The sequence below is a fragment of the Clupea harengus genome, unplaced genomic scaffold (genome assembly GCF_900700415.2).
Source record: "Clupea harengus unplaced genomic scaffold, Ch_v2.0.2, whole genome shotgun sequence".
Taxonomy (NCBI): domain Eukaryota; kingdom Metazoa; phylum Chordata; class Actinopteri; order Clupeiformes; family Clupeidae; genus Clupea; species Clupea harengus.
This window is the reverse complement of record NW_024879875.1, coordinates 1-58,103: the sequence shown is the minus strand read 5'-3', so window position 1 is coordinate 58,103 and position 58,103 is coordinate 1. Positions and strand designations below refer to the sequence as shown.

The following is a 58,103-nucleotide window of genomic DNA, read 5'->3' as shown; positions in this document are numbered from 1 at the left end:
AAAATACAGGCAATAATCCCAGAAAAATAATCTGATGAAAGGTTGTTCAAATGCTTAAGAGTGTTAAAGATAATCAATATTAAAAGACATCCACAAAACCAATGTCACGTTTTTGCTGAATATCTACAATTCTGTTCTTCTTAGCCATGTCATATGTATATAAATGCTGATGGGTGAATTAAAGTTTTTCATGAAGTATAGTCAAAAATCCTCTTTTCCCCTCTATTGTTCCTTTTGTTTCTGTTTTTGGAACGGATGAACGGGAATGCTGATGCTGAATTTTAGGCAACCGTAGAACCTGAAGAAACAAATCTAACCCCATGGAGAACCATGGTTCACACGCTGTTTGTAGTATACTGGACATTCACAACATTACCTTTTTGACTTGCGTGATAAACTCCTACCACAGGGCCCCTATGTTCTGTCCATATAGTGATGTAAAATCACCTTCAATGTTATTTATAAAAACAATGAGTAAACTATGTTTTTATGAGCCTTTATGACTCCCTTCATATTTTAGCTCTGTTGTGTAATGACGAAACCTTCATCAGAGTCGAAAGCAGTTGGCAAGGGTGTCAGCAGGCCCTGCTAGTTTAGTGTGGATAAAAGGGGACCGTTTTGCAGAATGCTGCAGCGAACTTTACAAGGTGCAAGGTGGTTGGAGGTTACTGAGGTGAGAATAAATGTTCAGACAGCTGTTTCGACTTCAAGCATATTTTACTGTGGGAAGACATAGCAACTGTAGGCATAGCCTCCCCTCTCTACCATACTGAATATACTGTATGGTCTGCCCCATCTACTATAGCCTATTTTATACCATCAATTTGATTAGAATGGATGTCTCAAAGAACAATCTATGAGAATGCAGTTTTCAAGTAAGAGCTGTTAACTTGACATCTCACACAAACACACTGATACAACAGGAAGCCTTAGAAAGAAAGATCGTTTTATAGGGTAACATTATTCATTGACTATCAGCTGCAATTATGGCACATGTACGTACCTTTATTATTTGTATGACAAGTGGCACAATCTGTATCCTTGCAACAGACGACAAAAGCCTTCAATCTCACAATTGCTGTATGTGAATAGCCTTACATTTACAACACATTTACAAGGCCAGCTAACAGGTTTAGTGCAACATTGTTGCCCCACAAAGCTAATTATGAAATCAATACAATGTTTTGCAACGGGCGGAAAGTCAGACCTGTGTCTTTAAGAGGCCGCTCTATCCAATGCTTTGTTGTACAGAAGGGTCGGTTGGGGAAGGGCCAGCGGCAAGCCGTGTCTGACTAACTTGCATATGGCCAAGTCGATGGAGGATCGCTACAGCAGGACGCCAAGGGAAAAACCACAAGGCTTTTCTCTGGACTGAGACGCATTATCTCCATCGCACGATGATATAATCATCGAGAAAAAGGGGGAAGACTTCAGGACAGCCGAAGTTGGGTCCAGAGATGTGCGGGGCCGAGATTGCAGCGTTACGACGTGTTGTTTCTGCTTCTGTTGTGTCCGAGCGTGCCAGTTGCATTTTGAGACGGTAAGGCAAAGGGTACAAGAAAGACGATTGAATTATTGTAGGCTGTACCTGACTTGCTTGCTGTAAAATCAGCCATACTTCCCTCCGCTCTCAACCGCTTTAAGCGTTAGCGCCCCTGGAAAATGTAGCCACGTTTCTGTATGATGCGTATTGTCATCTGCTTGGTAAAAAAAATAACAGATATTTGGATACATATGTTGATTGTAAAAATGCGCTAGGGCAGTCAGAGGAAAGAAACTTTATGGGATGGCTTAACCACTTAGGAAGGAAATAAATTCCTATTAGCAAACTAGGCCCAGTCATAGTGGCCTTCGCCTGTAATCTACTTAAATGTACAACAGATTACAGTCAAAATCCACGGATTGAGTTGTTTACTTATTATCTTCGTGGGATAATCCATTTCATTGAGGGTACCTAAATCTTGTTCCTGACAACGATTTTGAGATCTATTTGAACCGGGCTCATTATTTCCAGATTAGTTTGTGTGGCTTTTATTTACCTCTCTATACCTGTAATAGTCAGTATTTATATTATTGCAATTGACACATCATAAAGCAGCGCGTAGATATCTTGCATATCGCTTCATACTAAATTATTAACTGTTTTATTCACATTTGAAGACTCACATTGGCATAACCCACATTTTCAAATATATTCACATTGTGTTGTGAAATATGTTTGATTCTCCAAAGATTATGAGACGATTGCAATTATTTTTTCAAGGTGTCCACTACAGGCCCAGGAGGCAGTAAATTGTTCTAAAGGAAAAGGACAACAACAAGGGAAATGACCATGGGCTGGAGCCGCTGGCTTCTTCTCCCAACGGACCTGTTCCATTGGACGGTCACCGACACAGAAATGACCAAACCTATACCGAGATTTGGAACTAGGGACCGTGCTGACATTATTTTATTCTAAAAAGTCTCAACGCCCAGAGAGAAGGACGTTTTCAAGTGAAGCTTGAGACCCGACAGATTATTTGGACAAGGGGCACAGACAAGATTGAAAGGCGAAAGTGAGTATGGCTTCAGAAAGTGAACATTCGAGGAAACAAATGTTGGCAGTTGCTGACACTTCTGAAATTTTGGTTTTGTGTGGCAGTTGTTTTCTCTTGCAGACTACATAGAAGTTTCTAAACGAGAGAAGCAGGCATATCGAGGGTAAATGCCACCTGTCAGTCTACCCAATTCGTTATGTTTAAATCTTAATTGCTACGTTAACGCAGAGTTAAAGTTGTCATAGTTTCTTTAAAAGAACTTACGTTAGATGATGCGGAGGTGGTTTGTACCTGCTTTGTAGGTGGGGACTTTGGAGTGAAGCGTGCTCTGGAATTAATTGCAGACTGATACGAGGATGTTTTTGTAGTGTTTATTAGGCTGTTATCCATAGGTGGTATATGTTGTTGGTAAAAGACAAAGGTCCTTTTTGCTGCTAGCATAGTTGACCAGGTGAGGCGAATAATTGCCTCCTCCACCTACAGAAACTGTTGAGTCAAAACACTGATATGTGCTAAGAACTGACAAAATAACGAGGCCCGTGTTTGGCCAATTTGGCTTGGTGCACAATCACGCAACCTACTGACATGTTTAGAGTTGTACACCAGGCCCGTTTACATCCAGTAAGCACAAGTGTGTAGCGCTGTACAGTTTGTCATATAGCTTCTCTATGCTGAGCTGGTTTATATCAAACGATCTTCTGATGAGCCTACAATCTTTGGGTCTGGCGTGCGGCAGGATGCCTCCGCGCACAGCTGCACTCTGCTCCGGATGCAGCACAGAGGCGCAGGAAAAAAAAGGGCTAAACGATTTTGTCGGTAATCTGCTCTCTGAAGATGGGTTCGTACATGTGAGCTCACAGCAGTCACTTGATACGCAGAGCAGGATAGGTGATATCGGCAAATGCTGTACTGCTCGCGGCACAAAAATAGCACCGAGTCGGGCTTTTAACGGGAATTTAGAGGAGATATGGAATATCGCGCCCTCTCCATATTTCCTAGTCCTTCGTCAGTGACGGGGTTTGAAATCATCTGTTGTTGTTGTAGGCCTCAAGAACCGAACTGTTAAGACCCACTTCTCTTTTTTTTTGTGTGTGTGGCGATATTGTGTTTCACTTTCTTACCGCGATGGTGAGAGAATTTAGTGATTTTTAGACCAGTCCCCAATACAAATAGGCTATTGCGATGAATAGAGTTGCCATCAGTGAGATGAGGATTAGTAATTGTACATTTGCTGTCTCGGTTAATAATTAATCACAACCCAGTTTGTGCAGCCTACCTTACAGAAAATGCACTGTTTAAGTGCATTCTTTAGAATGAATATAATATGCTCAATATCTATAGGTTTATCCCCAAAGCCAAACTTTCAAGGTGCCCGATGTTCAGATCACTCTTGTCTCTTAATTGAAACATATTCTTAGAGATATAAAATAAAATGTTTTACTGTCCTGTTCTACTAGAGCTTTGGATTACGCAGTAAGGTAAACACAGGGAAAAGTATTAATATCTCATATGTGTTGGGGAAATGGCCTTTGCCAGAACCTGAAGGCTATTGTACATTGTCCCTCTAGCCTAACACAGAGGTTGCTGGTCATCTGTTGGTGTCTGAGGGCTCCTGAGTAATGGTGGAGGAGAGACGGAAGAGGAGCCATCATTGCAGTCACGGTTTACATTATGTTTGAAATCTTTGAGATATTTTTTATTGTCTTTGGCTCTCTCTCCTTCTCATTCCCAGCATCACTCTGGCCAGACTCGCAGAAAATATTTTAATATCAGAGTGGCAGAAAACACTTCCAGAATCTCTTCTAATCTACGGCATCTCACACTTGTTGTCAGAAACGACTCTCTGTGAAGACGCCGTGGATTTTCCAAATCGGTTTCTTCGCCCCATGCCTTGTTTGCGTCTGGGCCAAGCGCTGCATCCTGGGGCAGATGTTGTGTTGTTTCTAGGGTCTACCTACTTTGTTCTTACTCGGCTAGCTGGCTGTGCTGAGGGGTTTGCGGGAGGGAGTCGACTTATTTTTTCAAAGTTGTATTCTCAGGCTAGTTGCATACCTATATCCATGAAGGGAAGGGAAAAAAAAAGCATGCTCATATTATGAAGGAAATACGCAAGAATAACTGGCAAGAGTAAGTGAAGACAAAAAGACTAAGCACTTCAGCTAAAGTGCTGCAGGAGGCCTGGGAATATTGGGGAACACCTGCCTTTAATCATGAAATATATATATGTGTGTGTGTGTGTGGAGAAACTATGGTGTGTGAGACTGGTGTTTGGTTTTCTGGTTTTGACAGTTATATTTTGTATGAATTACACGTTCCTGCTACAAATGGGGGGTAGGGGTTGTGGAGGACCGGGGAGGAGGGGGGGGGGGGGGGGGGTGGTCATACTGTAGTTTACTGTAGTTTACTGCTCCAGTTGAGTTGCTGGTGTGAGTCTCCTACGTTTCCCCCTCCCCCATCAGCCTAGACCTGAATGTCACAGCGTTCCTCTTTTAAGCGTGTGATATCCTGCTCGGGTGAGGAGCCTCAAGAGTTGATTTATTTGGTACAACTGTAAAACGCCACTGAATGAGGAAGTGTACGGTTAATATGGGATGTGGAATAGGCTACTTGTCACACAGTTGAGGAACCACAAAAAGTCATTTGGAGTTGAATGGCAAGGGAGATGCGAAGAAAATCACAGCAACACGGTTCTTTAGCTGAACAGGTCGCATTAACAAGCAACAAATTATCTTTTGACACCGTGGTTGATGAACTGGTCCAGATCAGGTGATGGGGTTGAAGAGTCTGTCAGGTTCAATTCAGGGTTAGTTGACTGGTAGCTGAGGGTTTGGTTGACCGTTAAAGCATTAAAAGTTTTGTGTGCTAATTAGTTTCACCGCTCTTGATAGTTTGTTGACACTCGCATAGTGGACCCATGTTTCATTACTATTCAGAAATATCATGCAGTGTATACTGAAATGGACAAGGCTGATTAATCAGGGAATCGATCCTTTTTTCAGTCTGTCCTGTGGTTGTAAAGTAACCCTTTGCGATTCCTCCTGAAGAGGACCAGTGCCTTTAACTGATGTATTGTTGTTGAATGTTGGAATATTAAAATGAATTGTTCTTTTTCTATGTCTTGCGTTGTACATTTGGGGAATGAAGTTAAGAGAAGGCTTTTTCTTTGCCACCCTTAACTTGCACTCTTATTGTCAATCAGATGAGATCAGATGGTCCTGGAATGTAACCCCATCGAGACAACTCTGAGTCTAATACTTAGGAGTTTGTCCTTTCATTTTTCTTGGGTAAAGTATAGGCTCTACGCAGTACTACGAGGTGCCACTCCTTCAGAATAAGAATGCCTTCAAAGTCCACAAACACAGAGGGGAAAAAAAAAATACTATTTCAGCAGGGAACGTTCTGTTAAACATTCTGTTTGTCTTTGCCAGCAGGCTTTGGTGTCTGAGAGGGTTGTGTGTCTGGGTTTTTTCTTTTCTCTTTTCTTTTTTTTGTGTGTGCTACATGCGTTAAGGTATGTTATTGTGTGTTCTGTGTGCACTTGTGTGACAGGAAGAGTTTTAGCCACCCACTTCAGTCTTGTGTTCCTGTAGCCCCAAGCACGGAGTGGACAGGCCGCTCCGTTCAGGGCGCACCACTAGCTAGGATCCTCCTCTGGCGGAGGAGCTGGGCTCTCCGTGCCTGTCAGGTGTGCGCCCGGACCGCATCCAGTTCTGGTCCGGTTCAAAGTCTGAGTTGGATGCTGTCGTGGTGAAGGTCCTTGCAAAGCTGCACCACTGTAGTGTGTGTGGGGTCATAGTGAAGAGTGGCATGGACTCTGATCTCGTCTGATTGCCAAACTCCTTTGTTTGACCTGTGACTACCTCCCCCTCCCCACGGCAGACTGTGCGATGAACTTGGTACATGAAGCAGGGTGTTCAATCCGTGATGTGTAGAAGCAGGCACTTCTCAGGATGTTGTTTAGGAGCAATAAGGTTGTGGTAGTTTGCTGTTGGTTCATTTTGGTTGGTGTACACTCTTGTGATAACACATTTGTTGAAGCAGACATCTTTGGTGTATGAGGTGGTTTCAGACTATACAGGGAGGCTGAAGGATTGAATAATGAAATCTGATGGTGTTTCAGAACTAAATCTGTGACTAAACATCCCACCTCATCAGTACAAATGTAGAAAAAAAGCTAACTTTTCACACTATCCATCCTTTCCAATAACACCTGAACGATGAAAGTGATGGTGTGGCTTTTGTTTTGTATTACCTTTGACCCTTGACCTTTTTATACTACTGAAAAAGTGAGCACAGCAAGCCTAAGGGAGAGCGAGAGCTTTTTCCACTTCTTTGCCTCTGTGTGCGAATAGGAACAATAACAACAATGCCCCATTGTGACTGGTCCTGTTGCACTAGGCTTGGCGCCATGGCAGGAACGGGCCAGAAAGACTGCCAACCCCAGTCAGTGCCTTACCAGTCAGGCTCGCCTCAGGAGTAGAGGCCCACCACATGGTTTGTTGAAACTACCCGTAGTTATGCTAATGTTAACAGTGGGGTAGGAAGAAAGGTTTGGTCACTTGTTCGACAGTGAGGTAAATTATTTAATGTCAGTTGAATTGGAATTGACATTATGGATTTAAGGTATGTTTTGTTGTTAGCTAGCTCGCTATATAACATCCTCAAATTTATACAATATGGTCATGTGAAGGCTAAACACACCTGTTGTTCCAACTGGCAACCTGGGCTCTTCACTATGTAATTTTGAGGCTCTGGCTGGGAAACCTGTGAAAGTGTATGAACAGCCGACGGCACAACCTGACCAAATACATCAACACCACAGTTAGCAAGTTAGCATACGTTTTTATCAGTGTACACCATGTTGCGCTGTTGGTATTTGTAAGGCAAGTATGTTGGCTGGTAGGGTACGTAGCTTGCAATTTTTTTTGCCAAAGGTGCTTTTCCACTGCAGGAACTAGCGGGCTGTTTCAGGAGGGGGCACCTTTAGGTTTCCTCCAGGGCCATTTTCGGGGGGCCGAAACAAGTACCTTCTCCCGGGTTGGTACTTCTGTGTGGCACTTGCAGTGATGGTTGCCGGCTTATTGGTTAAACGTGATGACGACAACAAGCAGCATTTTTAAAAAACCAGCAATATTGACCAAGATTATGCAGTGAATACAGCCAAAATAAATTCTAATTGCATAGTTTATCAGTCACTGAATGAACACAAGCAAAATGTCGGCTGAAAAATAGGCTATAATTAGTCATAGGGGTGCTGGTATATTGATTTATCAAGTATTTACAGCTGCCATAAAGCCATTTACCTGGGTGTTGGCAACCTTATAGCAAAATTCAACTGTCAACTTGACCTTGAGGTAATCCTAACGTTATAAAAAAAAAAAGCTCTAGTTTAGCGGTCTAATGTTGGTGCTGCCACTGGAGAAATATGACATTATTTTGTCATGCTCAGAATTGATGTCTTGTTGACTTGTAGGTGCTTAGATGCTGCACCACAGTGGATCGGGACACCTGAGAGGCCTGATGAGAGGGCTGTTCCTGTAAGTGTGTGTGCCTCCTGGGGAAGCACCGAGCTCCTGCAGTAGAAAAGCACCTAAAAACTCCATAGTACCTCTCTAACCTCACGGGAAAGAAAATTGTGGATGTTCATATTAGTCAGCCGTTTGCGGGGTCCGACACAATTGACAGCACTGAGGCAGGCCAAATGTATGAAGTGTGAAATATTTCTTGATGGGTATGTATACAGGTGTTAACCACAGCCTTAGGAAGTGTGTGTGTGTGTGTGTGTGTGTGTGTGTGTGTGTGTGTGTGTGTGTGTGTTTTGTTTGTGTGTGTGCATCTGCACAAGCACCTCTGATACTTGCTGACCTTTGCAGAACCTGTGTGAGGGCTGCTGGGTACGAGGGCAGTGGTGGTGACGTGGGCGCATTTTCGGGCAGAGGCGCCTGCATTCGCCTCTGTGGAAACTTAGGTGGACGCGTGTCCCACAAACCCCGTTTTCTTGGCCAGCACTCACTTTCTATTCTGTGCTGGGTTTCTATTCTGCAGTCAGTTTCTATTGTGGCAGTACTGAAGCTGACCTTTTCCCAAGTTGCCTCGTCCTCAACAAGCGTCAGCATTCAGTTTGAAGATGTGCACTCGACACTGAAGAGGAGGCCTTTGATTATGGTACACGGCATCGTATCTACATTTTATCAATGATGCATACAGTTTTTTTTTGTATTTGTCCAAGTCTTGATGTACACATGTCTGTGTAGGTTAGACCAGAAGAGTCTGATGAGGGGTAGGACCTAGTATTTAAAGCGCCCCGTTTGAACTTCATGGTTACCCCCCCCCCCTCATGATGCATATTTACTTACTACATACTTTTGACATGGCAATGTTAACTGTGTAGAAGATTAGAAGTCTCAGAGTTCAAAGAATTTCTACCTGAGTTTCTACCCTGAACCCTCAGAGGTGTTAACCAATCATCGGAAAAAAAGCCCTGACGGAGCCTCTCTCTCTCTCTCTCTCTCTCTCTCTCTCTCTCTCTCTCTCTCTCTCTCTCTCTCTCTCTCAGACTGTGTATGTAACTCCTTGTGGTTGTTGTGTGTGTGAGAGTGTGTTTGTGTGTGAGCAAGCGTATTGGGGGGTGGCAGAGCAGCACAGGAAGAGTGGTTTCTGGGCAGGAAGAGGAAGAGGAGCGGGAGCAGCATTCTTTGCCTTGCACAAGAGCCTGAGCTCACACTGAGGCACACAGCAAGGTGTGTGGTGTGTGTGTGTGTGTGTGTGTGTTGTGTGTGTGTGTGTGTGTGTGTGTGTGTGTGTGTGTGGTGTGTGTGTGTGTGTGTGTGTGTGTGTGTAAGAAGGCAGACCAGCACAGAAGGGGGACAACTTCTTGTAGATTGAGATCACATGAAAGAAAAAACCCAAACCAGGCCACTGTTGCTGCCTCTATGCCTTATCGCTTTATCGTATTGTGTGTGTGTTGTGTATCTGATATGAAACGGTCACACCACACACATTCAGTTTGTACTCCTGGGCAGAGAGGGTTGTTAAGGGTTCATGTTGTGGTGTCCTGCCGCTGCCGCTGCTGCTGTGTAAAGGTGTGCATTTCTGAACACACTCCCACACACACACCTGCATGTCTCTCATTCATTTGGGTCCACAAGTTAAAATAGCAAAAGACTGCTTACATTAATAGTGAAGACAGCATCTTTTCCTACAAATAAAGCAACTAAAGTTATTGATCGTACACCACACACACACACACACATACACACACCCACACACACACACCCACGGAGGGATGTAAGTTCAGCAACAGCATCCTATTGAGGATGGTGCATCTCTGCCAAAAAAGCTCTTTAGAGGTCCAGTTTCCTCCCTCAGTTGCTCCATTGAGCAGCAGGTCTGCATGTGGTGTGTGAACACATTTGACTGGCTGTCGGAGCGCTTCAGGCCTAGCCTTAAACTGGTGGTGCAGTATGCTATCTGGGACACACACACACACAAATGACAGTTGGAACTTTGAGAATTAACCCAAATGGTAGTACACGTTGGTAGTGTCGATTAATGGCCAACAACAATGAGCCTAAACATTTGCCATTTTAAGCCACATACTGATTTAAGATTTGGGGACTGTTGCGCAAGTATAGACAGGGTAAGTCTACGTTTACTGAAGACGGAAATAGACCCAGACCACTGTATACAGTATGTCAGTGAAGCAGACGGTTTCATGTCATTGCATTTGAGTTATTTCAGCAATGACGCTGCAATATCTGTCTGAATGAATAATGCATTGGCTAAAGTGAACCCAGCATACTTGGGTAGATTAAATGCATAGTCCAGCCAGGCATCCACAGACAGGAAGAAGAGCGCTCTCTCTGTTTCTCTCGCTCTCTTTCTCTCTGTCCATGTGTTTCCAAGCTGACACACATTCTTTCCCTTCGCTCTCGTCTCTCCTCTCCTGGCAGTCGATATCAGGGAGATCAAGGAGATCCGCCCCGGGCTGAAGTCACGCGACTTTGAGCGCTACATGGAGGACTCGACCGCTCGACTCGACCACAATCACTGCTTCGTTGTCCTCTATGGGACTGAGTTCCGCCTCAAGTCCCTCAGCCTTGCAGGTAGGCTGGTCAACAGAAAAACACACACACACACACACACACACACACACACACACACACACACACACACAGTGCACACATCTACACAAACCTATACACAGACACATATCATTTCTCTCTCTCACACACACACTGATTTGCTAATTGACCTTTGACCTTGGTATCCTAGCAACATCAGATGAGGAGATGGCGATGTGGGTGAAGGGCCTGACATGGCTGGTGGCCGACACACTCAAGTCCCCCACTCCTCTCCAGATAGAAAGGTCAGTCTGTTTTTCCTCTTTGTCTTTCTTAACATCCATTTCTCTGTCCGTCCCTCTCTGGGTCTGTCTCTGTATCTCTTTGTTTGTGTCTGCCTGTCTTGTCTGTTTGTCTGTCCACTCATTTTTTTTGTCTGTCTTTTCACTCTGTAGACTACCTAACACTGTATCTTGCCCTCTACCTTCAGATTACTTGTGTTTCATCATGACCTACCCACTCTCAGGGTCTCTCTCTCTCAGGAGTAATCGGTTGCATTTTGTCCTTCTGTCCCTCACAGGTGGTTACGGAAGCAGTTTTACTCCGTTGATCGCAACAGGGAGGACAAGTGAGTTCCACAAGCTCTCACATGCTCCAGTTTTTCAAAGCAACAACTCATACATTTCATCTTTCGTACATTTCATATCTTCATCTTTCATAGATTCATATCTTTACATGCCAGAGCTTTTCATCCAAAGCGACTCACAGAACAGAGAAAGTATACTATGCACTACTCAATATGTGTACGTCTTGGCTAATTAAGCATATGATGACCTTGCGTTTCTCGCTTGTGCTAGCAGTTGAGTTCCAGGAAAAGCCTGGTTTCAGGGTGAGGGGTGCAGTTAGCTGATCTGTCTCGCTCCGTTTGGCCCACAAAAGGAAAAAATGTCTTGCAATGCAACACATAAAGCAGAGGTATCCGGTGGGGGTATGACGTGACTGCTCTTCTAGAAGATCCAAAAATAGCACGGTTGACACCTGAATCACCACTGGAGCAGACAGCCACTGTTGGGTGTGGTGTTTTGACAGGAGAGCTCAGTTAAAATTAGCTCCTTGCAGAAACCGGTAAAAAAAGTGTGTGTGTGTGTGTGTGTGGAGGGACCGCAGAAAACCGGATGGTTTTGGTAGCGAGACTGCTGCGTACTGTGTGTCTCTCTTACATAACACCACTGCCGTCATAACAGGTTGGCTTCTCGGTAGTGGCAGATGACTGCCAAGTCATCCTGAATGTTTGCTGTTAGTGTTGGTGGCTTTAAACAGATGTGTGATGCGGCTGCTTTGTTTTGTGTAAGTGTGTGTGTGTGTGTGTGTGTGTGTGTGAGTGATGGTCGAACTGCCGCTCACCTCTGTTGTCTGTCCTGTTGGCAGAGTGTAGTGCTCAGAGGTCAGAAAGGGACACGGAGACAGAGGGCAGGGTAGTAGTGTGTATTTGTGAGTGAAGCAAGGGCTGTCCGTATGAACTCATGTAGGGGGGTGTGTGTGTGTGTGTGTGTGTGGGGGGGACACACAGTGACAACATATTTGATTTGATTAATGGCCCATGCCTGTCTTTGCTCAGAACGTTTATTGACCTGGTGGTTTATTGCAGGATGGCCACACACACACACACACACACACACACACACACACACACACACACACACACACACACACACACACAGAGACAGAGACAGACAGACATAGAGGGTCTATGCTGCTCGTACTGGTGAGGTCATCTTAGCTGGTCCACAGTTTCAACCAGCAGATGGAAGACCCAGAAAAGGAGAGGGAGGGAGGGAGGGAGAGAGAGAGAGAGAGTGAGTTTGAGTGTGTGGTTTAGAGAGAGGAGAAGAGAGAGCAAGAAAGAGAGAGACAAAGGAGAGAGCGTGAGGTTCAGGCAGAGAGCAAGGAGCAGAACACCCAGAACACACTTCCTGTCTCAGGAAACCGGACCCAGAGCATGAGTGTGTGAGAGCTTCTTGTGCCCTTCAAGTGCTCAAGTACAGACCGAGAGACCGAGAGACCGAGAGACCGAGAGACCGAGAGACAGAGAGACAGAGAGACCGAGAGACAGGCGGAGAGAGGGAGAAAGGGGGGGAGAGAGGATGAGAACAGTGAGACACTGAGGGAGAGAAAGAAGGAGAAACTGAGGGAGGTGAGAGAAAAGGGTGGCACACACTGAAAGTGGAGGTAGAGAGGGAGAGAGTGGGAAGGGGATGGTGTGAACTGTGCATGCGCACGTAGTTGTTTCCTCGATGCGATCATTGACAGCCCTCAGAGTGCCTCAGGACTAATCACCAGAGTTTGTGGTTCTCACAGCTGTCAATCAAACACTGGAATGAGTGGCACAGATTAGGAAGCGTTTATCAAAGGAACTTGAGGAAACAGTCACTGAATGAGGCGTTTTACTCCCAAAGAACTCAATGAACATTGTCAACATTTTTCAAATCTTGAGATTTTGGTTTCAACTCTGGCTTGTTTTGAAGATGGTATCACCTACTGCTGGAACCTTTCCCGTTAGCACTGAAATAATATCTGAAATTTCTTCGCTGCCCTGCTCATTGTAAAGATTTTGATTTTATTCATATTGCATGTCAGGATTTCCTGCAAAGACCTGAAAAACATGCTGTGTCAGGTCAACTACAGAGTACCCTAACATGAGGTTTCCTGCGAGAGAAAACTCCCGGTAACACTTTCACCGATAAATTCACACACACAGAACCACAGGAATCTCAACTAAATGTTAGAAAGAAGAAGTAATACTTTAATTTGAACTCTAAAAGGATTATGAAAATATCAAAAGCTTTAACTTCCCCCCCAGGATCTGTGTAGAGACTAGTACCATGAGCTTAGGTCATGAAGTAAGATGTGTTTGTTGGTTCCTGTGTGTTTCTTTGTGAGCAGGATGGGGAGCTGAGAAACGGCGACGTCTCCTACTGTCAGTTTGCCCAACCTCTATCGCAGCCTCATGTTTGAAGCCCAGAAAACAGTGAGTTGATTCAATTAAAGAGTTATTTCGAAGGTCTGGGGGAGAGGGGGTGGGGTAATATGAGCCCTTTGTCTAGGAGGGGTGGGAAGGGAGGGGCAGATGATGGAATTGTCTGCCCCCCCCCCCCCCCCCCAAAGTATCTTTATCTGGGGCACTTAAGCCCCATCAGCCAGTGCTGTCAGCTGCTGTTCAAATGGCTTCTAAATCAATATTTACCACTTAAAAAAAAAAACCTGGCTGCCCCGTGCCATTAGGACCTGCTGAAGCCCAAAGCCATGTGACCCTAGACGTGTGACCTCTGCATTCAGTGACCCACACTCAACCAGACTAGTCAAAAAGTCTCCGCAAACAAAATTAAAATCCATCTTTGTTTGGTTGTATATATATATTTTTTTTTGTGTATGTCAGCAGAGAAATTGAGTGTTTTTGTGACTGGTTCAAATCGGTTGAGTGTACTGACCTGAGTGCAAACCCAAACCTCTTATTTCCAAATGTTCCCTTTCAGATGGAGATTCCTTTTCTGCAGAGGTATGTTCTTTCTCTTTCTCTCTCTCTCTCTCGCTCTCTCTCATTTTCCCTTTGTCCATGTCTTACTTTTTGTTTGTTTCTGTCTAAACATAATGCTTGTGTTACATGCGTATTGTCATTCGCTTTCTTCCAAATAACGTTAATTCTGTCTCTTGTCATACTTTGATACCTTCATTCTTCATCTATTCCTTTTATAGTTTCTCCTTTCCTTCAGTAATTATTCCATGTAATCCCTGCGTCATGAGTTCATTTTGTGTGTAGTCTCCGGCCCAACTCTGCTCCTCTCCCAAAGGGTACACAGAGCGGCCGAGCAGAGGGATTACGCTGGAAGAATTCAAGTCTTTTCTCCTGGAGTTCCAGAAGGTAAGGCTGTAATCGGCCGCGGCGGGGTCACGGGGTTCAGACCGTGCATGTTCAGATCACATCTCGGCTTTCCGGCTGAGGGCTGCTGGGAGGAATCGGAGAGATAGAGCCACGTATGAGACTATATAAATAATGTCATGGATTACAGCTGGAGAGATATGGGGGGTAGAACATAAGAGGGTCCTCTGAAGTGGTGTAAGGTTTCAGCAACATTGACTCACTCTCTGTGTGTGTGTGTGTGTGTGCGTGCGCTTGCGTGTGTGTGTGTCTGTGCGTGCGCTTGCGTGTGTGTCTGTGTGTGTGTGTCTGTGTGTGTGTGTCTGTGTGTGTGTGTGTGTGTCTGTGTGCACGTCTACAGGAGATGTGGGCCACTGATAACAACAAGGTGCAGGAGTTCATGTTCAGCTACCTGAAGGACCCTCTGAGGGAGATCGAGCAGCCGTATTTCTGCCAGGACGAAGTGAGACTCGTTCAGACGCCCTCCCTTTCTCCCTCCATCCCTCCATCATTTCTCATCTCTCCCTGCCTCTGTCTCTGTTTTTTCTTTCTCTCTATGGCCGCCGCCGTCCTCTCTCACACAGTCCCACCCTTAGTCACCCAGCCATCCCCTGATGCTGGGCCACTGGGATGGGCACGCTTCTCTCTTTGGGCCGGATCTGGTCCACTGCTGGCCCACTGCTGGCCCAATCTCCCCTCTTGTCTGGGGTTTGCTCAGAACTGTAGACTCCCGCGTAAAAGTAAAGTGTCACGAAGTGAATGCCTCCATTTTGAGGTCATCAGATGAGGCAGTGAATGAGCTTAATGTGTGTCCGGCGGCCACCCTGGAGGCGATGAGACCCTTTGGGTCGAGGTTGGACCCTGCACTCTGTTGCGTGTGGTGTGTGGACAAATATTAAAATTGTAGCGTGTGAAAGACCAAAGAAAGACACTTTCAAAAGTAATTACAATGTCTGAAATTATAATTGATCTTTTATTTACATGGCTGTTTTTGTCATAAACAGACCAAGATAAGTTATGTAACATGATTTTTAGCATGAAGGAAATTCATTTATTTAAATTTTTTGACTGAAAGATGAAAGCCTGACGGCAACAATCGCTTCATGTCTGTAATGCCTGAACTTGAGGCCTTTTCTTTAACCATGCAACCTCTGTCCTCCTTCTATTTAGTCTCTGAGACACAGCTTTATAAACCCGCTTATTTCTTTCTGACAGTTTTTTTTTCAGATTTTTTTTTTTGTGGTTTCTTTTGAGACCTTTGAATTCATTTGAAATGATGACCTGTCTTTGTGGTTGCATTTTGTCAAACTGACAGGTACCACTAACGTCGGAATTAAACTATTTTTTAATTTCCCATGCCTGTGGAATCAAGACCCATAACCTGGTTCTCAGAACAGTGGGCTTTTGTGTTTAATGGACGTAGACTGTGCTGATATTTTTTATTCCTAAATATTAAACTGTCAATGTGTTCCACATTTCACACTTGATTTCCTTTCTTTTGTTATGATAATTATTATGCACTGCCATTATTGAACTAATCTGTTTGATAGACAAAATCAGGTTAAACGCCGGTCACAGGTCATACGTAAATGCATTTGGCGTATTCATGTTCTAAGACAGGAAGTGGCATATTGGCATTTCATTCTAATGAACGTTTCGCTCTCGTCTGTAATCAAAGCTAAACATTTTTCATCTCCATGTCTGGAGTAACTCACCTCCGCCCCCTCCGCCTGTCTCCCCAGTTCCTCTCCTACCTGTTCTCCAGGGAGAACACCATCTGGAACGACACGTGGGACCAGGTGCGACCCGAGGACATGAACAACCCGCTGTCTCACTACTGGATCTCCTCCTCTCACAACACGTAAGTGCGGGGTGACCAGAGACCAAGGCAGAAGGGCAGGTGGGACAGGCGGGGCACTCCAAGACCAGGGGGCAAGCGGGGCACTCCGACACCACAGGCTTGAGGAGTGAGAGAGTATGCAATACTGCGGGTGTTTTTGCCAAAGTGTCTTCAAATCCCGTAACTGCAATATTTCCGAATACCTACCTGCCTTGAGTGTACTATCGATACTGAGAAATATAATTACACATTTATAAATATGTAGAATTTCACACAGAAAATCATGTAGAGAGGCTGTCTCACAAACTTGTTTAAAACCTAAAAACTTCCTACATTTCTTTAGTATCTGTCTATCTTTACATTGCCAGTCCCATTTATGTTTTGGTGTGTTAAGCCTGCTTAGCTAAACTTAACAATGAGTCGACATGATTCGGATTTACTGTTAGAAAATAATGACTTGAAACATTTCCCCCTGGTGCTCTTTGGGGATCAGATGTAGCCGTCAGAGGAGATTGTGGACAGATGAATGGGTGAAAGGTCACCTCTAGTTTAGTGGCAATTGTGGCGCTTTGATTGTTTCAGCTAAGTGGAAACATGGCTTTCCTCCCATTGAGCTGGCGGGTGAGAAAGAGTTTGGGCTTTGTGCTGCTTTATGGCAGAGCTGGGCCCACTCTCAGATGGGCCAAAGGAACACAAGCGCCGCATGTGGCTTTGATAAAGTTTCAGTGGGATGGATAAACTGGGTGGAAACGCTGGGTGGTGAGTTTGAGTGAGTATTTGCCCTCGCTTGTATGGTGAGGGAGAGGCATTTTTCCGTGTGTGTGTGTGTGTGTGGGAGGCAGATGCAGAGAGAGAGCTAGGCAGATGCAGTGAGAGCTAGGCAGAGAGACAGAGAGAGCTTGAAATGGAGCAAGTGTTATAGAAATAATAGGTAGAGCTGGAGGAGTAGTGGCCTGGGTCTTGAGTAGGTGATCCAGTGTGTGAGGGGATAACAGTGCAGCACACTGGCACTCATGATGTGTGTGAGGGGATAACAGTGCAGCACACTGGCACTCATGATGTGTGTGAGGGGATAACAGTGCAGCACACTGGCACTCATGATGTTGGGCTTTGTGTTTTCAGCTACCTGACGGGAGACCAGTTCTCCAGTGAGTCATCGCTGGAGGCTTACGCTCGCTGCCTGCGTATGGGCTGCAGATGCATCGAGTGTACGTTTCACGCCCATGCATGCATGCATGCATACACCCACGCATGCATACATGCATACACCCACACCCTTGTTCACCTCAACATACACGCATCTATCTGACGAACACAATGAAACTCCTCACACTCACTGTTGCCTTTTCAGGAAGCAAATTCCACTCATTATGGTGACTAGATAAAGGTTATTTAACCACACTTGTCAGTTGATGTGCCACAAAGCTAAGCTTTTTTGTCTTTGTGATTAACAGGCTGTTCAGGTTGGCCTTCTTTAAAGATAATCGCTGTAATATATGAGAGTGGAAGATTTTAAGTATTAACAGCATCAACATGTTTGTTTTGGTGGCACACCTTTTGATTGTTTGCAAATGCAAGAAGTTCAGTCAAACCGTGACTTTGTGTGTTTTTGTGTGTGTGTGTGTGTGTGTGTGTGTGTGTGTGTGTGTGTGTGTGTGTGTGTGTGTGTGTGCCGTGCGTGTGTGTCCTCCACTTCAGTGGATTGCTGGGACGGCCCGGATGGAATGCCTGTCATCTACCATGGTCACACCCTCACCACCAAGATCAAGTTCAGCGATGTCCTGGCGACAATCAAAGAGCACGCCTTTGTCACCTCTGAGTGAGTCCAACAGCAACGCAGCCCTCTCCTCCTTGTGCTTGCATGTGTTCTAGAACAGAACACACACTTATCTTTCAGCCTACATCACCTGATTTTCCCTTGCTCGCCCTGTTCTCTGTAACTGAAACGATGTCTGTGTGCGTGTGAGAGTCAGTATTTCTTAGTGTGTGGGTGATGTGGTTGATCGGATACTGCTTATCCTGTCATCATCAAAAAAAAAAACTTTACAGTAGGTGTTACATTCGACTATACAGCTCTAAAACCCATGCTGTGATGCAGTGACTGATAAAACTGAAACATGTTTGTGATGCAGTGACTGATAAAGCATGTTTGTTTCAGCAAAAAAATAAAACGCTTTGAAGTGTTTCAGTTTACAGCCTAGCTCCAACATCACAGAGAGCTGAGACATGTTAAAGGTGTAGTGCTTGATCCAGCTCCAACATCACAAAGAGCCGTTGGGGGCTGAGACGTGTTAAGGGTTTAGTGCCCGGCTCCAACATCACACAGAGCTGTTGGGAGCTGAGACATGTTAAGGGTTTAGTGCTTGATCCCAACATGACAAAGAGTCATTGGGAGCTGAGACATGTTAAAGGTGAGGTGCTTGATCCTGACGAAAGATTGGCTGTTCAAATGTCAGCATTCAAATACATCCCTCCCTTCAGAACTCCCAAAACCGTGTTTTTGATTAGCTGGAATAGTGTATCGCTCGATCTGAGCCACTTTGTACACAGTCCTGGTTCTGTAAAACACCAGAATTATTTTTTTATTTATATTGCACACACAGAACTGACAGCTAGAAGATGGTGAGGAGAAATTTGGCTGTATTTGACGAAAGGTGTAATGGATTCCAATCATGGACAACACCTTTAAAGATGCAGAAGAATAACAGCACACGTTCATCTTGGCTCTTTGGCTCATTGCTGCTCCCTCTCCTCCCGTAGGTATCCCATCATCCTCTCCATCGAGGACCACTGCAGTATTGTCCAGCAGAGGAACATGGCCACCTTCTTCAAGAAGGTGTTTGGAGAAATGTTGCTAACCAAAGCAGTGGACATCTCCGCTGACGGGCTGCCCTCGCCCAATCAGCTGAAGAGGAAGATCCTCATCAAGGTGAGGCCATGAGGAGGGCAAATGTACTGAATGGCCCTCAGGCCGCTTGACTATACAGACTCCCTTCTGATAAGGGATTTGAGAAAGACAATGGTACATGCCAGAATCTCATTAACTGTTAAAAACACGGGTATGTTGGATTGATACTTGGCTCAGATCGATCTGCTCAAACATGAAGTACTGCACAGGTGGCAGCTGTGATATAAACCATGACCACCCAACTGATGTAAGAGCTGTGGAGTCCAGACGGGCTCATAACCTAATGCGCATCTAAAGTCTAAACCCCAACACCCATGAATCTATGGTGTCCTTGAACAAAGCGGTTAATCCCACATTGGCACAGTACCTGCAGCACCCTTTCTCTTTGGGCAACATTGAAAGAATATAGTCATAATGAGAAGGTGTGTGTGTGTAGTTAACAAAATGACATGTCATATGTATTTGTTTTTTATTTGACACTTGAAACAGTGGAGCTTTTTTGTGTTGAAAGTTGTGTTTTGAGGGTGTTCTGTTGCGTTGTCCATCTCCACAGCATAAGAAGCTAGCCGAGGGAAGTTCCTACGAGGAAGTGTCCACTTCCACGCCCTACTCTGAGAACGACATCAGTAATTCCATTAAGAATGGCATCTTGTATCTCGAGGACCCAATCAACCATGTGAGTGCACTCTCTGTGTTGCGATGACAAAGAGCCTCAACCTAGGGAAGACACCGTTTCTGCCTCGTCATCCCAGATGCCTACATAAAGTACCGTGCAAAATGCATTTGTCTTAACAGTTATTTTTTTCTTCTGCATTAGTGTGTCTATACATATAGATAGCCAATAGAGGTCATGATGGACCTGCGGTTGGCATCCAAATTAAAACAATGTTCCTCTTGGAGAACATGAGTGCATGTGTGCAGCAACTCCAATTGCATGCTGGATATCTGTATGCGTTGTACTTTGCCATTACGTACGTTTAGTCTGAAACTCTGTCTGTGTCCTATCAGGAGTGAATCAGTAAAACTTGTCCAGCCTGTACATTGTCTTTACATATCAGTCTTATTAGCTATGGTCAGTCAGTGTCTTGGGTTCTTTGATGGTGTGTTCCCTAAAAGGGCGCACACACACACACACACACACACACACACACACACACACACACAGTGTCTCTGTCCCAGGTCTGAGCCCTGTCCTTGTAACGTTTAACGGCATGTGTGTGTCTTTCCCCTCAGGAGTGGTACCCTCACTTCTTCGTCCTCACCAGTAGCAAGATTTACTACTCGGAAGAAACGACAAGTAACCAGGGCAACGATGACGAGGAGGAGCACAGAGAGGTATGAGACTTAAAAAAACAAAAAATGTATTTCATTTTTTTTCTCTCTTCTCAGCTTGTTGAGCCTATGGTCTGTGGCTAGTCCTAGTTTTCATCTTTCACGTTGTGTATATGTGCGTGGGGGTGTGTGGTTTTCTTCTCTGTGTGTGTGTGTGCGCGCCATGGGTAATGAATGTGTAGACTTTTAAACGTCTTCCGTCTGTATGTGGTGCATTAGTCACAGAACACTGTGTCACTCAGTTAACCTAAGTAGGGCTTGTAGGCCCTTTAATGTGGTGCATTTGATGGAACGTTCGAGGCTTCTCATGGGTTTAGAGTTTTAAAGAACCGTGTGAGTCATTTAATGACTTAATCACAGCATTGTGTTCACCTTGTAATTAAAACAGACCCACTTTAATAAGGATGGTGGGATACACAATGTACCCAATTGGTTAGCAAAGGTACACATTCCTCCCCTTTAAGATCATTAGGCGGTGAATCATTATGAGTTGTTGACAGGTGTCAGTTTGTATAGGTTTCCTGGCCCTGTATTCACACATCACCTCCTCTTTGTGGATGTGGTCCTCTGTCTTTCTGAGAGAAGGATTTCATAAAAAAATGTTAACTGTCTGTCTGTCTGTTACAGGTGTGTAACGGCATGGACCAGCATGTAACTGAAAAATGGTTCCATGGGAAACTGGGCGCGGGGCGTGACGGTCGTCAGATCGCCGAGCGGCTGCTCTCGGAGTACTGCGTGGAGACGGGCGCCCCCGACGGCTCCTTCTTAGTGCGCGAGAGCGAGACCTTCGTGGGAGACTACACCCTCTCCTTCTGGTAAAGATACTAATCATCACACGATCACTCACACACACAACCCATGTACCAAAACAGAACTACCAGGAAATGGCACATGGGGTTTTTCATTTTCAGGTGAGAATTTATGTCACCTGAGGTTTTTCTCTTAGCAGCCAGTTCACTGGAAAGTCTACAAAGACTTGTGGCTGTACTGACCTGGCATGTGATCTCAGTGCATTTTCAGTTGGAATTATTCATTTTTTTTTTAAGACCATAATGTTCCAAGCAGAGGTAGTCGTGGTTATTCGTCATTTGTGTTTTGCTCGTGTGGTTGTGTTGGTTGACACTCTTCCAGAACACCACGCTTGAGGAAACGGTTCTCTCTTAGAGTTTTTCATGTCCTGTAGAAAGCTGCACTGTTCTTTCAGTTGTTCGAGTATTGCAAATAATGAGTGTAGTGAACCCCACCTGGCCTGGAACCTGGGTTTATGAGGTAACAAACCTGTACTCAACCACAGTGACTGCACTCAAGTCACAATGAACCTCTTGGCCGAGCCTTTCCCAGACACCAGCTTGCCCTTAGTTTGATAATGATGCCATCTCTGTGAGATATGATGTCAGCCACGAGGTCATCACTGTCATGGAGGCTCAGCTCCTACTGGGCACAGCGGCCCTGTGCCATCCCAGTTAGTAGCTTATGCTGAAGTGGGCCACCAACGTGCCACCTTCATCCTTCATCCCTCATCCCAGCTGCTATCAGTGCTGTGCCATGGTGATGGTGCACAGCAGGGCACAGAGCAGCACAGTGAGTAAACCTCGCTCCAGGATGCCTTAAGAGACGCGCTAACAACTGAATGCTAATGCAACTGTATCCAGTGGCGTATAGCTATTCAGTGAGTAAAACCACACTACCGGAAGATGTCAACCATGGGTTTTAGCCTCCTTGCTAGCGCGCCCGTCTCCGAGGTTGCGGGTTCTGGTCTGATGCGGGGCTGTGCTGTCACACAGCTCAGGATATGCTAACAGCCATGCGTTACAGATCTCCTACTTTTACTTGAAAGCCCATACCAGAAGTTACAGATATGAGTTCAGTGTGGAGACTTGCCTCTTACAAAGTAGGTTATACCGTCACCCATCATCCTCTGCTGCTTAGGGGATGCCCTGGTCATAAGCTCGAGGTCCTGACTATGCTGTTGTTGCCATGGGGGTTTCCACAGGTGACGGCGTGTTTGGTATTGATTTGAGCGCTGGAGTCCCGGTATGTAACTCCTGCCAGTCAGCCATCTGCAGCAGCTGGCCTTGCATAGGCGGTGCTAATCAATGGAGGCTGTGTGAGTAGTGTGTGTGTGTGTGTGTGTGTGAGAGGGAGAGAGGGGGGGGGGCATTTTAAAATAAAAAAGAGCTTGCAGAGCACTCTTTATGTTACATAAGAAAATCCCTGTGTAAATATACCATGGACAGTTTGGTGCAGACTTTGTGACTGTGTAATGCAGCCCATTGCACTGCATGGAGGAGAGGTCTGGGGGTCACTTACTATGTGGAAATATGCAAACTGGCACACGCTGCTGAAGCCCTGCATGCTGCATTATGCCAACGTGTTGGTCATTTTTAAATGGAAACTCTAACTCAGGCTGGGTAGAATTAGGCTTTTACCTACTGACACCAGCCATACAAAATCTAGCATTAAGATTCTCCATGCACTGAAGTCCAGTCCCAAAAATACACTCGCTAGCTTAAGGCAGTGAAACACAGACCCAGGAGATGAACCCTGGAAAGAGTTGGCTGAGCCAGTGGGAACTGATACACACTGAAACACTACAGAATAATCTACCCATACCCACACACATACACATACACATTCAGAGTAGCATTGTCTGTGAACCTGTAAAACAAGCCAAAAGTAACCATAGAAAAAAAACTGTAGAACTGAAGATGCCAAATGGCGGAGAGGCACACTGCTGTCTAAACCCAAAGAAGACAATATTCGCTGTGTCTGTCCTCTCTGATGTATGAAAGTGAACCGCTCTCTGAGCCTAAAAGGAGTGTTTTGGCAGGCAGTATGCTCTCGGTGTGTGAGCGACACGAGGCAGAAGTTTGGGGGCAGATCCTGACCGCAGAGGCTCACGGCAGGCTCCGCTGGACCCAGGGAAAGCCTGGCTGGCTGGCAGGAGGGGTGGGGGGCGGGGGCGCGTATGAGACCACTTCCACGCAGAGGAGGTGCAGAGCAGACAGAGCGGCTGTTCTTCCTCGCGGTGAAGAGTAAACCCCACAGAGCCGACCCTGTCCAGAGATGGCACAGGGGGTTTATTTTGGGCTTATGTGGAGCGCTTGTGTGCATACACATGTACACTCCCATAGATGGATTTGCCATTGACATGGTTTTATGGACAATGACTGAATGAATGTGTGTGTGTTTTCTTATTGGTGAATTTGGTTTTTATTTGGCAAGTTATCTTTTTTGTTTAAGATTTTCAAAATTATCCGCTGACCCAAATATAGGAATTTGCTGTGCTGATTAATCTTATGGCGGAGAGGGAGACCTCTCTTTGATTTAATTGGTTGCTCAGTGAATGTCAGAATGAGGGCTTCTCACATCTCCATCATATCCACATTTGGCTAATTTAGCTATTTGCTCTGGGAAGATTACGAGCAATTAGTGTAGATTATTAACCTGTGTCATCTGGGACCCAATATAAACCAAATAGGCCTATGGAACCCTTACTATGTACTGATGTTATGACCTGTATACTAGTAATATACAACATATTTTATGTGAGCTAAAATGACTGTGTGATTATGCTATGACATGTATGCCAGTAATATACTATGTATATAATATAATGTAAAACCTGTTTAATGTGAGCTGTACACAGAGCACAGATGGGCTGAACTGACTCGGAACTGACTTTTTTGTCCTCAGGCGGTCCGGTCGGGTCCAGCACTGTCGGATCCACTCGCGTCAGGAGGCGGGCAGCCCCAAGTTCTACCTGACGGACAATCTGGTGTTTGACACGCTGTTCGCCCTTATCACCCACTACCAGACGGTGGCGCTGCGCTGCAACGAGTTTGAGATGAAGCTGACCGAGCCCGTGCCCCAGACCAACGCTCACGAGAGCAAAGAGTGAGCCTTGCCCCCCCCCCCCCCCCGCCCGCTCCATGTCCACAGGGTGCTGAACTCTGACCTCTGCCTGTCCCCCTGTCTGTTTCTGTTTATCTCTTTTCTTTCGGTCTCTGTGGGAGAAAATGGCTGGGAAAGATCCACAAGCACGCTTAGTCGCTCTTTCTCTCTTGCCCTCTCTCTCTCTCTGTCTTGCCCTCGCCCTCTCTCGCCCTCTCTCGCCCTCTCACTCACCTCTCACTGTCCCACTTTCTCTGTCTCTCTCTCTCTCTCTTGCCCTCTCTCTCTCTGTCTTGCCCTCGCCCTCTCTCGCCCTCTCTCGCCCTCTCACTCACCTCTCACTGTCCCACTTTCTCTGTCTCTCTCTCTCTCTCTTGCCCTCTCTCTCTCTGTCTTGCCCTCGCCCTCTCTCGCCCTCTCTCGCCCTCTCACTCACCTCTCACTGTCCCACTTTCTCTGTCTCTCTCTCTCTCTCTCTCTTGCCCTCTCTCTCTCTAGCCCTCTCTCTCTCTTGCCCTCTCACTCTCCCACTTTCTCTTTGTCTCTGTAACACTTGTCACACTGACACATTTTTTGTCTCTCTCTCACACACACACACACACACACACACACACACACACACACACACACACACACACACACACTGTGAACAAATGTGAACTCCTTGTCCAATCCTATAAGCTTACCTGTCGTGTGTGTGTGTGTGTTGCAGGTGGTACCATGCCAACCTGTCCCGGAGCCAGGCTGAGAACATGTTGATGCGGGTGCCACGGGACGGGGCCTTCCTGGTCAGGAAGAGGGCAGAGTTCAGCTCCTACGCCATCTCCTTCCGGTAGGCACTAGACGCCTGTGCCCACACCAGGGCTGCTCACGTTGGCATTCATCAGTCTGTGTTTCCACTTGTGCCCACACCAGGGCTGCTCACGTTGGCATTCATCAGTCTGTGTTTCCTCCTGTGCCCACACCAGGGCTGCTCACGTTGGCATTCACCAGTCTGTGTTTCCACCTGTGCCCACACCAGGGCTGCTCACGTTGGCATTCACCAGTCTGTGTTTCCTCCTGTGCCCACACCAGGGCTGCTCACATTGGCATTCATCAGTCTGTGTTTCCTCCTGTGCCCACACCAGGGCTGCTCACGTTGGCATTCATCAGTCTGTGTTTCCACCTGTGCCCACACCAGGGCTGCTCACATTGGCATTCATCAGTCTGTGTTTCCTCCTGTACCCCCACCAGGGCTGCTCACGTTGGCATTCATCAGTCTGTGTTTCCTCCTGTGCCCACACCAGGGCTGCTCACGTTGGCATTCACCAGTCTGTGTTTCCTCTGTGTTAATTTCTTTCTTCAAATTCATGTTGTTCCCACTAGCGGCACGGGACCACTGTGAAAATGTAAGAAGCTTTCACAGCAACTAGATTGCCAGAAGACACCAGTTAGCGTGCTAGGAACTGCGCTATTGTTGGTGTTTTTCAAGGTTTATGTATGCTTTGTTGGTAGTTAGCTTGCTAGTTTTATACTAGTGTGCACATCTCGGATGCAGGACAAGGTAAATCCAAACCATGATGAAAAAAGTCTGGGCATTGTGTTAGTGAGTGTTTATTTTTGGAAGTAAAGCAACGTTTGACATTCTCAGGTTTCTGTCTCATTTGTCTCATAACTATTTGTTCTTCCTCCTCCTCTTCCTCCCCCTCCTCTGCCCTTCCTCTTTCTCTCGCCCAGAGCGGAGGGAAAGATCAAGCACTGTCGGGTGCAGCAGGAGGGCCAGACCGTGGTCCTGGGCACGTCTGAGTTCGACAGCCTGGTGGACCTGATCAGCTACTATGAGAAGCACCCGCTGTACCGCAAGATGAAGCTGCGCTACCCCATCAACGAGGAGACGCTGGAGAAGATTGGCACTGCTGTGAGTGGCACACTCAGGCTAGGGACCATAGACACAATGGGTGTCTCTGACACTTGTATAAATTATGGAGGTGTCTGCCATAAATTGGTGCATGGGCTAAATGCATGTACTAAATATAGGTGTAGAAATAATATATGTTTTTAAAATAAAGGTGTGTATATGTTAATCATGACTCTTTTTTTTTTTCCCCTTCTCTCCAACATCCGGTTCTAGGAGCCTGACTATGGGTCTCTGTATGAGGGCCGGAACCCTGGGTTCTATGTGGAAGCCAACCAGATGCCTACATTTAAGGTACATTCTGTCCCCTGAGACATCGGTGGTGTTGTGGTGTCAGAGATGTGCTTCCTGTGGTTGGCTTTTCAGTGATATGTCTCAAACTTTGTTTTCTTTCTTTCTCTCTCTCTCTCTCTTTCTCTCTCCCCCCCCCCCTTCCCCGCACAGTGCACAGTGAAAGCCATGTATGAGTACAAGGCCCAGAGAGACGACGAGCTCTCGTTCAGTAAGAACTCCATCATCTCTAACGTGGACAAGCAGGAGGGCGGATGGTGAGGAACGCTTCACACAATGTTTACTGAAACCCCCCGACACACTCCGCTATGCTCATTCATTCTGTGTGTTTTTAAATGCACGTGCACTACGCTTAGTGATGGATGCATGTTCTTTATGTGATCTTCTCATTGTTTGGAGACTGCTGCTGATGTTTCACTGTGCTCTCTACTTCATGACTCTGGGTCATTCCTGCACTAGAGTGCCTGATTTGTTTACATAAGTGTGTGCAGGGCAAAGATATACACGTGTATTCACAGCTCAGTTTACCTACAAGCTGTAATATGAACATGTGGGTGAGATTGGCCTGAGGATTATGTTGGTCGGTGTGTGGGTGGTGTTTTTTTCTCTCTCTTTCTTTCTTTCTTTCTTTCTTTCTTTCTTTCTTTCTTTCTTTCTTTTTTTTTCTTTCTCTCTTTCTCTCTTTCTTTCTTTCTTTCTTTTTTTCTTTCTTTCTTTCTCTCTTTCTTTATCTGTCCAGAAAGACTCTTGCTGACTGGGTGCTCCTCCTCCTCCTCCTCTTCTCTCCTCAGGTGGAAAGGTGACTTTGGAGGCAAGAAGCAGCTTTGGTTCCCAGCCAACTACGTGGAGGAGATCAGCCCTACTGCTGTGGAGCCCGACAGAACTGTGAGCAACTGAACACACACACACGCATGCACTTACACACACACTTGCACATTCATACACACACACTTGCACATACACACACACACACACTTGCACATACACCACACACACACACACTTGCACATACATACACACACACTTGCACATACACACACACACACACACACACACACGCACTTACACATACACAAACCTATTTCCTCAGCTGAACACACAAACATGGTAGAAAGTATTTTATTTTGGACTTGGTGTGTGTGAGACAGATTACAACCTCCTATTGTTTCTTTACAGAGTATTTACATTGTAGGTCATTCCTGCTCGTAGTGTCAGTGAGATGGGTCTCGTGCACACGGCTTTTCACACAATAACAATGGCCCCAGCTGTGGTCTCGGCACTAGTGTCCTGCTGGGGAAAGAGGCGTTGTTTTGTGTGTGTATTATTGTATGTGTGTGTGTGTGTGTGTGTGTGTGTGTGTGTGTGTGTGTTAACACTGTTGTGACCTTGCTCTGTACTGTTTTCCCCTCTCTCCTTCACTGTCTGTCTCTCTCACACACACACACACACACAGCAACTGACAGAGAACAGCCCTCTGGGAGATCTCTTGAGAGGAAGTGTGGAAGTGTCTTCCTGTCAGATAGGTAAGAGGCACTGGACTTACTACTCATTCACACCCCCTCATTCACACACACGCACGCACACGCACACGCATTAAAAATACACTCATAGACACGTACCCATGCTCACACACCCGCACACCTGCATGCATATACGCACATGTACATAGTGAGGGCCCACAGAGCGTTCTGTCCCTGCAGTCACCTTGCCTTTTGCACACTCACATCTGTCCTCTCTCTCTTCCTTTTTTCCTCCCTCTATTGCTCTCCCTCTCTCTAGCTTATCTCTCACTCTGTGTGTGAGACACACACGCACACACACACACACACACGCACGCGCACACACTCCACACCTTCACACTCATAGGCTTCATGTTTTTCCTTCTGCTGCGCCCCCCTTCATCTTTCCCTGCTCTGCGAGCTCCCCAGTTAGATGATTGCCTCCCTCCAGTGGCTCAGTAAACTGCTGCACTCAGCACAGCTCCAGTGCAGCGTCTGAGACGTGTAGAGCTGCACTCAGCACAGCTCCAGTGCAGCGTCTGAGACGTGTAGAGCTGTTCATACGCTGCCTGAGGAGGGCAGCCTTATAAGCAGTCTCCAGTTCTGGGTCTGCGTTTTCACTATCTGTCCCTGGATCAGATTCAGTCCACAGATACAGTGTGTGTTCATATTAAGCTTGTCTCTCCTCATCTTTATGAAAGACAGAGTTACTCCCCCTCCTCCTAACCCCCCCCCCCCCCCCCCCCCCCCATGCACATAGAATCTATTGTTCTGTTTCAGAACTGGCTCCATTTCTCTGGTCAAACTGTAATTTCAGAGTTTCTTGCACCACAGTATTTAATTGGTTCTATTGCACCACAATATTTAATTGGTTCTATTGCACCACAATATTTTAATTGTTCTATTGTGTGCTTGCCTAACTAAACCATCCTATGGAGGACTGTGTGCTTATGTGGTCAAGCCTCCCTAAAGCTGCCGTGCCCGTACTGATCCTCTCTGTCTGTCTGCCCAGTGGTTCGCACGGAGGGGAAGGGCAGTCGGCCGTTTGTCTTCTCGCTGGTGTCGTCCGCCACGCCGCGGGCGCCCGTGCTCGACATCGCCGCCAGCTCCCAGGAGGAGCTCAAGGACTGGGTCATCAAGATCCGTGAGGTCACCATGACCTCTGAGGCTAAGGTCAGTCACGGGAGGCTAAAAATATTCACTGTTTGTCGTGACTTTTCCGAAGCTAGTATAAACTAGTTCCTGCCATGCATTGTATTAGGTTTAAACCAGTAAGCTAGCAATTTGTACAGCATTATTATTATTATTATTATTGTGTCTGTGTCTGTGTCTGTGTCTGTGTCTGTGTCTGTGTCTGTGTCTGTGTCTGTGTCTGTGTCTGTGTCTGTGTCTGTGTCTGTGTCTGTGTCTGTGTCTGTGCCTGTGTGTATGTCTGTGTGTAATGAGAAAATGTGTATACAAACACACAATGTTGTGACTGTGTTTACCACACAGCTGGAGGAAGGGAAGATTATGGAGAGGAGGAAGAAGATCGCCCTGGAGCTCTCGGACCTGGTCATCTACTGCCGGCCAGTTCCTTTCGACGAGGATAGTAAGGGAACCCTTCTCTGTAGAACCTGCATTCAACAGCCATCAGATAGTCGTCATCATGTATACGACACACAGCCACACACACACACACACACACACACACACACACACACACACACACACACACACGTTAGACTACTCTGTTAGACCTCCTAATGAGTGTGGTTATGTGTCTTTTTGTGTGTGTGTGTGTGTGTGTGTGTGTGTGTGTGTGTGTGTGTGTGTGTGTGTGTGTGTGTGTGTGTGTGTGTGTGTGTGTGTGTGTGTGTGTGTGTGTAGAGATCGGAACAGAGCGTGCATGTTTCCGGGACATGTCCTCCTTCCCAGAGACCAAAGCGGAGAAGTACGTGAACCGGATCAAGGGCAAAAAGTTCCTGCAGTACAACCGGCTCCAGCTGTCGCGGATCTACCCCAAGGGCCAGCGCCTGGACTCCTCCAACTACGACCCCTTACCCATGTGGCTGTGTGGGAGCCAGCTGGTGGCTCTCAACTTCCAGACTGCAGGTGAGGGCCAGCTCCAACCTTCAGAGCAAGTTGTTCGGGCTGGGCACTTTCCTCAGGGGATTTGCTGATCTGGGTGGGGTTAAGAACATCAGTGCGGTGGAGTACTGAGTTGGAGTGGAAGGCCCAGGCCGAGGGGCTATTCCCAGCAGCACTTTGAGTGAAAATACCTTTTAAGTTACCTTTACCAAGTTATAATAGTAAATGGCATCTATGGTGTTCGAGTAGTGATTCCTGTGGTGGGGTTTTCAGTCACATAATGAGTATCTCTCTCCGTTTCTCTCTCCCACTTTGTTTTCTCAGATAAGCCCATGCAGATGAACCAGGCCCTGTTCATGCTCAACGGCAAGAGTGGCTATGTCCTGCAGCCGCCCATCATGAGGGACGACAGCTTCGACCCGTTCGACCGCAACTCTCTCAGGGGCATGGAGGCTATCACTCTGGTCATCGAGGTAAATATTATAGTGCAGATACATACTCCAGGGGTCGTTTAAGTCACTTCTACTCTGAGGTAAACTAGCTACTGTTTGAATTTTAGAACAGACTTGCGAATTCGCACTACTCCATCACTAAGCTATCTCTGTATGTATAGTCTGTAATAATAGTAGCTACTCATTGCATTATCTGCATATATAGACATATCCTGCAAAATAGATATACTATATTATCAATTATCAATCAATTATGTAATATATTATATATTATCTATAGATAATACTGCCTTTTGCACTTCTGTTGAGATGCGAAGCGTATTTCATCGTCTTTGACCTTGTACTCTGAACAGTGAGAGTTGAATCTGATATAATATAAAAGCTGAAATATTTGCAGCTCATCACAAAGTAACTCTTCACTCTTTGTGATTTCGTTTAATTCTGTAATTTCTGGCGATGGAGGTCAATAATCTTTCCTGGGAGCCATTTCATGTCTCTAAATATCCCATTTCCACACGTCACTGTGCAGGTGTTGGGGGCACGTCACCTACCCAAACATGGCAGGGGCATCGTGTGTCCGCTAATCGAGATTGAGGTGTGTGCCGCAGATTACGACAGTGCCAAGCTGAAGACTGACTCAGAAGGTGAGGCTGACGTCAACCCTTGAGGACTCCATTACCCAGAATCCTCCTTGATAAACACAGCGTAAAATGAACCTATTGAAATTGTGTCCCTGTGGCTCAGCTGGTAGAGCATGGTGCTAACAAAGCCAGGATGAACGAGCGCACACAGGCTACTGTGATGAAAATGTTTACTGTAAGGCGCTTTGGATAAAAGCGGCTGCTAAATGAATGTAATATAATGAAGTCAAATGAACAAAACTTCTGGTTCATTTTACCAGCTGACAACGGCCTCAACCCGACCTGGCCACGCAAGTCCTTCCGCTTCAGCGTCTGCAACCCTGCGTTCGCCTTCCTGCGCTTCGGCGTGTACGAGATCGACATGTTCAGCGACCAGAACTTCCTCGCCCAGGCCACCTTCCCCATCAATGGCCTCCAGACAGGTAGCACCCATGGTTCTGTCATACTGCTTCTTCCTTTAGTCTACATGATGATGATGATGATGAAGATGATGTGTGTGTGTGTGAAGGGTGGCGTCACCGCAGTGCTTTCTTCCTCCTGTGTACAGGCTACAGGTCGGTCCCCCTGAAGAACAGCTACAATGAGGATCTGGAGCTGGCGTCTCTGCTTGTTCACATGGAGATCGTCAGAGGAAGGGTGAGGGTCCTCCACTATCCCATAAGGCACCACACACATACAGTTTCTTTAGCATTTTCTGTTGTGTACCCAAAGTACCATTTAAGTTTCCCTCATCAGGTGACAGTATATGTACAGTATGTGAAGCGCCTATTCTATTCTACTCTATTAATGTCTTGCATCTGTTTTTTCCACTCAACTCCTCCCTCCCTCCCCTCCCACCACGCTACTGTCTCCCCCCTGCTGTGTAGACCCATGAGAATGGGGAGACCAGTCCGTTCCTGACGCCCTCGTCCGTGGGGCTGGGCAGCTATGTGGGCCGTGAGCGGATGGGCGAGTCCGGCTCCGTGTCTTCGGCCTCCTCCATGTCACCTCTGCCGTCGTCCCCTGGCCAGGCGCTGGGCTACCGGGCCCGAGAGAACTCTTTCGAGGCGCGCTACCAGCCCCCACTGGACGAATTCAGAGTGTCCCCGCAAGACGCGCTGCTAGACCATGTGGACCCACAGAACCGGAGGTGTGTGTGTGTGTGTGTGTGTGTGTGGATCGTGTGTTTGTGTTCGTATCTGTCTCTGTGTGGGTGGGTGTATATATCAACGTGTGTGTGTCGATATACCTTTGTGTGTGGCTGGGTTGGCCTGTGCGTCTGTGCCCGTGTGTCTGTGTGTGAGTCTATGTAACTGTTTCAAGTGTGTTGAGGTTTATCTGTGTGTTGGGTAGGTGCTGATTCACAGCATCCAATCCTGGCAATGCTCTGCTTGTAGGAACTGCACAGCCTAAACTCCATTTCTAATCCTACATACCATCACATGGCCTTGAGATGTGGTGCATACATGCAAGTGCTGACTCAGCTGTGATGCAATCGTTTCTTCTTCTTTTGTTTCCTCCCTCTCCACTCCTCACCTCTTGTCATCTCCTCCCTCTCTCTCTCTCTCTCTCTCTCTCTCTCTCTCTCTCTCTCTCTCTCTCTCTCTCTCTCTCTCTCTCTCTCTCTTCCCCAGGCCGATGCGGAGGACCCGAGTGGGCGGGGAGAATCGGGTCTAGACGGAACGACGACGTCGATGAGACGCCCCCCAGATGCCGTCCTGGGCGCTCTCTCACCCTCTCTCGCTCAACTCGCTCGCTCTCTCTCTCCGCCGGTGCCGACAAATGTCACGGACTGCTGTGAAAATTGTTTCTATGGAAACGTTGCCAGTGCTTTTGGCCCACATTTCAGGCAGATCTTCCTCCGTGTGTGCGCTCCCACTCTCTTCCTGCCTTCTCTCTCCAGCCAATCAGCACCAGCCCCCCCCCCCCATACACACACACACACACACACACACACACACACACACCCCTTCCATTGGACAGACGGTGTGGCTGGAGGTAGGAGCAGATGGAAGCGTGGAGCCAACGGTCATGGAAAGTACAAACTGATCAAGCCAGAGTGGAGTCGTTGCCTGAACGGAGGACCATGAGGAGTGATGGAAACGCAGCTCTGTGTGTGTGTGTTTTTGTGTTTATGCGGGGGGAAGGCAACAAGCAAGAAGTCACTGGTATCAGTTTGAAACTGTTTCCCCGAGTTTGGGTTAAGTATTTGGGCTTTGTTTTATTTTTAATTTTTTCCTTTTCTCTGGCATATATAAGTATATATAGATTTCTATATAAATATATATTTATTTCAGCTTTGCTGTCTACCAGAGAACAGACATAGCTGACCTGCTCTCAAAGAGCTTTTTTTAATTTTTTTTATTGATTCTTTTTTGTGCTATTTAAACCTTAGTTTTAACCTCTCATAATGTGACACCTTTTGTTTTTAAACTTTTGAGACCATGTGTAAAACACAAGGGCTTGGCTTTGCCCTTTTTAAACACGACACACACTCTCTCCCTCCTCCCTCTTTCTTTCTGGTGAGAGACAGTAGCGTCCGGCCTGTCGATAAACATGCATTAGTGCTGTTTTTTTTCCTCTTTTCTTTTTCCTTTGGGGGGGGGGGGGGTGAGGGGAACCGGAGTGGCCATCTGAAAAGAAGCTCAGGAAGAGGCCACTGCCTGTTTGTGTTGGACCCCAGTGGCTTCAGGAAGAAACAGGAGAGCGCAAGGACTCTGGCATCGGCTTCTCTTCTCATTCCCACCTCCCACGCGAGCAGAATCTCCATGTTTTTCCTCGTTTTTTGTTTTGTTTGCATTGTGTTATGTAGCGCAACGCAACAACACAAGGCAGGTAATCCAGATGTGGAGTGCTGAAAGAGCCACAAGTGACAGTGACTTTGCTCTGCGTCGGGGCGCTAACTTTCAGCATGACTGTGCCACAGGCCAGGACACTCGGAGGACATTGCTCACTCCTCATCTCCAACTCAGTATTTTACAGTGTGCGCTGCCATGCTCACTATTTTGAGTGTCAAGTGATGATTTTTATTCTTTTTTTTTTCTCCGTTTACTCTGCCAACATGGACGACAAATATCCAATAGTGTTATTTTCATTTGTTTCTTTTTGCTGCCATCAGAAGTGTGTTTTAGTGTATGCGTGTATATACTTAAATCTCATCTTAACCCCCCCCCCCCCCCCCCCCCCATGAAAACTTTTACTGTTAAGGAGTCCATTTGTCATGAGAATTATTGCAACTTTTTTTTAGGTTGCTGGAAATATTTTTCTTTGTGACAATTTAGAGCTGCAGCATTGTGTTTTTTTTTTAATTCTTTTTTTTTAATGCCCATTTCTCACTTTTGGTGAGTATCACCCTCTAATGCCTCTTTTATCGAAAGACTTTTACCTACTAACACAAGAATTCAGCCATGTTTTCAATGCCTGTGCGTTGTGAAATATGCCAAGGGAACAGTAGTGCAGGCACAGGAAAGAGCACCTCATTTTGGCTTGGCTTATGGCAGACCATTTTACACCAAAAAAAGTGCAGTATTGCAAAATGAGGGACCAAATAGAATGAATATGGAGCACTAAGCAATGTAAGGAGAGTGAGTGGAGACATTTTTATTATTCCTTTTTGTTTCCCCCCTTCAAATCTGATCCACTCATTTCCGTAGGTTAGATGGACCAAAAATTGGGTTAGCCTCGAAGGTTAATAAAATATTCCAGATTAATATTCCAGATAATCTTTCATGCCATTCCGACTTGAAAATCCTGCTTTTCATTGGAGTGTGTTTTTTCTTATATTATAAATAAGGAAAAAAAGTGAAATGACCCATCTTGACAGATGAGTATATAGTCCTGGATCTACAAGCACTACACAGAAATACCCAAGCTCTGCAGTTACTGTCTTCAGCCTAGAGAGGTCATGCAGGAACCCCACAGGCACTCAAGAACGTGTGTGTGTGTGTGTGATAGATAGAGAGAGAGAGAGAGCGAGCGAGCGCTTGCAAACAGTTATCTTCATTTCTTTAAGCTGCGGTTCTTCACACGCTATTTATTTATTTTCAGTTAAACTGTAGTTTGCAGCTTTGTAAGCACACTCCCACTCACCTGTGGTTCAGATGCGTTCTCAACCAGCAACAGGAGACTTCCACATGAAGGGGACACAGGAAATGATGCTTAATGTACCATCATTTCACAAATCTAGTCATTTTCCACACTCTCAATATGATAAAGGCTAATTCTCGCTGGATAACCGTTAGAATATAATGAGCGCTGTACCATTTGAAAATATGGTACTGGTCCATATGGTTTGAGAAGGAAGAAATCATTCATGCACAGTCACTGCGATGTTGCTATAAACACATGCAACTGCTTCACCTGGAGGTTATGAACAGGTTGAACAGTGGCGACTGAAAAAGAGTGATTCCTCAAGTCCTAGTGTGACCAGACCGCAGCTTGCATGGAGAACTCTGGACTGGGGCTGGCCCCTGCTGTGTGTGGACAGCAGGGTTATCAAGTGTCAACAATCTGGCCCATCGTATGCACCCCCCCCCCCCCAAGCCTGGGCCGCAGTCAGCTGCAGTGTGGGTCTTCATCTCATTCATTCAGGTCATCCCCTACATGGGCTGTGTTGATGACTTAAGATTACTTCTCTGTTTGCTGGCTCTTAGTAGGCTACTAGCTCAGCTCCGACAAACGCTGTGCTATTTATGACCAGAGAATACAATACATTTTTTTTTTTTTAAATCTCTCACATCCACTATAGGTTTTTCCATTAGCCCACGAGTGAAAGAAAATATAAAAGGGCGATGCTGACATGTTTTGTTTTAAATGTGTAAATGCTCAACCACACTTGCCCTTGTCCTCCTTTGGGACTGCAGGTTTCTTTTGTTTCCCCATTCCCTACACCTCATCCCACCCCGCTTCAAATAGCTGTAATGTAGTCTACTGCATCGGCTTCCATGTGCCTCGGTGTATATATGCGCACATATTTATAAATACAGCCACAGGAATTTCCTTTTCAGTATATATGCCTGTTATTTCTCTCCCACTCCCCCATTGTCACTCTTCTTTTGTTACTGAAGCGCTTTACGAAGCCTTTTCTGTAATGTGCCTATGCTATGTGGGGGGGAAGGGGAAGTATACATTTTAATTTTGCCTTTCATAAGAAACATATTCAAGAAGATTAAATAAAGTACTTATTCAACTATCATGCGTGGGCTCGTCCTTCATGTCTGGGTTTGTAGGGGCATGCGTGCTGAAGAGACAAAACACTTCACACTAACCTTTTTATTCTGCAAATAATATCTGTAAAAATGATACAAGCCTAGGTACGTTCGTTTTATGAACCGATAAGATGGTTTTTGACACTTACAGCTGTGATGGTTTTTCTTTTTTATTACAGATGTTTTATTTTCTTATGAAAAAAAAAAAAAAAATCCAGGAAAAACGCAACCATTAAGGATGTGCCATAGTCCAGTGCTAAAACCGTACGAAATATGAATACGTGTGTCCTCGGCGGCCCTTTTCAGTCATGGTTTTAAAAAAAAATAATTAAAAAAAATCACAAAACAGAAAAGCTCAATGAGAGCTGTGCAGTTGACATCACGTACCCCCATAACTATGTCTCCTAGGAACAGATTCTCCCTTAACACAACACCTAAAACTCTATGGTCCACATCTGTACAGTCCAAACGATGCTCCTCTTCTTTCCTGTGTAGTTTTCTTTCTTTCTGTCTGTCTCTTTTGCTCTCTCCATCCCAAACGCATAGCCTTAGTCCCCCCTTTGTCTCCCCACGCTCCCCAGCAGACTCGGAGGGGAGACCCCCTTCCCAGTTTCAGCTGGAGATGGAGGCTGGTGGTGACTGGGTTGGGTTGGGGTGGGGTGGGGGGGTTAGACCGTGTGGGTCTGAGTCTGTCCAGCGATCCCATTACAATCACATCTGCTGTCATGACACACACGCACACACTTACACACAGTCACACACTCCCGGTAAAGGCCACCAATATTGTACATCCCTCGGGGCGATCTCGCTTTCTCTCTCGCTCTCTCACACATACTCACAAACACACACACACACACACACATCCAGACATGCTCTTTCTCCTCCGCTTCATCACTCACTCAAGGCCTCTTGCGTTCGCCCCCTCAGGCCGCTCCTGTGGATAAAAAAAAAAAGAAGAAAATCAGGAAAATCAACTGTGACACAATAAACATGATGAAACAACATGGAGAAAAATATGTTGGATTAAAAAAAAGGACTGGATTTGTACCACCAAGACGTAACGTCATCTATGGACACAGTTACCCAAACATAAGCCACATAAAGTCAGGACAAATGACATCAACTTCCCACACCTCTGGCCCTTAGGAACAACACCGTATCCATGTAAACAGACACACACAAGGGAAACCACGTATTCCATTGATCATTCTCTAAAATCCTAACAAATGAATATGCACTTAAATGTACAATTTGATATGGTCTGTAACAGACTACTTTATGTTTTTATATAAAGATTTGCCAGGTGTGTGTGGACATAAAAAATGCCCAGCCTGTCACTAACTGCTCTGATGCAGAGAGCCGCTGTGATGGTGGTGGCGTATAATCACAAATATTTCACAATGACATATGTGGCCTTTCGATCAGAAAGGACATGTGTAGCTTGGACACAGCTCTGTCCTTGGCTTGTTTAGGTGTAACACTGGTCACTTCCACTAAAACTATCCCAAGGGCTGGTGTAGATGCAGGGCTAATGGAACCTTGCTTGAAGTTGTGCACAGCCTGAATAGTGTTTGTGGTAATTAAAAACGAGTAGTGTGTTCATACTGGTGTGAGGTGGACATCACTCTTTCAAGGATGATTTGCAGTTCTATAACTTCATGACAAGTGCCAGATCATGACAAACCTTGATTTGGATCTGTAGATTTCGCCTCTGCGGTCACCGTCTCCGCAGACTCGCTGGTAGAGACGGCACTGTCTGATGACGACTGCTCCGTCTTCTCCTCGCTCCCAATTCCTTGGTCCTGCTCAGCCGCCGCAGGAGTTCCTTCCACCTTGGACTCCTTCTCCACTGCAACGGCAGGAGTTCCTTCCACCTTGGACTCCTTCTCCACTGCCACGGCCTCCGCCTTCACCTCTGTCGCCGTCGCCCCGCCTTCCTTCTCTGTCGCCGTCGTCCCGCCTTCCTTCTCTGTCGCCCCGCCTTCCTTCTCTGTCGCCGTCGCCCCGCCTTCCTTCTCTGGCGCCGCCGCCGTCCCGCCTTCCTTCTCTCCCTCCTTGGCCGCCAGCAGCAGCAGTGGGGCCTTGTTGGTGAACCACCGGCGAACAAGGTCTTCTGTCAGGCTGCTGGCCTTAGCCAGCTCCTTGGCCTGGGTCTCCTCCAGCTTCCCGTGCGCCTCCAGGTGCTCCTTCAGCGCCTCCAGGTTGGCCTTCTGGAAGTCCTCCTCCTCCACTATGGCCTGGTAGCTCTCGAGCCACTTCAGCTGCCCGTTTTTGAGGACGTAGCGACAGTCGCCGAACCAGCGCACTACCTCGGGTCTCGGGAGGCCTGTTCTAGCCATCAGCTCGTCGTACTGCGGGCTGCCTGGCCACTGGGTGCGAGCAAAGGCCTGCTTCAGCGCGTGAAGCTGGTCGGCTGTTTTCTTGCCGCGGTACGGGGTCGAGGGAATAGGAATTGGCGATGTTGGGGCAGCCGGAATGGCTGTTTTTGGATGATCAGTCTGGACCGACGGGTTGCCCTCACCGTCTTTCCCGTTGGATTCAGTCACTTTGAGCATTTTTAGATTAATCTTGATGGGGTTGACTTTAGGGGAATCCTCTTTCTGTTTCTCATCTTTTCCTTGTTGAGACGACGCGTCTCCCGATTGCTCATCAGTGCTCATCTTTTCCTCGGATTGCTCCTTCACGGGCTCACTCTTCTCCCCGTCCTCGCCGCCGCCGCCGACGGCGGCCTCTGCCTCCTCCTTCTCGGCCTTTTCCGCATCCTCCTTCTTCTTCTCGGCAGCAGCTCTTTTCCGTCGCTCCGCAAACCACCCGTGGATCTCCCGCCGTGTCATTTTGGTCTCCTGCCTCAGCCGGTCCACCTGCTCAGAGGAGGGTTCGGGATCCTGTGCAAAACTGGCCTCAAGGGCGACCAGCTGATGGGGCTCGCGCTCTTTATACCGGATGGCCGTGAAATCGGGGGACGGGGGCCGAGGTGGTCGCCGTGACGGCGTGGTGGGGGACGTGGTCTGCTGCTGCTGCTGTTGAGGGCTTACCGGTGACGGCGGGGGTGTTTTGGGTCTGTCTGCGGATGATGCCGCATCTGAGGACGCAGGAGCAGGGGAGGCATTTTTATCTGTGGCCGAAGCTTGACCCCCCGTGCTCGTCCGCGGGCCTTTTAGGTTTCGGAAGTGGTAGCGCCGGTCACTAAACCACTTGCGCACCTCGCGCACGGATAGGCCCGTCAGGCTGGTGAGGCCGGTTAACTTCGTCCTGGTTGGGGAACTGGTTGTTGAGGAAACTCTGCTTCAGGGCGGAAAGTTGCTCCTGGGACTTCTTGTTTTGCTTGAAATTGGGATCCAGGAAAACTGGTGCTGGGGAGGGTGCGGGAGCTGGGGGGTTGGTGACGATGCTGCTGCTGTTGTCTCTCCTTTCTTGCTGCTGCTGCTGCTACCACTATTGGTGGTGACTGTAGTGGATGTTGCCGTGTTTGCGGCTGTGGCACAGGTGCTGTTTGAGTTGGTGTTTGTGGTGATGGCATTGATGGTGGGGCTGGTACCATTGCTTTTGCCGTCAGCCTTACGGTCGGTCTTGGCGTCAGTACTGTTTTTGCTGTCAGTGCTAGATTTTATGTCAGGAGAGGCTTTGCCATCATTTGTACTCTTCACAGTGCTGCTGCTGCTGCTGCTGTCCTTACCATTGTTGCCCATCTTGGCATCCTGGTTGGTTTTGGTTTTTGTGGTGCTGGGTGCAGGGCTTTTGCCATTTGCTGGGCTTTTGCTGTTTTCAGTGCTTTTGTTGGTGTTATTGATTTTAGTTGCCGTTACTGGTAATTACTGTTAATGTTGCTGCTAGTTTTGCCATTTGCCGCCGGTGGTGGTGCCTGCACCAGTGCTAATCACACTAGTCTGGCTTGCTACTTCACACTGCTACTGTTGAAACTTCTGCTGCTTGCGCTACTTATGATGCTGCTAGAGCTGCTGGAGCTACTGCTGCTCCCACCGCCGTTACTGCTGGTGATCGTGTAATTCAGACTGCTGCTGCTTCCCCACTGTGCCCACCACCATACTGACTCCTTTATCGGCCACTAGGCGGCGGCAGGCCTGGCCTGCATCATCGGCTTGGTGGCGCTCTGGTGCTTGGGAGTGACGGCCAAGGCCATTGGAGCGCTGCTGACCTGGATGCCGTTGGCCATCATGGGCTGCGTGACGATCACCCCTCCTGGCTCATCAGGCTGCCCTGGAGGATGTGGGGGATGCCGGTGGCGCCCAGGGAGGCGGGCAGGACTGTGATGGTTTGATGGGCTGCGCTGTGGTGGGATATGGCGTGCTATGTGCTGCTGTTGATGGTGCTGACCCGATGAGGGCGCTGTCTGTATGATCGTGTTGAACATCTTCCTCGAGCGTCCTCGATCTCCTCGGGCGACCAGCTAATACCTTGCTTCAGCCTCTGAGCCGTGAAACCATATCTTTATCTGCTCTTCGGGGGTACTTGGTGACCACGGTCAGGTAGCAGAGCTCTGCTTTAGTTGGGTAGGGGAACTTACTGAAGGACGTCTTGAGGAAGCTGCTGTTGTCCATGGCAGCATTGTACGTTGGGAATGTGCTGAGAGGGAATCATGACCTTGGGCATGTTTTGGAAGCTGGAGACGGAGATGCAGGAGGAGGCGGCGTGAGGAGGAGACGGTGATGGGCGCAGATTGATGATGGTAGTTCCGTTCTGGACCACCGACACCACCTGCGTGACGGCGGTCTTGAGAATAGGAAGTGCTCCGGAACCATTGACGATCTGTATGGCGGACGGTAAATGTCACTTTGCTCGTTGAACCGTTGTGGACGATAGTGGGCACATGTGTAACAGTTTATGGTAGGGGGGTCTTTCTTCTCGGCTGGCTTGGACGCGGCCTCCAGCCTCGAGTCGTCCGCCATGGAGTGTGAAACCACTATCCTCTTAGGATGCTCCGATTTTCCCTCAGCATCTTCATGATGGGCGTCTTGGTGATGGAGATCTCAGACTCCTTGGAGATGAGGCTGTCACCGGGGCCCAGGATGATACTCTGCTCCACGATGACCTTCCGGTCCCGCTTCCTCACTGCAGCGTCGTGGTGACTGTGCTCGGGTGAACCCGCGATTGTGCAGGGCCAGGCCCTCGAACTTGGCCGCAGTCACCCCGCAGTCCACACAGTGGAAGCTGGGGTCCGACCGGGGAACTCCCGGATGGCCGCTGTAAACATGATCCAGGAAGAGGTTCAGGTCCAGGGTTTCAAAGTTACACGGCCTGCAGGTGTAAGTGCCCCCATCTTTCAGGGCGTCACCCGAGTCGTGCCTGGAAGACTCGCCAAGGTCAAAGTAAACCCTGACTGTACATTGTCCTCCTGGATGGGTAGGCACTGTCCTTAGTCAGGCAAAGACAGGTCTTGCTCAAGGTCATCCTCAAATGAATGGTCTTCACCGGGATCATGCAAGGAATGGTCGACTTTCGCTTGCTAGCCATGGCTTAAGCCAAGAAGCTGGGTAGACTACAAGACTTTTCTGTACAGTTGCAGTTTGGATGTTTACGGAGTTATGGGTGGGCCATAGAGGCAGGTCTGCGATGCTGCCTGACTTCCAGGCCACTCAATCCATCAGTTTGTGTCTCTTGTCGTTAGGTGTGATTCAGGCATCAGTAAAGAAACCTGTGGAATAAGAGCAGAGTGAAGTGATGAGTTAAGTGTGGTTTTCAAAATAAAAAAAAAATCTTTATAATACTACAACCTTAGTCACTGGGGGAACAATTAAAGTGGAATTACTATTAAGTAGAAGGTTATTAGATATTAATTCCCTGAATACCACAATTATATCAGTAGGATTTTTGAATATATTGTATAATTAGGGTGAGACAAACAAACAAAAACAATCAAATACTAAACAAAACAAAAAAAATAAGCTAAGCAGCTTGACTCAGCATTGAATATATGAATGGGGTGTTAAAACACGTTGAGCTTTTGTGGGCCCAGGCCGACTGCACTCCAGTGATCTATTTATGTCACTTAACGACTAAATCCCCACTTATCCCATCCAAACAACCTTGTATGTGGATGTGTTCCTAGACAACAGAGACTTCACAAAGCTCTTTCATGGTCTCTCATTCTGTCTGTTAGAGCTCGACTGTGACCTCTGTCCCCTTCCCCCGACTACTACCGCCACGACACCCTGGAAAGCATTGTTCAGAAGGACTGCCCTTAACCAACCTGTATGATAAGATGAGATCACACACTTATTATTATTCAGAAAATAATTCTACAAAGTGCAGGAAATTACACTGACAGCAATGATGCTTTACCCCCCCCCCCCCAGTACTTCTTCACACTTATTCTTAAGTGTTGTGAACAACTCAGCCCCAGGCACTACCCCCACCCCGCCCTATCAACAGTCATACCACAAATGCACACAAACTTTTAGACCACTGGGTTAGTTGTCGGCAATAGACATGCATATTCTTACCCCCACCACCAAAAGGTCTGGGCGCATCTGCTAAAATCACAGAGCACTGTAAACAAGACGTGCTCATCTGGATAGCCCTTCCCACACAACAACTAGATCATGACGGACCAATAACCATTCTGCCTTCGCCAGTTTCCACATACCTTCTCCGCCTCACTCACAGCTGCCAGGCTCTGCAAAAAAATATAGGTCACCACCATTTAACTCTAATCCTAGTTTGCGGCATCCAAACACGGTCAGTTGGTCTGCCAACCGTACGTTTACGGTAGATTTAACCGGCACAGGTTTTTCCCAGCAACAAGGATAGGGCGTGAGATAGACTGCATATGAGTAATGCACATTTGTCCAGCATTGAGGGGGAAGATGCATCAGGACTAGCATTTCCTTGCGCTTGCTTTCCTTTTAGCTTCTGCTACTGATCAGACAACTACTATCAGGGTGCTCTCCATTTCCTCACAGCAAGTGCATCAAGATGTGATCTCAAGTGCTTTAGCCTTCTGTTGGCGTCAAGCACTCTGGACAATCAAAATGAATGCGTTGCGTATGGAATGGGGGGTAAAAAAAAGAGCTCTTAAGTCTGACGAGGCCTTTGAGTGAGGCCTTACCAGACTAACAGGCTTGTGCCTCGAGTTTGGCACAGTTTGGGATTTTGCAAAGACATCTGTTGGTTAGCTGACACAGTTCACTTCTATGTGGTACAGCAGGAGAGGCCCGCGAGACTCATAACTACCTCCTCTAGCTCTTCTTGCCCAAGCCACCTACAAAGAGCTAAAATAGAGGGGAGGGCGGGGGGTGTCAAACTCGAAAAGAGAGCACACAGAAGAGTGCTTTAACTACCCCTGCAGGCTTGAATGGTACCGAGTGCGGAGCCAATAACCTCTACCGGGGGTTTGGACTCTGTAACCTACTGCTGTTGCGACGGAGAGGAGCGAAGCCAGTGCTGATCTTCCTGTGATCGACGTCGACAGAAGTCGGGCGACACTCCTGCGACACACAAACATCAAAATTCTGTTTTTTTTTTTTTTCGTACGGTTTGTTTGTCTTGACCGCATTGTCTTGTCTGCGGGAACGCAAGAGGTTAATTGCGTGAGGAGGTCGCTTGCTCACGAAGGGTGAGCCAGCGGGCGGGTTGGAGACAGAAGAGACTGCGGCGCCGCACTCAACAAAGAAATATTCCTGCGTTCTCTCTTTGGTTGTGGCGGAACTGCCCTTCCGCTAGGCCTTACTACCCTACTGCCACTCGGTTCTGCATGAGGGGGCACGGCCCTGCCAAGACTTGAGAGTCACATGACCTGCACAAAAGGGTTGCGGGGTGGGCAGGGCTTACCATCCATCACGTGGGCCAGAGCCCTGAGGGAGGAGAGAGAGAGAGAGAGAGAGAGAGAAGGCGAGTGGGGGATGGGCGGGAGGACTGGGCCGAGAGAGTGTTGGTGTGTGTGTGTGTGTGTGTCTGGGGGACAGTGTATGCGTGTATGCGTGTATGCGTGTGTGTGTATGTGTGTGTGTGTGTGTGTGTGTGTGTGTGTGTGTGGGGGGGGGGGGGGTGATAACTGTCGCAGTGCCGAGGAAGGAGCAAGGTGTTTCAGCAAAGGATTTTCTGCCCTGATACCCCCACACACACACACACCCCCACACACACATACCTCCCTGCTGCTTCTCTACCTCTACCCCCACAACAATCACACACGGTCGTTCTCTCCCCATTTTCGCCCTCCCTCCCTTCCTCCCCACTCCCTCCTCCTTTCTGGCGTACTTCGAAGCCTCTGGAATGTTCTACTGTGAGCAGTGGAGCCAGTGGACAACCTAGAAGCCGCGCTGCATTTTGTGTGCTTTGCCAGTCTCCAGCCAGCAAGCAAGCTGAGGGGACAATGGCTACCAACGAAGCCCTTGGCCAAATCTGATCGAGTCTTATCAAGCTCTCACACTGACCTCTGTATCACAGGCTACATGGGCCTTCGTGTTCCTGAAAATCAGAAAATTCGCAAGCCTATGACTGACCTCAGGGGCAATAGTGGTGTGTGAGTGTTGGTGGTATGGGGGTAAATAACAGCTAGATTAAAAAAAAAAAAAAAAAAAAAAAAAAAAAATTTCATAAAATTATGAGCAAAGAAAACAAAAGAGTGAGAAAAAAAACCCGCCGACAAACAACAACAAACTTCACCCCTAGCACAGTGTCAACTCTTTTACTGCTGAATCCGGGTGTGATAAAAGGCCCTGATATTTCTAGTTATAAGTTGTAGCCTACATAACCACTCGGATAGTTTGAGGCCTGTTTGGTGCGGCGCCCCCCCCCCCCCCCCCTCTGTGAGGAGAACTGGCCTGGCACAGGGCGGATTGTTTTTGTACCCTCCGAGCACGTAAATAAGCCATGTCACATGTCCTGCATGTCCCTCAATCATAACACTGACCAGTCTCTATAGACTCGCCTTGGCGGAGGTGCCAATTTTAGAAGCTGGGTAGTGACGGGGCGAGCCGACGTCTCTAGGAAGAGTCGTCAGCGCTCCTTCTACTTGTAATGTATTTACTCTCCGAACGTTTGAAAAACGTTCTACCAAGACCAGTGTCTGCCCACTGACATGGAGTACATTGGTGTGTTTGTCCATTTGAGTGGGTGAGCTGGGAGAGAGAGGGCTGTAGCTACTCCAACAATCCGCCTGCCTGCCTGACCGCCTGCATGGCTCTCCCCTCCCCCACTCTCCCTCCATTTCCCTCTCTCAACAAGTTCGGCTCGGTCTGCTGGGAGACAGGTCGGCAGCGCCACTGGTGTGTTACTATCCCCATGGCAACCGGCCGTCCCCCCCCCCCCCCCCCCCACTGCCGCTCACCCCCAGACTCCCTCTCCCTCGCACATACACACACACACAAGCAGTCCCATAGTAGTCACCCCACACACGGAATTACACACACACACACAACACACACAGTGAGGCTTTCTGGCTGCCTCTCGCTGGCTTGTTTATTCCGCACACTACTGTGAGCAGTGACTCCAGAGTCCCAGCCCTGCTCCTATTTCAGCGCTGCGTTTGGCGGTGTCCGTGTCTCGAAGGTGTGGTCGTCCTCGCCATCACACTATCATCTATGCCGGCAAAACTCTCTCTTTCTCTCATTTTTAAGCCCCTCTCCCTCTCTCTGTTTGTGCGCCATTGAGTGCCTCACTTGAGCCAGGAGCTGTTTATTTCCATCTACGCTTGGCCCACAAGAAAACACACCATGTCCCCACACTTAGGCTAGCCTGTGCGCAGAAAGGGCTATACCTACCAACCCTGTATTCGCCACCCACCCCCCAACACTCCCTCCCTCAAACACACACACACACACACACACACACCAAGAATGACCCTTAAAAGATAGGCCTTCACACAGCCATTTGGCAACGCGGCTCGAAACCAACAAACAAAATATCCAACCCTAAAGAAATCCTCCCAGTATGCAGTTAGAGCCAGTTTGGAAACCCAGTCTGTTTTTCTTTTTCTTTTTTTTTTTTATTTAAATGGTGAGAGAGGGAGGGAGGGAGGGAAAGCTTTGACCCATCTATGGCCACCTCAGGCGTAAAGGCTCAGTTGTTAAAAAAGGAAGGGGAGGAGGGAGAGGTGGAAGGGGGTAGAGGAGAAGGAGGAGGGCAGGGGAGGGAAAGGGGGGGGAGAAAAAATGGCGGCACACCACCACGCGCTCCGCTGTCCAACCTAAAATGGCTGACATCACAGCCTCTTATCCAGCGAGACACTGCAACGCCAGCTCCTGCTGACCAAAACCGCTAGCTCAGGATGCACAAGCGGGCAAGAGAGAGCAAGCGCTCAGGATGCACAAGCGAGCGCAATCCCCGCGCCCCTACTTCTCAGGACTGCTGGCGCAGTCCGCCATCAATCGAACCTGCTCCCGGGCCCTGGTTCACTGGATAGGTGGGACGGTTCTGAAATGACAGTACATGAGCAGGGAAGCAGGCTCACAGCAGGTCACTCTCCAAAGTGACACTGTCCCCTAAAATATTCAACGTGCTATGGCCCCAAAAAAAAAAGTCCCATCCACTTCACTGACTGGAGTAGGCCTACACCTAAAATGCATCTCATCAGAGACAAAAAACAAACATTTGGAAAAGAAGTTGTACGTTGTCATAGCATCAAATATGCTCATTTGCAAAAGAGGTCATGAGCTTCCTTTTAGTTGTGTTATCATTCAAGTGCTTTAGTACAGTACCCATGCAATGTAAAATTTGCATACATTTCATCTCCCTCACAACAGATTTGTCTATCATCATAATCACTACTCATCTCTCTAAAGTGCTCAAACCTGAACTGACCCCTGTGAAATAATTTGGGTTATCCTCTTGACTGCTGGGGTCCCACAGACGTAGGTGTCCCACACAGTCATAATCTGATCATTAATATGTTTATCACATTAAACAATCCAGAGAATGAGAGTATGGTGGTGCAATGCCCTGAATGTCTGTCTTGTTTTAAGATACAATCATATAGGGGGTGTGGCAGGCGACATGTCATAACAGAGATTAATAGGATCCATTGTGGGGCACATTTGTGGTCTGTGCAAAGCAACCCTGTCCCTCAGTTAAAAGTTCGGTGAAAAAATAATGGACCAAGTGACACCCTATGGATGCAGGGCAAGACTTATAGAAGACCCCTTACATCATAACATTTCAAAACTGTCACAAACAACATGCAAGTTTCGTAAATACTTGTCAGTGAAAACGTTAGTCATAATTTTTTTTAGGGCAATCAGGTAAACAACGTACTCTTAAATAATGACATTATTTAATGTTTATGAAGTAAAATAATAAATGTATGCACCCAGACAAATCAAAATTTGAGGCATCCACTATCTGCAAACAAAAGCAACAGAGCGTGATTTATCGGTACACTATCAATCAATCATTTTGGTTCCTACCTAAAACGAAGTTGTGGCAACCTCGTGTGTCTGTCGTTTTGGTGAAAGAGTGTGGGTGTATTAAATTCAGGGAGATGTTTTGTGTGGTTACGGGGTAACATCCCGTTCAAACCAACATCGGAAACCCTGATATTAATACTTGGAGCAAAACAGGCGCGTGGTGCCCATCTGCTGAAGTTTCAGTCTCGGAGGCAGTGGTAACACGGCCCTCGCAAACATAGTTAACCAACCTAATCGAAACGATCGAAAACACTATACCCCAAAATCAGACTCGGCGCCCCCCACCTACTGTCGCCATTTTACACAAGCGACTTCATGTAGCCAGTCAACTAGCTAAATTGGCCCTGCGTAGCACTACGAAGGTAATGTTAGCTAGCTTGCGATTATAACTTAGTCCCAGTATCTGCACAGAAACAGTGTTACGGATGTTAAACACAGATCTAACTTACCGTGCACTTGATCCAGCAGATGTGGCAGAAGAAATCGACAACAAACAGCAAGCTCACCAGTGGAACACGTAAATAAATAATTAATATGAGATTTAGGTACCCTTTGATGCCAACTGAAGTGAGGTGGAACTTCTCTCTTAGGTGCTCGTTGTAAATGTGATATTGGCCACCAGGCGGGGGAGCGACAATGGCCCCCTAGTTCTTGTTTATTACGAATCGATCTCGGCTGAAAGAGAAGGGAAAAGAAACTACGACGTACGTACCTAGGGTTGGGACACGTGATCCAGAGCGTCACTGCCTACCAAACCTCTGGTCGGCATGAGCTCATGGACAGACTCTGAGGTGAAGTTAGTTATGTGAACACAGTCATCCCCTTTGTTCTGTCCAGTGCAGATAATCTCCCAACTTGGACCATCAATTTCAAATTTCAAAGTGATTTTGTAGTCACGGACAGTAACCAATCCGAGATGAGTGTTTAGTGGGTTTGTGGGACTGTTATTAAAAACTTTATAAATGTGTTATTAATGGCAAAATGATGCGGGCTGTTAATATTACTGAGGATCATACAATTATGTTACGGATTAAAGACTTGTCAGCATACTTTATGAGGTCCATTAAGTTCTTGCAAAGGACCTGTAGCCTAAATCGTTTTCACAGCCTATGAGTATAGCCTATTATTTCTTCCCCATCTTCACTGATGGGCATCAGGATGCTTTTGAGACCTTTGAAGCTCGTCTTCACTTCACATCGATTAGCCCATGTATGACTTTGGCAATGATGACCAAATATCGACGTCACAAGATTACATATAGTTTAGTAAGGCTTTTTGTATGGTCCTCTTTATTTTATTTTATTTTATTTTACACTAATGAAAATGACCGTCACAGTAAAGTCTTCACAATTCACCCGATAACATGATGATAACAATGAAATGGTGAAAAAACAGAACATCATGTATATTCATTCATGTGCTCAGTCATTCATTCATTTATTGATTAATTAATTCACACATCCAGTTTCCGTCTTCCAACTGCAGATGGCGCTATTTAATTTGAGAGACGTTCAAACAAACTCCAGTGCGTTGAGCGTGCGAGAACGTCGCATTTTATCATTGGCTCTCGCCCTAGGGTCAAATGGACTCTGCGCATGCCTGAACAGTGCGGCTTGGAGAGCTTCGACAGCAATCTGAAGAGTCAGCAGTGCATTTATTCCGAGTTTTGCCGCTTCTCAGTAGAATCGGAGATATCTCGCACAATTTCTAAAATTGTGTTGCTCTGTTCAAGGATTCAGCGATACCCAGTGGCAGTTCCAGAGAATGACGAACAGCTCAAAAAAGAAAGAAGAAGTTCATCTCGCCAACGGTGGAGTGAAGCAGTCCACATGGAGCAAAGCCTTCAATTGTAACGCTATATGGGAAGAGAAGGTAACTATTAGGCGTGTGATTGAGAAAGCGAAATCTGTAAAAACAATTTCTCTCTTTTTTTTTTACTTGTTTTTTGATATTAGCTTGTTCGTAAGTGTCAGAACTTGGTTAGGTGCGCTAGTTGTCTAGCTAGCTTGCTAGCTTGCATAGCTACTATATTGTGCTGTCAGATCATCTGACGTGGGAGGTCGTGAATGGATTAACGCAAGACCTCAAAGTTGGGGTCTCGCCTTATTAGGCGACGCATAATATTACTAGCAGATTCTTTAGCATTTGTTCCGGCATGGGGGTTGTGATACACCCGACATTTGGTCCTATATATGCTAACAAGTATTTATCTGGCTGAGCTACACATTTCATAGCTAACATTAACGTTAAAGATTTACAAAGCTGAAGTGGAAATTTGTGAAGTTGTTGTCAAATACCACGGCCAAGGAGGTGCTTACAACGAATACCACATTAACTGAAATACAAAGCTCATGCACAGATATGTTTGGTAGGCTGGCATGCCCCCCAATACATAGATACAACCTTGGGAGTACAATCTAATGATTAATCAGACCCGAAGTAATTATAGACTGGGGCAGTAAAGGGGAGTGTGGTGAGAGAGGACCTTTAGTTTAATATTTTCTTTTAAGACTCCTTGATAATAAAACAAAATAACAAAACTAACGGTTCGTTTTGCTTCACAGGATGAGTTCTTGGATGTGATCTACTGGATCAGGCAAATCATTGCAATTATTCTCGGAGTAATATGGGGTATTGCACCGCTGAAAGGATTTCTGGGATTAGCAATGTAAGCATATGTTTGTTTTCTATTCGTTTAAGAGTCCCTAATAACAAGGTAGATAAATCCAGTTTACAATCATTTTTATGGTCTCACCTTTGGCTATGATTGTATAGTTGTCTGTGTTTTCGACAGTTTTCCAATTACCTGACCCCCATACATTAGTTTACCTATGTAAATGTAATACCCACTGGCTCATTGATGGGTGATACTGTCTGGTGGACCCTATGAGGGAGGCAACATTTCAGGCCTCAACTCTAAACCTGGCACTAATCTTTTAATAATTCAGTTGATCAAAAGGGGTCTATCAGTCCATCTAAAGTAGCTTCTTAGCCATGTTGTGTTCAGTGCAAGGAAGATTATTCCCAAACAGTGGGACCTTGTTATTGTTCAGCATTGCATGTGGGGTACATCACACTGTTTTTGTTCAGCTTGTGGGACTAAATGCTGTCACTCAATCATGTGGCTTTGTTTTGGCCTGGAAAGTTTGTGCCCAAAGAAAACAAAGGCTTTTTTTAAACCCTGAAATAAAAATTGTCATGGAAAAGGGTTGTTGATACTACAAACGTGTCACAAATAGCTAAAAAAAAAACGATGGCTAAACATGAATGTGTTTGTAACACACTTTGAAATGAAAATATACTTTTTATTTTGAATTGACTAAACATGATGTAATTATTAAGAAACCTGCCTTAATATTCTGAGTAATTCATCTGCTTTATCAGTGTGTAATGCTGGATGTTTGGTTATTCCAAATGTTTCCTGGGAATTAAGCTCTCAAATTCTCTATGCTTGATAAATTAAGGGGATACTTTATTTAGCTGGTCCCCATAAACCTTCTACAGATGCTCGGATTATAAACAAGGGTTAGTTGAATCTGTTGAAACTCTGAGCTACAATTTATGGTTAAGGTTAGGGTTATAGATGGGGTTTGGTTAAGATGATGTTCAGTGAACGAGACTGAACTTGAATTTCAACAAGGGCGGACTATCCAAATAAATTGTAAATGGGGAAACTTTTTTTTAACTCGTATTAAAGGCGGCGTCCTTGAAAATGCTGACTGCTGAAGATGAAGGAGCTATAAAAAGTATGCAAATTGCTAACGACTGCTGTCGGGCTGGGTCACGCCTGATGCTGTCCCTGTGTTTTTTTTTTATTTTTTTCCTCTCAGATTCTGCATCATCAATGCAGGTGTCCTGTACCTTTACTTCAGCAGCTTCCAGCAGGTAGACGAAGAGGAGTATGGCGGCACATGGGAGCTGACCAAAGAAGGATTTATGACATCATTTGCATTATTCCTGGTGAGTGCCATAATTTCTCTCTCACTCTCTTTGTGTGTGTGTGTGTGTGTGTGTGTGTGTGTGTGTGTGTGTGTGTGTGTGTGTGTGTGTGTGTGTGTGTGTGTGTGTGTGTGTGTGTGTGTGTTTGGCTGGTGATGTAGATAGCACATGACAGAAGGATTACAGTGCACAATTAGTATTTTAATTTATTTTATTTAGCACCACGAGTGTGTTTGGATACTGGAACCTGCATAGGGACTAAGTGTAAATCAAAATACCTTATTTGATAAACTAATTGCCATGATTTTGTATATATTTTATTATGAAGGTGGATTATTTCCATTTCAGGGTGTTCCTTTTGATAAGTTGAAAAGTAAGAGATTCTGTATAGATGCTTTAAATAGCCATGACACATTCTCCCACTGTGACTAACCTTGACTATAATACACCGTTGTTCCTTTTCCTGTAACCCGATATCCTGACAAAGTAAGGAACAGTATAGTGAGCTTGAATGTAACATTAATACCCATTCACTGTTTTATTTCAGGTGGTATGGATTATCTTTTACACGGCATTACACTATGACTGATGACCTCTGGAAAAAACAGTGTGTGGTAGAGCAAGACAAAAGACATTTTCTTCAATGTAAAATGTAAGAATATGCAGAACTTTCAGCTTCAAGGTGTGGATTCGTCACCTGCAGCACATAGGATCCTTGAGAAAGAAGTGCATTGTGGGTACCTTCAGTAAAATGGCCATCTTAGAGTCCTTGGTCATTGTGTCTGAATTTTAAGCTAAAACTGTCCTGTGCACTGCCATGATTTGTGATTTTTTTTTTTTTTCAGCGAATGACACTATTGTAGTTAGCAGGAGAATATAACTTAATTTAACTTTATTTAGTTTTTCACGATTAGCTTCCAAATCAAATAGTCTTACCAGACCGGTCTCGATAAGTCTGTTTAAACAGTGTATAAATTCTGTAAAATATGCATTTTATCATATCCTCAATGTATTAAACTGATTTATTTGTATGTTTCTGTTATGTCTTGTTTGATGTAACATACATCTCAGTATTTTATAGTGTATTAATTGCAAGCTGATGTATTTACTGTACCAGGTATACATACGGCTTTTGAAAGACTGTATTTTCTGATGGAAATCTTTTGGGAATTGCATTAAACATGGACTTTGTCCCACATTTTATAAAAGACAAAGTGTTGCTCTGTAATATGGGAAGAACAATTGCTCACAGTAAATCTGTCTGGAAGTATAATCAGCATCTGCCATAGGCCAAATTCAACCACCACCCTACAATTACCCTTCCCTATGCACATGTCCTCTCCATATTGCTTAAAAATGGAAGAAAAGAAGCCGTCGGGTATAACTGACCAGTGGTAGTGAAGTGGTCCGCCCTAACCTGTTATCTCACTGCTCATAAATGTTCCCATATATCATGGGACCATAAAGTTGCCCATGATTGTCTTTGAGATCATGGTCTGTTTTTCTGCCTGTGGTAGTGTAGAAGAAACTTAGACATGAAATTAGACATCTGTATGCCATTCTATAGTACTTAACTTGCACTTACAGTAGTTACATTCCTGCACTTGTTATTCCTTATGTAAAGTAGTGTTTATTGTTACACTAGGTCTCTATTGCTCGTAGTTTGGTTGTTTTTCTCCTTTGTACGTCGCTTTGGAAAAAAGCGTCTGCTAAATGACTAAATGCATGTAAATTCAGTCATAAACCAGTTAGGAAAAAAAGAGTTCAGACTTCGGGGCACTGAACAGCCGAGATAGATTGTGTTTCCTATTGGATGCATGCATTATGAAAAGGTGTTCACTGGCTGGGTGCGACCATATCCTACCCCTGCTGTCAGCTCTGTATTGATAATAAGGGCTTTTTAAAGAAGAGAACTCATTATGCTAGAGGTCAAATTGTCTCAACAAACGTGGGATGAGAATAAGGTCTAGACTACCATTGTTGAGGAGTGAAGATGTGGCAACACCAACCCAACATGCAGGCAGTTTCTATTTCATGAAGCCTATGCTTCGCAGTCATAGCACGAACAATATGTGAAGACGTGATGTCATTACCATACATACAGCATTCATTTTGGTCTTTAACGGACCTCAGGAAGAGTTTTATTCATAAGCAATACTTACAATTTTACATTGAGTATCAATTCTTTTCTTTAAAATGAGCGACATTATAAAACGGGACATGAGTTTTCAACGATTTATTCGTTTTGTTTGTGGGTTATGATAAAGTTTTGAAGAATGTGACGTCAGTTTCAAGATGGCGGCGCCCCAGTCCACGATGAAATTCTGGAAACCCGGTAAGATGAAAATACATCGAGCGATAATTAAGTTGTGCGTTGTTTCATAGTGTCTGCATGTTCGGAATCATATAATTTATCCTCGCATCACTGGAAAATAAACAGTTTAATAAGTGTGATGCTGTAGTTCATCAAGAAAGACGCTTTCATGTGTTGGTGGCACCTCTGCAGTGCTGTTTGCACAAACCGATTTTCGTTCACGCTAGGTCTGCGCAATTTCAGTAACGTTACTTCAGCAAGGATGCTGTGGTCAAACCTATCTTACACAGTTAATCAAGGACCCCTGTCCTGAGGAGTCTCAGACCCTTTTGTCGATGGTCTCTCAACAAGATAGCGAGGACAACTTAACAGTGTGAATTAATTGTTTGTCACGAGTTAGCTGCGTCCTCCTCAAGTTCAGCTAGCTAAGCTAATCAGGCAAGGAAGATAATTAAAGGACATTGCGAATAACAGGTTTACGTATCCCAGACTGTGTTGTACATCTGATGTTTTCTGATTATGCCATGATACAGGAGCCGATGCTCCGGGTATTTCGGAGGAGCGTGAGCTAACGACCGAGACCACTGGCTCCCCAGTTATTTACAACCCGCACACTGCGCTGTCCATCGAGAAGCAGCGACAGAATCTTCCCGTTTTTAAGGTATTTGCGTGTTTTCGCTTTCATTGCTACCATGGCTGTTTAATGACATTCGTGTAATTAGTATTTAGTCACAGTCTGTCTTCTCATTGAAATGTACCAATTAGAGCGAATGGCTAATTGACAATGTAAAGATTGCGCAAAGGGGTGCAGTTATCCTCAGTGACCTCACACACTTATGGATGGTTCCCCCTCTCACTCTCTCTTTAGCACAGAAACAATATCCTCTATCTCTTGGAGAGCTATCAGACAGTGATCATTGTTGGAGAGACAGGATGTGGGAAAAGCACACAAATACCTCAGGTTTGTATCCTCGCTCAGTCCTTCTCATGGTGTCAACTAATCCTAGAAGATGTGTGGTGCAGTTACTCTGACGCGGTGTCTATATGAAACAGTGATTCCCAAACTTTCTTCGCTAGCCCCCCCGTACACAATAGTACAAAAAATACGCTTCCCCTCCCACCACAACCATGGTGCAAAGACTGAGACACCCACATCATTACATATTTAACTTTCATTGCAAAAAATAAACGCATGCCTGTCAGCTGTTGCATAGCTTTTCTCAAACATTTTTTTTTATTTGATCAGAGCTGTTAACATATTTAAAAAAAAATGTAACCTCACTGGGTGGTCATTCTATACAATGTTCATCTTAGGTACATGTCCGTTGTATTAATAATTGGGCTAGCTATCCCTTCTAATATACAGGCTAAACGGTAGGCCCTGACCATATTGTATAAGTAAGAAGTAGGCTATAACCTCATCACCAAATAGGTTAGTTATAGGCTACTAAACTGTAAGAGAGCTTCAATTCAAAATGTGACCTATAGTTAGCTGTTTAAGTGTCTCATTCCATATTTTAGCCCCCCCCCCCCCCCCCCCTTGCTGTGACTTTTCGCACCCCTGGGGGGCCCGTCCCATACTTTGGTTACCACTGATGTAAAACTTGAGGTGCCTACAATATTTTATTGAGATTTCAGAAACATGCCCATCATCCATTTCTTTCTTTTGTTCAGTACCTCTTAGAGGCAGGTTGGGCCGCAGAAGGAAAGGTGATAGGGGTGAAACCTCGGAGAGTGGCAGCTACATCTGTAAGTATATTTCTGTCCTTGCCACTGACGTGGATGCGATGTAGCCTCATTTACCCAGCTGGGCTGCTGTAATGAGTCTTCATGCATTTGCCCCACAAGGTGGCCAACCGCGTGGCAGAGGAACGCGGGGCACTGCTCGGGCACGAGGTTGGCTACACCATCAGGTTTGATGACTGCTCTGACCCCAATGCCACTCGAATAAAGGTATTACCTCTCTTGCAAAATGGTACTGCTCCTCCAAAATGCCACCACTATGGCGATGCTTCAGACTTACAATGCTTCGTTTATTATGCTGCTGGAAGCGATTCGGTTTTGGAGCACGTTTTTGACATGGTTTTATTTCTTGGAGTTCTAAGCTCAGGCCAGCAAGTACAATTTCAGCGTGAGCTGATGGTGTTAATCAGTCAGGACACTTTCAAAGAGGCTGACATCCCTGTCCCTGCCAGTGATTTTGCTTGTTCATTGCAGGACCGAAACGGATTATTGTTGCTAGCGCTGATAACGTTTATTGGGAAATGCCATTTATGTCATTTACAGCAGTCTGAAAACCCTGAGACCTAGAGTAGAGAGATTGCCCACCTGAGTTTACTGACAGCTGTCTATGTCTTTCAGTTCCTGACAGATGGGATGTTGGTAAGGGAGATGATGGCAGATCCTCTGCTAAAGAAATACAGGTGAGCGCTTGCAGGCTATTCCGACATTACTTTCCAACCAGAGTAAAATGTTGTCTCAGTTCCTCATAAAAAAAAGTCAAGATGCCCTCATACCATCTTATCTCCTCTTAATCATGATCACAAATGCATACTGACAGAAAATGTATGCCACTAGATGCTTTTACCAAAGTTATTTGAGTCACATGTGATTCAAATGCATTTGCGAGGTCTTGAACTGCATGTGAACGGGCTGCCCCAGAAGTCTGTCTGGATACTGATTACCGTAATTTCCGGACTATTGAACGCACTGAATATAAGCCTCACCCACTGAATTTTTTTAAAATAATTATTTTTAACATAAATAAGCCGCACATGTCTATAAGCCGCAGGTGCCTACCGGTACATTGAAACAAATTAACTTTACACAGGCTAAAATGAATATCAAAAGTAATACAATAGTGATGCATTTTATTAGTTTTGCCAGTTACGATAAGTGCACTGTTGCTTTAAGAGAGCACAGTTGCAAGAGTCAATCAGAAGCTAGAACGTTAGATTGAAGACAGCGAGATAGAAGAAAGACGCTAGTTTGAAACCAGTGAGCTAAAGAACTTGAAAAGACTGGATTTGTATTGTTGTAAACTTTTTTTAAATGTTCTAAAGTGTTTTGAGTTGTGTTCTGTCTACGCCGGTAGACTGTGGTTATTTTGACATTAGTTAAGTTATTGAGAGATACTGAGAAATCGCGTGGAGCTAAGCATCCATGCGGCTGCATCCATGCTAGCATCCTAGCTCCACAAAGCCACTGTAAACACAAAGCCACCGTATACAGTCACAGGTATCATAATCCATAAATTAGCCGCGTCATTGTTTAAGCCGCGAGGTTCAAAGCGTGGGAAAAAAGTAGCGGCTTATAGTCCGGAAATTACGGTACGTTGTTGTCGTCCTGTCCTAGTGTCCTTATGTTGGATGAGGCTCACGAAAGAACATTGTACACAGACATCGCCATTGGACTCTTGAAAAAGGTGACACTGCACTTGTGCCATGGCATAGCTAGATTTGATTTTATTGCAACATATAAAAGGAAAACATTGCAAGCTGTCCATGAAGCCCTTTCTCCATCTGCCCTGTGACAGATTCAGAAGAAGCGGAGGGACTTACGAGTGATCGTTGCATCTGCTACCCTGGATGCCAAGGTGATTTATTCAGATAAATGCAGATGCACTGTGAGGTAGAGGGGCCTGACGAGGGGGAGGGAGAGGTCAGAGGCCATTCAATGACTTTGAAGAGATTTTGCGGTGGGGTAACACAGGAAAGTTTGCAACTTGTTATTAAATGAAAATGTTTTTGGAGATTAGGCAGGTAGACAAGCATTATGACTTAACTGGTTACACGGTGGTTGCCTTGGTAAAAACGTTGCATTTTGTGGAGAGAAGACATCATGGGCAGATTAGACTGAAACTGAGAACCGGTATGTGAGTTCATATGTTCCATTTCTGATTTCTAAAAAAAAAAATGTGTGGATGTGATTTTCCAGAAATTTCAGGAGTTCTTCAATCTGAATGATT

The 58,103-nt window shown here is 46.0% G+C and overlaps 3 protein-coding genes and 1 pseudogene across 3 annotated transcripts; 3 read left to right on the top strand and 1 right to left on the bottom strand.

The window, feature by feature from the left end:
- Nucleotides 1–10,467: 10,467 nt before the first annotated feature.
- LOC122130602 (1-phosphatidylinositol 4,5-bisphosphate phosphodiesterase gamma-1-like) lies at nt 10,468–34,489 on the top strand (the record flags this gene model as incomplete). The annotated part of the gene is given in 32 exon segments (XM_042705336.1): nt 10,468–10,642; nt 10,812–10,905; nt 11,181–11,228; nt 13,238–13,325; nt 13,544–13,591; nt 13,593–13,628; nt 14,134–14,160; nt 14,460–14,519; nt 14,878–14,979; nt 16,259–16,377; nt 17,479–17,564; nt 18,055–18,175; nt 19,117–19,285; nt 19,818–19,940; nt 20,498–20,599; nt 21,224–21,411; nt 24,293–24,493; nt 25,203–25,322; nt 26,207–26,387; nt 26,601–26,678; nt 26,829–26,932; nt 27,467–27,560; nt 28,129–28,198; nt 29,187–29,347; nt 29,669–29,765; nt 30,044–30,268; nt 30,569–30,717; nt 31,226–31,340; nt 31,598–31,759; nt 31,885–31,973; nt 32,204–32,466; nt 32,951–34,489. Coding segments are annotated over 32 exon segments (3,738 nt in total), but the record flags the coding sequence as incomplete, so codon positions are not given.
- Nucleotides 34,490–36,572: 2,083 nt separating this feature from the next.
- Nucleotides 36,573–48,606, bottom strand: LOC122130601 (annotated as a pseudogene).
- Nucleotides 48,607–49,510: 904 nt separating this feature from the next.
- LOC122130599 (respirasome Complex Assembly Factor 1-like) lies at nt 49,511–52,853 on the top strand. Its single transcript, XM_042705334.1, has 4 exons — nt 49,511–49,755; nt 50,448–50,551; nt 51,714–51,843; nt 52,370–52,853. The coding sequence occupies exons 1-4, from the start codon at nt 49,648–49,650 to the stop codon at nt 52,409–52,411; spliced, it is 384 nt and encodes a 127-aa protein (XP_042561268.1). The 5' UTR covers nt 49,511–49,647; the 3' UTR covers nt 52,412–52,853.
- Nucleotides 52,854–54,068: 1,215 nt separating this feature from the next.
- On the top strand, nt 54,069–58,099 carry LOC122130600 (probable ATP-dependent RNA helicase DHX35; the record flags this gene model as incomplete). The annotated part of the gene is made up of 9 exons (XM_042705335.1): nt 54,069–54,157; nt 54,670–54,797; nt 55,005–55,097; nt 55,811–55,885; nt 55,985–56,089; nt 56,498–56,559; nt 57,491–57,560; nt 57,672–57,731; nt 58,073–58,099. Coding segments are annotated over exons 1-9 (660 nt in total), but the record flags the coding sequence as incomplete, so codon positions are not given.
- Nucleotides 58,100–58,103: the final 4 nt, after the last annotated feature.

Coding starts and splice junctions, on each gene's coding strand:
- LOC122130599 (XM_042705334.1), top strand. CDS start 49,648: ATGACGAACAGCTCAAAAAAGAAAGAAGAAGTTCATCTCGCCAACGGT. Junction 49,756..50,447: donor ACGCTATATGGGAAGAGAAG/GTAACTATTAGG, acceptor TTTGCTTCACAG/GATGAGTTCTTGGATGTGAT. Junction 51,844..52,369: donor CATCATTTGCATTATTCCTG/GTGAGTGCCATA, acceptor GTTTTATTTCAG/GTGGTATGGATTATCTTTTA.